The sequence below is a fragment of the Triticum aestivum genome, chromosome 1B, assembly GCF_018294505.1.
Source record: "Triticum aestivum cultivar Chinese Spring chromosome 1B, IWGSC CS RefSeq v2.1, whole genome shotgun sequence".
Taxonomy (NCBI): domain Eukaryota; kingdom Viridiplantae; phylum Streptophyta; class Magnoliopsida; order Poales; family Poaceae; genus Triticum; species Triticum aestivum.
This window is the reverse complement of record NC_057795.1, coordinates 63,961,897-64,033,985: the sequence shown is the minus strand read 5'-3', so window position 1 is coordinate 64,033,985 and position 72,089 is coordinate 63,961,897. Positions and strand designations below refer to the sequence as shown.

The window sequence follows — 72,089 nt, the reverse complement described above, 5'->3', positions numbered from 1 at the left end:
GTTTGATACAAAGGATTACCTTCAAGCATGAGGAACAACTTCTTGGCGAGTCCACCCAGATAAGCCTCTAGATCATTCTTCTTTCTCTTCAACTCACTGGCCTTGTCATTCAGGGTGGTCTTGTCGCTTTTAGGTCGATTGACCTCCTGGTTGGCAGCATCAAGAGCAGCTTTCAGATTGGTGTTTTCTTCTTCAAGCTTAGTCACTGAAGCCAGCTTCTCATCCGCTAGCCTGGTCTTCTCTAAAGCAGTTTTTTGCATCTCAGCCAAGTCAAGCTCTTGTTTCTTCAGGGCATCCCTCACTTTGCCTACAAAGTTACAGTGAGATTAGATTCGGAAACAAGTGAGAGGCAAAGGCAGTCGTCAAAGGCCTCACCAAGCATACCTTTAGCTTCCTCCTTTGCCTTCGTCAAGTTCTCTTGGGCCAGTTTCAGATCGAGCTCGAGCTGAATGTGTTTGTTCTCCAACTCAGTATAACGAGCCGCAAGGTCATAGGATTTCTACGAAGAACCAATCGACAATGTCAAAGACAATTCACTTCTGAGTGAGTAAGGAAAAATCATAGCGTTTCTAAGACTACGGCCGAATGCAAACATTCGACCATAGTCTCGGGGACTACACCCAGTGGGTGCACTCAGCGTGCCCCCACTAGTTTCATCAGTTAGGGTCGACCAGTCGACCCTAAACAAAAAAAAACCCGGAGGTGTTCTTCAGACTATAATCGACTGCAAGCAGTCGACCACAGTCTCGGGGACTACACCCAGTGGGTGCACTCAGCGTGCCCCCACCGGTCTATGAATCTATTCGACCTAGTCGAGTAAGGAAAAAACGTAAGACATAAAGGCTATAGTCGACTGCCAGCAGTCGACCATAGCCTTGGGGACTACACCTAGTGGGTGCACTCAGCGTGCCCCCACTAGTCCAGAATTTCAATCAACACACCTAGTGGGTGTAGGACAAACTCTAAGAATTGCAGAAAGAAGAGTTTACAAATATCATATCCTAACAGAACAGGCAGTGACCGACTGACCTGAACATTACTCTGAAGAGCCGAACTGGCGTCATAGGCTGCCTGGCTAGCTTCTCGTATCGCCTTCACTTGCTCCATCATGACCCCCGCTTGGCGTATCGCTTCTCTAACAGCACTAGCTTGGTCTTCTGGAACGGGGTAGGTGGAGAAAAGCGAGGGTTGAGCAGCACTCGACGACGAAGGGTGAACACTCGTCAACGGCACCGCGAAGGTTACGGTGGGTCGAGTGACATTGTCCCCCTCCACGACGAACGTCTCGGGTGCCGGCACATCCTGAGTCGCCTTGCCAGCAGATGTTTTCTTGCTTCTCCTCAGCCGTGGTGGTTCTTCGTTGTCGTCGTCAGGAAGGTCAATAACAATGTTAGAGGAAACTGCAGAAAGAATCAAAATTAGAGACAATAAGTCAGTCGACTGAAAACGGCCCTCGCCGAAGTTTGCAGCACAAGAGTCATACCAGGTTTCGAGGTTGCAGCATCCTCCATCTCATGGTCTTCGTCCCTCGCCAAAGTGTCGGAAGTAGCAGCGCTGCAGTTCCAAAAGTCAGTCGATTGGCCCATGAGTCGACCAAGAACAAGTTCATGAAACAGGGAAAGCTCAAAACTACCATTACCCTGAGATAGTGGGGATCACCATCTTCATCTTAAACAAGACCTTTGCAGGCTTCGACGGCGACACTCAAGATTGCTTCGGAGCCTTCTCAGTCAGCGTCGGAGAAGTAGTCCGAGGGCGCTTGGTCGACTGGGAAGCGGTTGCGACCCCCTTATCTCGCTCAGTCACAGGATCATGAGCAAGCTTCGAGCATCTTTCCGAGCGGGGAGGTGCAACTTCCTCCTCCTCCTCCTCTTCTTCCTCCTCACCAGATTCATCACCCTCGTCGTCGTCGTCAGCATCCGAATCCCACTCCTCCGGGCTTTCACCCCCGCTTCCTTCCTCCTCCTCAGTCGGCGTCTGCGCCCCATAGGGCATCGAGTACAATTTGGTGGTGGCCTGTCAGACAACAAAACAAAGATCAATCGACCGATTCGCGGCAAAGCAGAATGGGATAAGTGGCCATACCGCGTCCGGCGTATAAGTACAGTCGAGTGGCGGGATCCTCCTAGCCCCTCGAGGGTTGTCCTTGTTCCCTGTGATGGCGGCCACCCACCTCTCCAGCATGGCGTCGTCGACTACTTCTGGATGGACCCGAGTGGTGTCTTCGGTACCACAGTACAGCCACATCGGGTGGCCTCGGTACTGGAGCGGTTGGATACGCCGCCTAAGGAAGACTTCCAGAAGATCCATGCCCGTCACTCCGTCCCAAACGAGTTGGACCACGCACTCCATCAACATTTTCACCTCGGCTTTCTCCTCAGGTAGCACCTTCAGAGAAGACGGTTTGTCCACTCGGTCCATGGAGAACGGAGGGAGACCAGTTGACCGCCCCAGCGTCGACTTGTCTTGGCAGTAGAACCAAGTCGACTGCCACCCTCTGACCGACTCAGGAAGGGTCATGGCCGGGAAAGTGCTCTTATTCCTCAACTAAATCCCAAGACCCCCGCACATCTGAATAACCTTGGTCCTCTCATCATCTGGACTCGCCTTTTTTACTGTCTGTGAGCGACAGGTGAATATGTGCTTGAAGGGACCCCAGTGTGGTCGACAGCCCAGGAAGTTCTCGCACATGGACACAAAGGCAGCAAGATAGGCGATGGAATTGGGATTGAAATGGTGGAGTTGCGCCCCAAAGAAATTCAGAAACCCACGGAAGAACACACTCGGCGGCAGAGAAAAATCACGATCTACGTGAGTGGCTAAGAGAACGCACTCACCCTCCTGCGACTGCGGTTGACACTCGGACCCCGGGAGCCTTGCTGACCCGTGGGGGATCAGTCCCTCATTGGCCAGGTCGTTGAGATCTTTCTCTGTGATGGTCGAGCGGATCCAATCCCCTTGGACCCAACCCTTCGGCAGGCGGGACCTCGATGAAGATCCGCCCCGACTAGACGGTCTCCCCTTCGCTTGCCCCGTCGCCGTCGCCTTCTCCATGCGCTCTAGGGCCGCCGTCTTCTCCTTCACCATTGTCGCTGGCGAAGCGCGCAAGAGGTGGATAGGCGGAGCCGGGAGCAGGCGCAGCAGGCGGAGGCAAAGAGGGAAGAGAGAAGAATGGGAGGGCACTGTTCAAAAATCCCTCCCCCAGCGCTTTATATAAGGACGTTTCCGAGTGGCTGACGGGTGGGTCCGAGCGATCCTGTCACATCCCGAAACAGTCACGCACGTACGATACGTGGCGAAAAAGGCGACGCGGAAATCGAGGCGTCCACGCCTTATCCCGTCCGATTGCCGCGGGCCACCCCGCTTCACGCGCTTCCCAAATTTCGGATCCCGCAAAATCCGCTAGCAGCAGATCAGACTGCCACACAATATCTTTCCTGTGATCCGTCGCTCGGGAGTTCTCCAGAGTTCAAAAGTTCACTCGACAGAAGATAAGAATGGATCAAGGCGACTGAAGTAAAAGTTGACGCCAACACCGAAAGAAAAATCGCCAATCCAGGATACGACACAATCAAAGCGCAAGAAATGAGTCGGAGAAAATCATCAACTCCTTCCTCACTCGAACCTCGATCCATTCGGGGGCTAATGATGAGGATATGTACCTAGGGTAGGGTCATGGACCTATCTAGAATACCATGCCCAAGGACATCCTTAGACGAAGCTACCTTCCAGTTGACCAAGAGAGACTCCACTCGACCGGCTGGAAGACACTCGACAAACCTGAAGACACTCGACCATCAAGACCCACTCGACCATCAGGAGTTCAGGATCTACTCTGCATCCAAACGGTATGTAATTAAGTAGTCTTAATGGTCATGATAAAACTTTAAGTAGAGCGTTACCAGTAACCCCCGGCCTTAATATACTTTAATCCTCTGCTACGTGGGATGGTTGGGGTCCTGGCGTCCTCTATATAAGCCACCCCCCTCCACTGGTAGAAGGGTTGGCACCTCTGTAACTCATATACACAGAAATCAGTCGACCGCCTCCGGGCTCCGAGACGTAGGGCTGTTACTTCCTCCGAGAAGGGCCTGAACTCGCTAAACACTCGTGTGTACAACTACTCCATAGCTAGGATCTTGCCTCTCCATACCTACCCCCCATTCTACTGTCAGACTTAGAACCACGACAGAGGATGCTGTTACTTCCAACCCTAGTATGACCTTTGTAGTTTCGTTTTCAGTCGACGGGATCTTCATTTTTAACTCTGAATCTTTTCTGTAGCTCACCTAGTATCATCATTAATCTTCCTGATGATGATGACGAGGAACCACTAAGGCAAAGGAGGAATAGGAGAGCGCCTGTTGACAAGACAACTCAGGTCATATCAGCACCTGAGACGTTGGTTGCGGAGGGGGACCACGTCACTCGGCCTACCGTATCCTTTGCGGTGCCGCTGACGAGTGCTCGCCCTTCATCGTCGAGTGCTGATTAGCCTTCACTTTTCTCTACCCACCACGTCCCAGAAGACCAAGCAAGCGCTGCTAGAGAAGCCATACGCCAGGCGGGGGTTATGATGGAGCAAGTGAAGGCGATCCGAGACGCCAGTCAAGCGGCTTATGACGCTAGTTCAGCCCTTCAGAGCAATGTTCAGGTTGGTCGATCACCGCCTATTCTGTTAGGATATGATACCTGAAAACTTTTCTTTCTGAAAATCTTAGTATCTGTCGTATGCCCACTGGGTGTGTCAGTTGAATATCTGGATTGGTGGGGGCACGCTGAGTGCACCCACTGGGTGTAGTCCCCAAGGCTATGGTGGACCGCTGGCAGTCGACCATAGTCTTAATGCCTTGAACTTTTTCTCGATATGGTCGATTGGAATCGTAAACCGGTGGGGGCACACTGAGTGCACCCACTGGGTGTAGTCCCCGAGACTATGGTCGATTGCTAGTAGGCGACTACGGTCTGAGGAACACTCTTTTTTTTTTGAACTGTGACTAACTGTTGGTGGTTAGCCTTTCTGTCTTTTTCGGTCGACTGATCAACTCTAGCTGATAGAACCAGTGGGGGCACGCTGAGTGCACCCACTGGGTGTAGTCCCCGAGACTACAGTTGAATGTTTAGATTCGGCTGTAGTCTTAGAAATACTACGCCTTTTCTCTTAGTCACTCAGAAGTGATCTATTTTGATGTTTGTCGATTGATCCTTCGCAGAAATCTTGTGAGCTTGCAGCTCGTTATACTGAATTGGAGAACAAGCATATCCAGCTTGAGCTTGATCTGAAGCTTGTCCAAGAGAACTTCACGAAGGCGAAGGAGGAGGCAAAAGGTATGTTTGGTGAGAACCTCGACAACTACCTTTGTTCCTTGATCACTCCCGAGCTTGATCTCGCTGTTATTTCGCAGACAAACTAAGGGACTCTCTGAACAAGAAGGATCTTGAACTCGCTTAGGCGCAGAAAGCAGCTTCGGAAAAGGCCAAACTCGCAGAAGAAAAGTTGGCTTCCGTCAGCAAACTTGAAGAGGAGAATACCAATCTGAAAGCTGCTCTCGACACGGCTAACAAGTATGCCAGTCGACTGAAGAGTGACAAGTTGGCCTTGAGTGATAAGGCTAGTGAGCTGGCTGGAAAGAAGAACGACTTGGAGATTTATCTGGGGGGGGGGGGGGCTCGCCAAGAAGTTGTTCCTCATGCTCGAAGGTAACCCCATATATCCGACTGGTTAACACTGACTTATTGTAGAAATGTTGACTTATCCTTGGATCGTATCCGCAGAATTCTGCCAAAGCATTGAAGAGGAGACTAGTCGAGTGGAGACTGGCTTGGATCCTATCAACTCTCCTGTGAAGGATGAAGCCGCCATGAACGTGCTCCGACTCGAGTCTCGCGTTGCCACTGTGGTCGACTATATTGCAAGGCTGAAGGTTGCAACGTCGCGCATCGACACGGAACTCTGGCCAAGAGAAACACTTCAGAACGACCTCGATTCTCTGATGACTCGACTGAACGAAGTCTTCTTCCATTCTTGCACCTGGCAGAAGACTTCTTCCATTCTTGCACTTTAGTTTATGCGGACAAAAGTAACGGCAATTACTGGGAAAATTATAAAGCTCTTGTCTTTGATAAATAAACTACAGAAGTACTTTTATTACAACTCATCCGTGTGAATACTTAAGTATAAAAGGGGCGGAGAAGCTCTGCGTTCCAAGCTCGGGGCTCGTCAATCTGGTGCTCGACATTGTAAAGACGGTATGCTCCATTGTGGAGAACCTTGGTGACGATGAAGGGGCCTTCCCAAGAAGGAGCGAGCTTGTGTGGTTTCTGCTGATCCACTCGGAGAACCAAATCTCCTTCCTGGAAGGCTCGACTCCTCCCGTTTTTGGTGTGGAAGCGACACAAGTCCTGTTGGTAAATGGTCGACCGGATCAAAGCCATCTCCCTCTCTTCCTCTAGAAGGTCGACTGCGTCCTGCCGGGCTTGTTCTGCTTCAGACTCGGTGTAAAGCTCGACTCGGGGAGCGTTGTGAAGCAGGTCACTCGACAAGACCGCTTCAGCTCGGTAGACCAAGAAGAACGGAGTTCTCCTAGTCGACCGGTTAGGCATGGTCCTTAACCCCCAAAGCACTAACGGAAGCTCGTCGATCCATGCGCCAGCTGCGTGCTTGAGATCACGCATAAATCGGGGTTTCAACCCTTTGAGAATCAAGCCATTTGCTCGTTCTGCCTGTCCATTCGACTAAGGATGAGCGACTGAAGCGTAGTCGACTCGTGTGCCCTGAGATGTGCAAAACGCTCTGAATTCCTCGGAATCGAAGTTTGACCCGTTGTCAGTGATGATACTGTGTGGGACTCCATATCTGAATATCAACTCTCTGATGAAGCTGACAGCAGTGCCGGCATCAAGGTTCTTGATGGGTTTAGCTTCAATCCACTTGGTGAACTTGTCAACTGCTACCAGCACATGAGTGTAACCGCTTCTGCCTGTTCTCAAGGGTCCAACCATATCCAATCCCCATACAGCGAAGGGCCAGACGAGTGGTATGGTCTTTAAAGCTGAGGTAGGCTTGTGTGACATATTGGAGTAAAATTGACATCCCTCATACTTGTCGACTATCTCTTTTGCCATTTCATTCGCCATTGGCCAGTAAATCCGGCTCGGTATGCTTTGGTTACAATGGTCCGAGAGGACGCATGATGGCCACAGATCCCCGAGTGGATGTCGTCAAGGATTATTCGACCTTCTTCCGGCGTTATGCATTTCTGACCAACTCCAGTCATGCTTTCCCTGTACAACTGTCCCCTTATCACGGTAAAGGCTTTAGATTGGCGGATGATCTATCGAGCCTCTTCTTCATCCTCTGGGAGCTCTTTCCTTAAGATATACGCGATATATGGCACTGTCCAATCGGGGGTGATCACCAACACTTCCATGATCAGGTCGACCACTGCTGGGACTTCAACTATAGTTGGATCTGTGACACTCTTAGGCTGCGGAGCTTCTTCGGTAAAAGGATCTTCTTTAACTGATGGAGTGTGGATATGCTCCAAGAACACGTCACTGGGAATAGCTTCTCTCTTGGAACCTATCTTCGCCAAATCATCAGCCGCTTGATTCTTCAGTCGGGGTATATGATGGAGCTCTAACCCTTCAAATTTCTTCTCAAGCTTTCTCACTGCATTGCAGTATCTAGTCATGGCTGGGCCTCTAACGTCCCACTCCTTCATCACCTGACTGACCACTAGATCTGAGTCGCCATAAACCATCAGGCGACGGACACCGAGTGAAATGGCCATGCGCAACCCATATAAAAGTGCCTCGTATTCTGCTTCATTATTGGAGGAATTAAAGTGGATCTGGAGCACATATCTAAGCTTATCTCCTCGAGGGGAGACCAATACTACCCCAGCACCGGAACCATTTAACATTTTAGAGCCATCAAAGAACATGGTCCAATGCTCCGAGTGAACTTGAGTCGGCTGTTGTTGTTCAATCCACTCGGCAAGGAAATCTGCTATTGCTTGGGACTTAATGGCTTTCTTTGCCTCAAACTTGATATCAAGGGGAAGGAGTTCAATCGCCCATTTCGCCACTCGACCAGTTGCATCTCTGTTATGCAGAATCTCTGACAGTGGGGCGTCTCTGGCGACTGTAATGGAATGATCAGAGAAATAATGAGCAACCTTCTTCATGGTCATGTAGATCCCATACACAAGCTTTTGATAGTGAGGGTATCTTTGCTTCGATGGGGTCAAAACTTTGGAAAGATAATACACTGGGCGCTGAACTTTGAAGGCTTTCCCTTCTTCTTCCCGCTCGATCGTAAGTACTGTACTAACAACTTGTCCTGTGGCTGCAATGTAAAGCAACAGAGGCTCTTTGCCGATTGGAGCAGCAAGCACCGGGTGGGTGGAGAGCAGAGCTTTTAGCTCGGCGAACGCTGCATCAGCTTCTGGAGTCCACTCGAACTTGTCTGACTTCTTCATCAGTCGGTAAAGAGGCAATGCCTTTTCACCGAGGCGAGAGATGAATCGACTTAACGTGGCCAAGCATCCAGTAAGCTTCTGGACATCGTGCACATGCACATGGCGTTTCATTCGGAGTATGGTGCCAACTTTTTCTGGGTTAGCGTTGATTCCTCATTCTGAAACGAGAAAACCGAGAAACTTTCCACCAGGAACTCCGAATGTGCATTTTGATGGATTAAGCTTGATATCATACCTCCTGAGATTGGCAAATGTTTCAGCGAGGTCAGTCAACAGGTCGGAACCTTTTCGTGACTTGAGCACAATATCATCCATGCATGCTTCCACATTCCAACTGATCTGAGTGAGTAAACACTTTTGAATCATCCTCATGAACGTGGCTCCGGCATTCTTGAGGCCGAATGGCATGGTGACATAGCAGAAGCACCCGAATGGAGTGACGAAAGCTGTTTTGATCTCATTGGGTCCATACATACGGATCTGATGGTACCCGGAATAGGCGTCTAAAAAAGACAATCTCTCACATCCCGCAGTCGACAATTTGGTCGATGCGAGGGAGAGGAAAATGATCTTTCAGGCAGGCCGGATTGATATGTTTGAAATCAATGCACATGCGAAGTGACTTGTCCTTCTTGGGGACCATGACAACGTTGGTGAGCCACTCGGAGTGGTAAATCTCTCGGATAAACTCCGCTGTCAGGAGCCGAGCTACCTCTTTTCCAATGGCCTTTCTCTTCTGGATGGCAGACCGTCGAAGATGTTCCTTCACAGGTTTTATCTTTGGGTCGACTCGTAGGCGGTGCTCAGCCAGCCCCCTGGGAACACCCGGCATGTCAGCAGGCTTCCATGCGAAGATGTCCCAGTTCTCACGAAGGAACTGGATGAGCGCTTCTTCCTATTTGGAGTCGAGTGTTGTGGAGATATGAGTAGGAGCAGCATTGGGGTCGGTCAGGTGGATATGAACCAGCTTGGTCTCACCAGACGACTGGAACGCTCATTCGGTAGCAGGCTTCTTGGCTCGCAACAAATCACTCGGATCTGCGGTTTTCTGATATTCCTGTAGTTCTACTACCGCCATCTGAGCATCAGCGATCTTCGAGCCTTTCTGAAAGCACTCTTCTGCCTTTTTCCGATTGCCAGTGATGGTGATCACCCCTTTGGGACCAGGCATCTTTAATTTGAGGTACATGTAACATGGTCGAGCCACGAATCGAGCGTAGGCTGGTCTGCCTAAAATGGCGTGATAAGCACTCTAGAAATCCACAACTTCAAATGTTAACTTTTCTTTGCGGAAATGCTTCGAATCGCCGAAGACCATGTCGAGGGCTATTTGGCCGAGTGACTCAGCCTTCTTCCCAGGTATGACTCCACGGAAACTCATGTTGCTGGAACTGAGTCTGGACATCGGAATGCCCATTCCCTTTAGCGTCTCCGCATACAGTATATTCAATCCACTGCCGCCATCCATCAGTACCTTAGTCAGTCGAGTGCCTTCGACGACAGGGTCGACCACCAAAGCTTGCCTCCCAGGGGTGGCTATGTGCGTCGGATGATCGGACTGGTCGAATGTGATGGCAGTCTGAGACCATTTCAGATAACTGGGCGTTGCCGGAGCGACCATATTCACCTCACGGTTGATAACTTTCAGTTGACTTTTGCTCTCAACATCAGCAAAAATCATCAGAGTGGAATTGACATGGGGATATTCTTCATCACTGCCCTCTTTGTCCTCGGCCTTGTCTGACTCCTTCTCCTTATCCTTGGACTGTTTTCCTTGAAACTGCTGGATTAAGAGCCGGCACTAACGAGTGGTATGCTTTGGGTAGATGAAGTTACCCTCTTCATCTTTTTTCGTGTGGATATGGCATGGCAAGTCCATCACGTCGTTTCCTTCCTTGTCTTTCACCTTCTTGGGGTTCCAGGATCCTTTGGGTTTCCCTTTAAACTTGCCCTGGGTCACGGCCAAGGCTTCTCCAGGAGCAGCGGGTTCGGCTTTCTGTTTCTGCTTCCGACTGGAATTTCCTTTTTCCGACTGGCTTGGCTTGTATTTACCACTCCGGAGTCGATCCTCTTCTTCACCATTGGCATATTTGGTGGCGATCTTCATCATTCGACTCAGTGTCATGTCTTCGGTCCGACCAAACTTCAAACTCAATTCTCTGTTCTTAACGCCTTCCTTGAAGGCACATACTGCTTGGTGATCAGATACATTTTCCACTGTATGATGCAACGTGATCCACCTCTGGATGTAATCTCTCAAGGTCTCATTCGACTTCTGCACGCAAACTTGTAGCTCGGTCAAACCTGCTGGTCGTTTGCAAGTTCCTTCGAATGTCCTGACAAACACTCGGGCAAGATCTTCCCAAGTGTAAATGCTGCTGGGCGCCAATTGATTCAGCCAGGCTCTGGCCGAGCCCTCCAACATGAGCGGTAGGTGTTTCATGGCCACCTCATCATTGCCACCGCCAATCTGAACAGCCACTCGGTAGTCCTCAAGCCAAGTATCAGGCTTGGACTCACCGGTAAACTTACTCACCCCAGTCGCCAACCTGAAGTTGGGAGGGATCACTGGGGCCCCGATGGCTCTGCTAAAATACTCTGGTCCTGAAACATGAACCCTGCCGCTGGTGGGCGCGTCTTTGTCATGGCCTTCACGGTGAGCTCTGTTCCGGTCGACCAGACCTTGCACGATAATGGATCTCGCATCAAAGCCTGGTTCCCTGGGGTCGATCGGAGCTCTTCGACCAACACTGTGCTGGCGTTTGTCGTCTTGTTGCCGAGGGATGTAAGACCCGCCTCTTGGGGGAGGGGTGGGCACTCGACGCCGATCATCACGATCGAATCGGTCATCATATGGATCACGTCGACCCCCACGTCCCTCACGCTGCGGAGGAGATCTGGGGCTGTGAGCCGACTGAATGGTATTCGCAGCGACGGATCAACTGTGAATCCTATTGCGCGACTGTGATATGGCTGATATCTGATCTCCTGCTGCCCGGAGCAAATCCCTGATCTGCATCAAGCCTCTACCAGCCTCTGATTGAGAGGGATGAATCGACTCCGCTATCCGGGCCGCAGCTGCTAGATTCTGAATTGGGGTTCAGTATACTTGAGTCGTCGGTGGAAAGAGTTGACATCGACTGGAGTCTAGAACTCGTTGCCGCGCGCGCTCCTCGAGTGCCCGCTGGAGGTTCTCCAGTCGGGTGCGCTCAGCCAAGTTGGCTAAACGTGCCTCCTCCAAGGCACGAGCCTCGGGGGTTTCTCCTACGATGGGAGTATGCAGAGCATCCATATTCCGGCGACGAAGCTCTTCTCTTTGCAGAGAAGTAAGTGGCTCGGGTTGATATTCCTCGTGGACTTGTGTGGGGTCGCCTCCACCGTCCGTTCCATCGGTGCGGGGGAAGCCGGGAGGACTACGAGGCCCGTTGACCATTAGGACCTCCACCGCTGGGTCACTGCTGCCGCATTCGGATGCGGTCTCTACGGAGCCATTTGACAGATCGAACAGGCCGTAGAGAGATTCGTCGGGCTCGATCGCCGCGACTTGGGTGGTGGCCGATTGGCGGGCCATTGCGTGTTTCAGCCACCGCTGAAGCCTCGACCTACCAGAACGCTTGCGCTGGCGGGAGACAGGGAGCGAGGACGATGCAGGAGTCGACCGATACGGGGCCGACGGTTGCCGCAGCAGGATGCCGCGGACACATGCGCGAAAGTGTGTTGCCCCGCGGACGGGAAGCGCATCAATGTCGAGTGGAGCCTCCTGGAGCCAAGCGGAGTCGTCAGCGATGAACGTGAGCGCGCCGAGACGGATCTCGCGACCCTCGACCAGAACTCCGCCAGAAACCATGATGAAGGCGATCAGAACAATTGCAACTTCTCCAATAAGCCGCTAAGACACCTGCCCCACGGTGGGCGCCAACTGTCGTGGTACTAAGACTGATAGTAGAATGGGGGGTAGGTATGGAGAGGCAAGATCCTAGCTATGAAGGAGTTGTACACACAAGAGATTTACGAGTTCAGGCCCTTCTCGGAGGAAGTAACAGCCCTACGTCTCGGAGCCCGGAGGCGGTCGACTGGATTATAAGTGTATGAGTTACAGGGGTGCGAACCCTTCTACCCGTGGAGGGGCTGGCTTATATAGAGTGCGCCAGGACCCCAGCCAGCCCATGTAGCGGAGGGTTTAAGGTACATTAAGACAGGGGGTTACTGGTAACGCCCACATAAAGTGCTATAAAGACCATAAAAGCTACTTAATGGCAGACCGTTGCGTGCAGAGTGACTTTAGATCTCCTGGCCGTCGAGTGGTTAGCTCCATGGTCGAGTGGTTATCTTCATCGTCGAGTGTCCTAGAGTTCATCGAGTGGATCACCTCTAGGTCGACTGACAGGTAATTTCTTCTAGAGATGTCCTTGAATAGGATAGCTTAGACAGGTCCATGACCCTACCCTAGGTACATAGGTAAATGACTCCATCAACCACCCACCGCCTCGAACCAGCTCGTCCCACCTCCTCCTCTTCCTCTCTCGATCTCCTCTGCCTCGCACGCCGCCACCGCTCGCCCTCGCGCCGCCGCCTCCGTTCGCCCTCCTCTGCCTCGCACACCGCCACCGCTCGCCCTCGCGCCGCCGCCGTCTCCGTTGCCCAACCTGCTGGATCCCCACCATCCACTTCTCCGGCGTCGTCGCCTCGTCATCGCGTGCACGCGGCAGGAGGAGCGAGGGAGACGTGGAGCCGCCGCTAGGAACGCCACCGTCGTCCTCGCGTGCACACGGCAGGAGGAGCGGGGGAGGCGTGGAGCCGCTGCTGGGAACGCCGGATGCGATTATCTGCAGGTTCATTTCTGTCTCTCCTTCTTCATGTTCCTCTTCTTTGATCCCCTCTTGGTACCAGCTCCTGAATGCGTTCCCTTCTCCTCTAGGTCGGTCAGCCCTGCCAGCCTCATGTACCTAGCACGAGATGAAAGAGGGATTTAGAGAAGGGAGGGAGCAGGAGGAGAAGAGGAAGAAGAACCCTACCACCCCCATGCCCGCCCAGTGCTTCGTGCGGCTCTGCACCCCAACCATTCCACCTCCATGCCCCTCCAATTTCTCTATCCCTTTTTTGCAGGTACCCACACTTCTCTCTTCCTCCTGATTAGCCTGATATCTTATCTTATCTGATGCACTCGTCTTCTCATCTTTGTTTGTGCATAATCTTTTTTGTACATGTGTACAAGTTGTATGTCTACAAGTTGTTCGATGAAAATCCAAGCAAGCTTTTGAGTGATGTTACTGTCTGTTCTTTGCAGAATAGGGATTGAGAATTGGTCAATATACTGAACGGATACATTCACTGGAAAGGAGGGGCTGCTGATGTTGTGGGCTTGATTGCCTTTGTGAGTTCCAACCAGATTGTGCTTTGCAAGTATTATGCAAGAGTTGTTTTATTTATTATGAGAAAGCTAATATTTTTTTCTGTGAATTACATATATAAGTGTTATGTTGGTCATTAGATTGTTGCAGAGATACTATATACAGGGTGTTGATTTTTCAGTTTGCTTGCTTGTCGCTTATCTGCACAATGATGCGTTGTTTTTAGTTTTTCTGCTTGCTTAGTTGGCTAATAAGAACATAAATGTACATGATTTGTGCACTGCATTATATCCTATTATTGTTGTTCAGTGATAGTAATCACAATTTGCAAGAACAAAGATAAATGTTGGTCCCTTTTTTGCTAATAATAGGGACTCACTGATTACTAGCAAAAAACAGGATCAAGTGCAGGCTTAATTTTCTTTTACAAGTTAAGGATGAGGCCTCAAATTTTATTCTTTTAATTGTAGTAATTGTTGATCCCAAAATCCTGCCCCGACACGAGCCACCGCCGTTCGTCCGGAGAAGCGCGGGAAGAAGAAGATGGGTAAGCTCCTCTTGCTCTTCTATTGCCTAGCTTGATTTAGTTCCTCTCTTTTCCAAGTTAATATGATGTACTAGAGATTACTGTAAGACGAAAGCACAAATGACGATATTGTTAAACATTTTGAAAGAAGGGCCTGTTGGTTTAAGAGAAAACTAGCGGTGTTGGCTGCTGGTTTTTGAACCCCTGGTTCTATCCAATATCAATGATAAATGAGCCTTTTCCAACATATTTCTGCATTCACGTTCATTTGCTTATTATGGAATATTGTTTTGTGACCTGCGCATCAAAGCTTATGAAGGCAACTTAAGAATTGTAATACTTACAGATGTGTTGAGACCTTGATGGGATGGAGAGACGTTTCCTTTCAAAAATTACCGCTAGAAATAGTAGAGAGAAAGCTCAAGCACGGAAACGAGCAGTTAATTCTATTTGCCAGGTTAGCAAACATTTCCCTTTCTTTAGTTGATAGCTTCAGTGTATTGACATATTATTATATGCAGGGTTCTGCTGCTGATATTATCAAGGTGGCTATGCTTAACAGTCATTCTGTAATTACCAATGGGAGTAACACACTTGATTCTATGGATGGGCTAACGCAGAACTTTTAACAAATCAGAGGGCGTTGTCACCTTTTGCAGGTATTTTACGACATGGTCATCACTTATTTTTTTGGATTTCTGTGCCTATGTATTTTCTAAATATAGACAGGTTAAAGTTATGATTTTACGTTTTGTAGGTGCATGATGAATTTGTGCTTGAAGTTGACCCGTCTAGGGTAGCAGAGGCTGTAAGGAATCCCCGGGCCATCCAGTGCGTGCCATCAGTTTGACCCAGGAGCGGCGCGGCAGAGGCGTTGGGCAAGGAGCACTCGCCGGAGGCGCTTGATGCGGCTCCTCCGTCTATGTCCATTGCAGGTGCTCCCCCGTCGCCCGTCCTTCTCCTCCATCGTCAGGAGGGTCTTGGCTGCAGCTCTCTCTCTCTCTCTCTCTCTCTCTCTCTCTCTCTCTCTCTCTCTCTCTTTCTCTCTCTCTCTCATCATCTTGGAACTGCAGGAGACGATGATGTCGTGTTGGGCTCGGACCTTGCTGACCGCCATCTTGGCCTGCAAGAGGATGCTCCCCTGCTCCGACTTGCTCAGCACATGGTTAGAAACATATTCACCCGTCATTCTGCTTGGCTGAGTTAATCCATCTGTCTAGGTTTGATGTTTCCCTTTCAATCTGTAACTCTTATGGTTTCATGCAAATTCTGGTTTCTGGTTTCAGGTTATTGAAAATTCTGGTTTCCTGTAACTATCAGGTGGTCTGATGCAGGTTCATGAGGTACTTTGTGACATATACTTGCTTTTTCCTTATGTATGCCTAGATTATTTATTTGCTTCATCTACACTTTTTTGGGATAATCTGGGATTAATAAATGTTGAACTAAGAAGATACGTCATGTGTCTCTATATGATTATTCCATATCAAAAAAATTAAGAGTACATCAGCTGTACTGAATGGTTATAAATATGACTTTTACCACTATCTGAATTAACCGATGGAACTTATATTGTGCTGGAGCGAGATATCTGAATACTATCAGCTATTATACACAATTAAGAAGAAAGCTTAATGTTTATCTATGATGGTATATAAGATCTAGAAAGTAAAATATTGAAAATCATAAATCAATGATAGATAGAATCGTAGGTAATTAAAATAATCAGGTGTTGTTTCTTTTCTTATAGTACTGGAAGTTTTGTTAGTGCCATGCATCTTCATAAACAGATGCGATATTTTCCAATTGAAAGGTAGCAATGTCTAAAGTTAAATGGTTTCCATATAGTTAAGTTTAGTGTTTGCCTAATGGTTATTTTAAGTTAAATGGCCTGGTAACTGATGCACATTTGTTTTCATTCTTTGTCCTGAAAAATTGTTGCATGCTCGTGTTGTGTGCATACATGTAAGGTTCATGCACCTTGTGTTCTTTCAGGTTATTGTCAACAGAAGCAGTTCATAGATAGGGATTAGAGGAAGCAACTTAAAAATGGGGACAATGTTGTTACTGTTTCTTTTCCTTATATTTGCGGGGATGCCAGGGCTGACTGCCTTGTGCGTACCATGGCGAGGAGTAGCAATAGTACGTCGGTTCAGTCATAATGGCAATGTTCTTTGTTGTCTTGTATTATTCAACCACATATGTTTGCCTCTTTCTAATGGCCACTGTAACTTGAAAATTTGCAGTGCATATTTGCTCCCTCTAGCGAGCACCACGGAGGAGGTGAGGGGCCAATAGGGAGTAAATAAAACATTTGATGAGTGCTGCATGCCCGCGCACGTTGTCGGAGAGGTCAGATCACTGTAGTTTTGTGGTACCACAAAAATCGTTTTATTTTCCTTAATTGTAACTCTAAATTATGTCCAGATCACCCATGTCTATTTTCCTTCATGGATAGTGTATTCTCATTTTTCAACTAGACAAATTTTATCCTTTGAATTACTGCAATACATTAAGTTGGCACGAACAATTCTATTTAAAGATATACTATCCGAGGCGTGAAAAAGAAGATGGCGTAGGTTGATGGTCTAGCTATTTTATAATCCCTTTTATTGAGATCAGATGAAGTTTAGTCTGGTCTTGCTCTGAATTTCTCTGCATTGTTTGGTATCCAAATTAGCGTTAGGTTTCAGATAGCAGAGTAATTGATGAGCGGCACACATGATCATAATGAGCGGCACACATGAGCACATACGGTTCTTTGAGCAAACACACACACACACACACACACACACACAAACACAGACATACATGAACAAATGAGAAATGAGTGATTCTAACATGAGAAGATGAGGGATGACATATGCCTACTCGTCATGAAGCATATCAGCATGTGGATTAATAATAGAAGGGGAAGGAAACTTGCTTCTCTGCGTTTTTATTATAGTTTAAAAGGGCAAATTGTCGACATTCTAAATGTTAGGAAAGGAACCTACAGAGTCCATGTGTAAGTATGTGATTCAGATTAATGCTCTGAAAGTATTTAACTTGCTTACTAATAATCCACACTCGTATGTATTAATACTCACACAGAAGTAGACAGGCCATGGCTAGCAGCAAATGTATATGCCAATTTATGATGTTTTTCACATGATAATAACACTATCAGCATGCTAATTATATGTTGTGGAGGCGGCGAGGTACTAGATCCGCTATCATCATAGTTCCGATTGTAAAACAGAATACATCCAGAGCTGACCGAGATAGACCAGCAACCATTACCATTGACAATGCCTTTTCAGGTTTTCCCTTGTATTAAACTGCGGGTTACGCTCGCTATTGGTTCGGTGTCCAAACAGTTTCATGTCAGATTTAGTAGTATAATTAGGTGACAGAAGAAATTAGACAAAGGCCGGTTTGATCCATACACATATGGACTGACTACGACAACCAAATCTTTAGATAGGAAAAAATAGCTAAACATGGTTATAAAGTTTTGGCTGTTTTTTGGACTGAAGAAATATGACGTCTGCTGTGTAGCTCTAAATGCTTACTGTTATCTTTCCTTGGCAATGTTTGTGCCTTCTGAGAATAGATTTGCTGTCAAGTGACATCATGCAACATGGATTTAGAACGAAGAGTAAGATATGTTTCCGTACAACGACTACTGGATCGATAGTACAAAATAAATAGCTTGAATGGATTTAGTATTAAGAACAAAATATGATACGGAAATTCTAAAGCTACCCTTCTTGTGGATCGATTGATAAATCCATGTAATATTTTGATAAAGAGTTAAATCTGCAAGTACTCTAAATTTGTATACGTTGTTTGAGTGCCGTTTAATTAAGATACTAGACTATGTTGGTACACATATATTTGGATGCTTGTGATTGGCTGGAAAGAACAGAAACCTAGATTTGTTGTTGGACTGAACTGAGTAGTCATAGCCTTCTGGCTGATGCTTCAGTATACCAAAACACTTGCTATTTTTCATGTTCTTGTACGAGATGGGTTTAGGACACAAACAATTATTTGTTTTATCTACGAAAAACTTTTTCTTCAAGATTACAGTATGTTGAATGCCTTTCGTGCTTAGTTGAAATATAAGTACTGCTTGTATGTGATTTCAATCCAGCTTGACCAATTTTCTTTGCTCTGCTTTTTCCCTCCCTCTCCACTGAATATGACCATGTTCAAAATAAAATGTGCATTACCACTTATGAGAGTAACCGATATTTCATTTTTGTTGGGACTGTTCTTTCTAGGTGTATATTCCTTCTCTGAATGTTTATTACCATGGAACTCGAGTGTAACGCCCCGGATACAACTTTTCATATTCGTAACTCCAACTCTTGCCTTTTCCGGAGATGCTATATGATATTTCCTCCGTGGTTGGGTTTTGTCTGTTGTTTTGCATTTTTTTCTTATGCATCTCGTCTCATGTCATCATCTGCACTTCATCTGCATTTCATCCGCGTGCTTTTCAAAACTTGCATCCGTTCGGGTTTCCCCGTTCCTCTCCGTTGTCCGTTCGGAGTCCAGACACACTCGCACGCGCCCGCGGCACCTCCGAAATATTATTTTATTAGTGGCATAAAAATGTTCTCGGAATGGGTTGCAACTTGTCGTGCGGTCTTATTATAGTGTAGACAGGCCGCCTGCCAAGTTTCGTCGCATTCGGAGTCCGTTTGATAGCCCAACCGTCATCCGTAGTGGCACTGTTGCCGGTTTAATCGTCGGACGTTTTCGGTCTCTGAAAATCGTGCCGGGCTGCATTTCTCCTCTCTCTCCTATCATCCCAAGTCTCTCTCACACAGCCCACTAGCCCACCTATCTAACCCCCTCCGCTCCGGACCGTTGGATCGAGATCCGATGTCCGAAAACGGAGCAGAAACCCCCTAAACCCTAGCTTTTACCCTATATATAGACCCCCCCCTCATGCCATTTTGGGCATCTCCTAGCCCTTCCCCTACTCCTAGCCGCCTCCCACCTCCATTTCCGCACCCCCCAGCCTCCTCTCGCCACTTGGCGCCACCGCACGGGCCAGCGCCGCCGTCCCCGCTGCCTGGAGCCACTCAAGCCCCGCCACGTCGCCTCCCTTGTATCCCCACTTCCCCGCGGCCCTGCCAGGCCCATCTGGGCGCCGCCGGAGCCCACCCTGGGCCGCGACCGGGCCTGACCCCGTGCACCCCTGGACCCTGCGCTTCGCCTCGCCTCCCTGCTCGAGCACCGCTCCAACCCCGCCGCCGACAGCCGCCCTCGCCGCCTCTCCGGTACCGCCAAGGCCGCGCCCCTGCCGGAGCTCCGCCGCTGACCTCGCCAGGTCGCCGCCTCCCCATCGCCCTCTCCTTCCCATCTCTCTCCCTCACCCGATCTCCCTTTCTCTCCTCTCTGCAGGAAACCACCGCCACCGCCGCTTGCTGCCGGCGTCGCCCCGCCTCGCCACCGGCCGGATCCGCCCGTTCCAAGCCTCCCCGCCTGTCCCTGGCCTCGCCGGACCTCGCCCTTGCCGGCGTCGCCCCGCCTCCCATCGCCGCCGCCACCTACGGGTCGGGAGGAGCCCGATCCCCTCCCCGTTGACCGCGCGTGGCCGTGTGGGCCTTGGCTTCTCCGGCCCATCTCCCACGGCCCAGCTCTGCCAGCCGCGCCAGGCCCAGCCAGCCTCCTCCACCGAGCTGGCCCAAGTGCCGTGGTGAGCAGCCCCCCCACTGTTGGCCCAGCCGGTTTTGGCCCGTGATGTTTTTTTTCCTGCCAGGACGATTTTATCTATTTATCCGGGAATTAATGTTTTTCAGAAAACCCCTCCAAGTTCATGCATATAATAACTCCACAACCGTGCATCGGATTAAAATAATTTATATATGTAAAATGCTCAGGAAATTGTGTAGATTAATAATATGTCACTTTCATCCATGTTTAAAATGTTTAAAATGCTATTTGTGTTAATTTGCGAATATGCCATGTTAAAATGATTTATTTCATAACCAAATAACCGTAGCTCCGAATTTAATAAACTTTATATGTAGATGGGGTGGAAAAATGCCTAGATTAACATGGTGCACTTTATGTTGCTGTTTGACAACATTAAAATTGTGTTTAGGGCAGAACAGTACCAAATTCATTTTATGCACATGGGGGATTTCCGGAATTGTTGTTTGTTGTTCCGGCCTCACTTAAACTTGCCTAGATAGCTAGATTAATTATGTTTCACCTCTTGCCATGTTTAACAACATTTAATATTGTTGTGTACCTAAACGAGAGAGAACTAAATATGTCAATGTGGTGTTTCATCAATATGCAACTCGTTGCATATTGAGCTTCACTTAATTGGTAGTATTGGTTGTTGCACTTTTCCATGCCATGCCTTATTAAACCGGACATGCATCATACTTGTTTGTGCATCATGCCATGTTTATGCTTGTGCATTTACCATGTTGTTTGTTTCTTTTCGGTGTTGCTTCTTAGTTCCGGTAATGTTGCGATTGTGAGGATTCGTTCGACTACGTCCGTTCGTCTTCTTCATGGACTCGTTCTTCTTCCTAGCGGGATTTCAGGCAAGATGACCGCTACCCTGGATCTCACTATTATCATTGCTATGCTAGTTGTTTCGTTCTATCGCTATGCTGCGCTACCTATCACCTGTTTATCAAGCCATCCCAAATTGCCATGAACCTCTAACCTTTGACACCTTTCCTATGCAAACCGTTGTTTGGCTATGTTACCGCTTTTGCTCAGCCCCTCTTATAGCGTTGCTAGTTGCAGTTGAAGTTGAAAATTTCTCCATGGTGGACAGGATTTTGGTTGGGATATCACAATATCTCCTATATTATTAGTGCATCTATATACTTGGTAAAGGGTGGAAGACTTGGCCTTTTGCCTAGTGTTTTGTTCCACCCGTCCTAGTTTCCGTCATATCGGTGTTATGTTCCCGGATTTTGCGTTCCTTACGCGATCGGGTGATTTATGGGACCCCCTTGACAGTTCGCTTTGAATAAAACTCCTCCAGCAAGGCCCAACCTTGGTTTTACCATTTGCCTCACCACCACCTACCCTTTCCCTTGGGTCGGCCAACCCGAGGGTCATCTTTATTTTAGCCCCCCTGGGCTAGTGCTTGTCTAAGTGTTGATCCGAACCGAGCCGCCTACGGGGCCCCCTCGGGGAAACTCGAGGTCTGGTTTTACTCGTAGCCTGTCTCATCCGGTGTTGCCCTGAGAACGAGATATGTGCATCTCCTATCGGGATTTGTCGGCACATCGGGTGGCTTTGCTGGTCTTGTTTTACCATTGTCGAAATGTCTTGTAAACCGGGATTCCGAGTCTGATCGGGTCTTCCTGGGAGAAGGTCTATTCCTTCGCTGATCGCGAGAGCTTGTCATGGGCTAAGTTGGGACACCCCTGCAGGGTATAATCTTTCGAAAGCCGTGCTTGCGGTTATAGGCAGATGGGAATTTGTTAATGTCTGGTTGTAGATAACTTGACACCAGATCCGAATTAAAACGCATCAACCGCGTGTGTAGCCGTGATGGTCTCTTCTCGGTGGAGTCCGAGAAGTGAACACGGTTTTTGGGTTATGTTTGACGTAAGTAGGAGTTCAGGATCACTTCTTAATCATTGGTAGCTTCACGACCATTTCTTTTGCTCTCTTCTCGCTCTTATTTGCGTATGTTAGCCACCATATATGCTTAGTCGCTGCTGCAGCCTCACCACTTTACCCCTTCCTTTCCCTTTAAGCTTTGCTAGTCTTGATACCCATGGTAATGGGATTGCTGAGTCCTCGAGGCTCACAGATTACTACAACAACAGTTGCAGGAACAGGTTGTGCGATGATCATGATGCGAGAGCGATGTTTGCTTGTTTGGAGTTCTTCTTCTGCTTCTTCTTCGATCAGGGATAGGTTCCAGGTCGGCAGGCTGGGCTAGCAGGGTGGATGTCGTTTGAGTTTCTGTTTGTGTTTCATCCGTAGTTGGATGATGCTCTATGTATTGTGATGTTGTATTTGTGTGGCATTGTATGCCTTATGTATGTATCCCCATCTATTATGTAATGTTGATGTAATGATATCCATCTTGCAAAAGCGTTTCAATATGCGGGTCTATCCTTGGTGGGACCTTTGAGTTCCTTTTGGATAGGGCCGCATATTGGGCGTGAAAAGTTGGTATCAGAGCCTCGACCGACCATAGGAGCCCCCTTGATTGTTGGCCGTTGTTGAGTCTAGAAGAAAACTATTTTGAGTCTTAGGAGTATATATATTGGAGAGTAGGATTCTTTTTACTCCTCAGCCCCCTTCGTCGCTCTGGTGAGGTCTCCTGACGTAGATGTTTTGTCTTTCCTCTTCTCAAATTTCACTAAAAATTTTTAGGATCACGCGGGTATCTTGGAATCGTTTCGATGGTTTTGTGACGAGAACATTGTTCTTGGTGCCTCCTGTCTATTTATGTGGCTTTGACCCGGGGAGTTGAGCTCCGAGGTGTTGTCGTCACAATTTTATCGTTGCAGTTCTGGAATACCTGAGTTTTGCCGACATCAAAAATCTCTTTTATGCAGTTGTTGGTGAGATAACCTCGACGTCACCTAGTACTGGGGAGTTCGTGAGTATTGCCATAACTCGTATAACGGATGCTTTTCGAAGGTTGAGGTACACGATTTCCGAAGGTTTCTTGGTTATGTGTTGACGGATGGATACAACTTGGATGTAGGAATTATTAGTTTGGGTGAGATATATCGCTTCCACTGTATCCCCAACACCAGATTGCATAACCAGAAAGTTTCGGAAGTTTATAGGTGGGAATTCAAGTAGCTCCTAGAATATCTTTCCGACAGATGCATGATATGGGATTGGGTAAATCTCTATCATATGTATTTGTTTCCGGCTTATTCTGTAAGCCAATCCTTTGTTTTGTTTTATTTGTGGTATTCGAGTTGCTTCGAAGTCAAATGTTGAATCCATACCTTTCTTAAATGGTGTTCTCATATTTTTATGGGAGTGCTAATCCTTTTGATCATCAAGATTGTCATTTCAATTCTTTCCAACCGGTGTGCTTCTTTTCAAGTGGATCCGATCATTTCAACATTCGCAAGATCATCTCTCAGTTTCCCAACGTTGTCCGTTTCATCCGTCCTCAAGTTGCCTTTGTTTTCCCGCCCTCCCACCCTTTTTTTTCAAGGACTCATATTTCTTAATCAAGTATTCATTTATTCATGTGAAGTTTCTCCTTTTTTTTCTGTCAATGTTCTTATCTGGTGATTTCCCAAGAAGATGCTCAACAGTTTTAAGTTCATCATCCTCCATTGTTGTTTCTTCTCCGGTGGATCCAATTCAAGCTTTCAGTGTTGATCATATTCTTTTCCTCGTTTCAAATGTTTTTCCACGTCGGTGCATCTCTTAATTGTTCACCTCTCGCTATTCTTGTCCGGAGTGCTTAAGATATCTCAGAAGAATCATGTTTCCTTTCTTAATCCGTTTGAGTTACTTCAAGTTTTTCTCTCATTCAAGCTATTTAATTCAACCGGTGCAATCTCTCTTCAAAATCGTTCAACGGTGTTTTCTTTTGAGTGGGCCCTAACCCACAGGTCTTTTCCCAGGATCTTACCTGGCTCTTCTAATTATTCTGGTGTTATTCCCAAATTCTTTTCAAAGTGTGACGTAAGAATGGATTCCATCAGTCACATGCCTTCTCCAAGATCGCTTTGAAATTCTTTCATTATTGGTTCAACCTTTCTAATTGTCATTCCAGAGTGCCTCAACAATTCATGGTGGTGTTTCTCATCGTCATTCTCGAATTTTGAAGTCCGAAGAAGATTTCCGCTTAAATCCTTACCCATTCTTCCAAAGATGCGTAGTTCAAGCTTGATGCCATCCTCTCATAATTGTTTTCGATTGTGAGAATTTTCTTTCTCCCATCCAGAGCAATTCAAGAGTCTTTTCAAATTGATTCTCCGTAGCCCATCATATCAGAATTATTCATTCAAGCTTTCAGCTCTCGTTCTCCAAATCATACCGGTGCATCGTTCAAGTATTATCTAATCAGCTCGGGATCTCTAGGTTCACTTGTATCTAAATTTTCTCAAGTATCTTCGTTCATTTTCAAATTCTTCCCGGTGTTTCTTTATCTTTTCTTCGTTCATTTTCAATTCTTACGGTGGTTCGTTCAAGAGTTCTCTTTTCTTGGTTATCATATCAATTCATTCGTTGTTCCCATATTCCACCGGTGGTTCCTTGAAGACCTTCACAAGTTTGCGCCATATCTCTTTTAATCCTTTCTATGAGAATAAGTAGTATGTCAAATATGTTGATTGTCATCAATTTAAATTGGTGAAGGATAGGCATGACATAATTCTTATTCTTGTTTCATCCAAGTGATTAATCTTCTTCTGGAGATTGTTCATGATGAAGTAATTCTCGGTTCTAGTATTAATCTTTTCTTTCCGGAGTTCCAAGTTCTCTCGGTTATATCATCGCAAAGCTCCATCTAAATCATTGCAAGGCTTCACCTTGTGTTTCCAACTTCTTTTTCTTTTCATCATCCTTTTATTACCGGAGTTCTTCATGGAGACTCTACATGATGGTTCGTCAAGGATTCTTTTCATTCTTCAATTGTTCTTCAAGATTTCTCTTGAAGTTATGATCCGTCAAGCTATACTCTAAAATAAACATGGTGCTCAACACATGTTTTTGTTTTGAGAAGCTCAAGTATTATTCATCTTGCATTTCGAAGTGCAATTCTTTCTACCTTATCTTTTGATATGGTGATATGTCATTCTTGATAATTTCCATTCATGTTTCGTGATTCACATGTTGTCAAGAATGAGGTATTTTAAATCCATTAATCTCTTCATTGGAGTTATCTTGTGTCATATTTCACCTAAAGCCTTCCCTAAGGAATGTTGTTATTGTGGTGATTATCAATGCTCCAAGTTATCTCTCTATCATCTTGGTGGAAGAAGTTTTCCATCTCATTGGTGTTATCAATTATATTATTTGTTTCCGTAGTGGCAGAATTTCGCCTCAATTTTGAGAAGTTTTTCCTTAAGCCCACTACAAGTATATTCGTTTCGTTGTTGGTTTTCCAACAACTCCGTTATAACCTTCTTGGAAGGATGCTTTCCAAGCTCATTTGTGGCAGAAGTTGGCATTTTCTCCTACATTCTGTTATTCCAATGATCTATCTTCTATTCTTTTTTCCGGAGGCATTGTGATGTTGCTCTTTTCACTCATCATCTCGAATTGTGAGGATCATGTTATTTTCATGCTTATCCATTTAACCGGAGAGTTGTGTTCTCATTCAAGTTCTTTCATCTTATCAAGTTTTGCCTCTCTTTTCAACCTGAGTGCTGTCTGAAATCCTTCTCACCCATTATGCCATTCTTTCAATAGTTCCGGAGGCAGTGTGTTGTTGATTTCATCAAGTATCCTCTCATCTTGTCAAGTTCATGTTCAATTTCTTCCATATACAGTCGAAGTGCTGTCAAAATTATATCATTCTTATTCATTCTTATCTCGTTTCAACCAGAGTGGTTCCAATTCCTTCTTGTCCATTGTACTCGTTATTCATAGATTTGCAACCTCCAAGGTTCTCATGGTGTTCCTTCTTTCTATTCTCTACCACAGTGCTCTCAATTGTGTTCAACTCCGTTGTGTTCTCTCTTTCAACTTTTCAACCTCTCAACGTTCGTGGTTTCACTCGTTTGTCGAAGAAGCAACTTAGTTCACCTCCTCTCTTCCTCTTCCTTTTCCCTCCGGTGCCATCCAAGATCTCGGGACGAGATCCTCTCGTAGTGGTGGAGTGTTGTAACGCCCCGGATACAACTTTCCATATTCGTAACTCCAACTCTTGCCTTTTCCGGAGATGCTATATGATATTTCCTCCGTGGTTGGGTTTTGTCTGTTGTTTTGCATTTTGTTCTTGTTATGCATCTCGTCTCATGTCATCATCTGCACTTCATCTGCATTTCATCCGCATGTTTTTCAAAACTTGCATCCGTTCGGGTTTCCCCGTTCCTCTCCGTTGTCCGTTCGAAGTCCAGACACACTCGCACGCGCCCGCGGCACCTCCGAAATATTATTTTATTAGTGGCATAAAAATGTTCTCGGAATGGGTTGCAACTTGTCGTGCGGTCTTATTATAGTGTAGACAGGCCGCCTGCCAAGTTTTGTCGCATTCGGAGTCCGTTTGATAGCCCAACCGTCATCCGTAGCGGCACCATTGCCGGTTTAATCGTCGGACGTTTTTGGTCTCCAAAAATCGTGCCGGGCTGCATTTCTCCTATCTCTCCTATCAGCCCAAGCCTCTCTCACACAGCCCACTAGCCCACCTATCTAACCCCCTCCGCTCCAGACCGTTGGATCGAGATTCGATGTCCGAAAACGGAGCAGAAACCCCCTAAACCCTAGCTTTTACCCTATATATAGACCCCCCCCCTCATGCCATTTTAGGCATCTCCTAGCCCTTCCCCTACTCCTAGCCGCCTCCCACCTCCATTTCCGCACCCCCCAGCCTCCTCTCGCCACTTGGCGCCACCGCACGGGCCAGCGCCACCGTCCCCGCTGCCTGGAGCCACTCAAGCCCCACCACGTCGCCTTCCCTGTATCCCCACTTCCCCGCGGCCCTGCCAGGCCCATCTGGGCGCCGCCGGAGCCCGCCCTGGGCCGCGACCGGGTCCGACCCCGTGCGCCCCTGGACCCCGCGCTTCGCCTCGCCTCCCTGCTCGAGCACCGCTCCAACCCCGCCGCCGACAGCCGCCCTCGCCGCCTCTCCAGTACCGCCAAGGCCGCGCCCCTGCCGGAGCTCCGCGCTGACCTCGCCAGGTCGCCGCCTCCCCATCGCCCTCTCCTTCCCATCTCTCTCCCTCACCCGATCTCCCTTTCTCTCCTCTCTGCAGGAAACCACCGCCACCGCCGCTTGCTACCGGCGTCGCCCCGCCTCGCCACCGGCCGGATCCGGCGCCCGGAGGCCCGTTCCGCCCGTTCCAAGCCTCCCCGCCTGTCCCTGGCCTCGCCGGACCTCGCCCTTGCCGGCGTCGCCCCGCCTCCCGTCGCCGTCGCCGCCTGCGGGTCGGGAGGAGCCCGATCCCCTCCCCGTTGACCGCGCGTGGCCGTGTGGGCCTTGGCCTCTCCGGCCCATCTCCCACGACCCATCTCTGCCAGCCGCGCCAGGCCCAGCCAGCCTCCTCCACCGAGCCGGCCAAAGTGCCGTGGTGAGCAGCCCCCCCCACTGTTGGCCCAGCCGGTTTCGGCCCGTGATGTTTTTTTCCTGCCAGGACGATTTTATCTATTTATCTGGGAATTAATGTTTTTCAGAAAACCCCTCCAAGTTCATGCATATAATAACTCCACAACCGTGCATCGGATTAAAATAATTTATATATGTAAAATGCTCAGGAAATTGTGTAGATTAATAATATGTCATTTTCATCCATGTTTAAAATGTTTAAAATGCTGTTTGTGTTAATTTGCGAATATGCCATGTTAAAATGATTTATTTCATAACCAAATAACCGTAGCTCCGAATTTAATAAACTTTATATGTAGATGGGGTGAAAAAAATGCCTAGATTAACATGGTGCACTTTATGTTGCTGTTTGACAACATTAAAATTGTGTTTAGGGCAGAACAGTACCAAATTCATTTTATGCATATGGGGGATTTCCGGAATTGTTGTTTGTTGTTCCGGCCTCACTTAAACTTGCCTAGATAGGTAGATTAATTATGTTTCACCTCTTGCCATGTTTAACAACATTTAATATTGTTGTGTACCTAAACGAGAAAGAACTAAATATGTCAACGTGGTGTTTCGTCAATATGCAACTCGTTGCATATTGAGCTCCACTTAATTGGTACTATTGGTTGTTGCACTTTGCCATGCCATGCCTTATTAAACCGGACATGTATCATACTTGTTTGTGCATCATGCCATGTTTATGCTTGTGCATTTACCATGTTGTTTGTTTCTTTCCGGTGTTGCTTCTTAGTTCCGGTAATGTTGTGATTGTGAGGATTCGTTCGACTACGTCCGTTCGTCTTCTTCATGGACTCGTTCTTCTTCCTAGTGGGATTTCAGGCAAGATGACCGCTACCCTGGATCTCACTACCATCATTGCTATGCTAGTTGTTTCGTTCTATCGCTATGCTGCGCTACCTATCACCTGTTTATCAAGCCATCCCAAATTGCCATGAACCTCTAACCTTTGACACCTTTCCTATGCAAACCGTTGTTTGGCTATGTTACCGATTTTGCTCAGCCCCTCTTATAGCGTTGCTAGTTGCAGGTGAAGTTGAAGATTTCTCCATGGTGGACAGGATTTTGGTTGGGATATCACAATATCTCCTATATTATTAATGCATCTATATACTTGGTAAAGGGTGGAAGACTTGGCCTTTTTCCTATTGTTTTGTTCCCCTCTTGCCGCCCTAGTTTCCGTCATACCGGTGTTATGTTCCCGGATTTTGCGTTCCTTACGCGGTCGGGTGATTTATGGGACCCCCTTAACAGTTCGCTTTAAATAAAATTCCTCCAGCAAGGCCCAACCTTGGTTTTACCATTTGCCTCACCACCACCTACCCTTTCCCTTGGGTCGGCCAACCCGAGGGTCATCTTTATTTTAGCCCCCCCCGGGCCAGTGCTTGTCTAAGTGTTGGACTGAACCGAGCCGCCTGCGGGGCCCCCTCAGGGCAAATCGAGGTCTGGTTTTACTCGTAGCCTGTCTCATCTGGTGTTGTCCTGAGAACGAGATATGTGCAGCTCCTATCGGGATTGTCGGCGCATCGGGCGGTCTTGCTGGTCTTGTTTTACCATTGTCGAAATGTCTTGTAAACCGGGATTCCGAGTCTGATTGGGTCTTCCTGGGAGAAGGTCTATTCCTTCGTTGATCGCGAGAGCTTGTCATGGGCTAAGTTGGGACACCCCTGCAGGGTATAATCTTTCGAAAGCCGTGCCTGCGGTTATAGGCAGATGGGAATTTGTTAATGTCCGGTTGTAGATAACTTGACACCAGATCCGAATTAAAACGCATCAACCGCGTGTGTAGCCGTGATGGTCTCTTCTCGGTGGAGTCCGGGAAGTGAACACGGCTTTTGGGTTATGTTTGACGTAAGTAGGAGTTCAGGATCACTTCTTGATCATTGCTAGCTTCACGACCGTTCCTTTTGCTCTCTTCTCGCTCTTATTGCGTATGTTAGCCACCATATATGCTTAGTCGCTGCTGCAGCCTCACCACTTTACCCCTTCCTTTCCCTTTAAGCTTTGCTAGTCTTGATACCCATGGTAATGGGATTGCTGAGTCCTTGAGGCTCACAGATTACTACAACAACAGTTGCAGGAACAGGTTGTGCGATGATCATGATGCGAGAGCGATGTTTGCTTGTTTGGAGTTCTTCTTCTGCTTCTTCGATCAGGGATCGGTTCCAGGTCGGCAGCCTGGGCTAGCAGGGTGGATGTCGTTTTAGTTTCTGTTTGTGTTTCATCCGTAGTTGGATGATGCTCTATGTATTGTGATGTTGTATTGGTGTGGCATTGTATGCCTTATGTATGTATCCCCATCTATTATGTAATGTTGATGTAATGATATCCACCTTGCAAAAGCGTTTCAATATGCGGGTCTATCCTTGGTGGGACATTCGAGTTCCTTTTTGATAGGGTCACATATTGGATCCGATGTTCGAAAACGGAGCAGAAACCCCCTAAACCCTTAGCTTTTACCCTATATATAGACCCCCTCATGCCATTTTGGGCATCTCCTAGCCATTCCCCTACTCCTAGCCGCCTCCCACCTCCATTTCCGCACCCCCAGCCTCCTCTCGCCACTTGGCGCCACCGCACGAGCCAGCGCCGCCGTCCCCGCTGCCTGGAGCCACTCAAGCCCCGCCACGTCGCCTCCCCTGTATCCCCACTTCCCCGCGGCCCTGCCAGGCCCATCTGGGCGCCGCCGGAGCCCGCCCTGGGCCGCGACCGGGCCCGACCCCGTGCGCCCTTGGCCCCTCGCCTCGCCTCGCCTCCCAACTCGAGCACCGCTCCAACCCCGCCGCCGACAGCCGCCCTCGCCGCCTCTCCGGTACCGCCAAGGCCGCGCCCCTGCCGGAGCTCCGCCGCTGACCTCGCCTGGTCGCCGCCTCCCCATCGCCCTCTCCTTCCCATCTCTCTCCCTCACCCGATCTCCCTTTCTCTCCTCTCTGCAGGAAACCACCGCCGCCGCCGCTTGCTGCCGGCGTCGCCCCGCCTCGCCACCGGCCGGATCCGGTGCCCGGAGGCCCGATCCGCCCGTTTCAAGCCTCCCCGCCTGTCCCTGGCCTCGCCGGACCTCGCCCTTGCCTGCGTCGCCCCGCCTCCCGCCGCCGCCGCCGCTTGCGGGTCGGGAGGAGCCCGATCCCCTTCCCGTTGACCGCGCATGGCCGTGTGGGCCTTGGCCTCTCCGGCCCATCTCCCACGGCCCTGCTCTGCCAGCCGCGCCAGGCCCAGCCAACCTCCTCCACTGAGCCGGCCCAAGTGCCGTGGTGAGCAGCCCCCCCACTGTTGGCCCAGCCGATTTCGGCCCATGATGTTTTTTTTCCTGCCAGGACGATTTTATCTATTTATCCGGGAATTAATGTTTTTCAGAAAACCCCTCCAAGTTCATGCATATAATAACTCCACAACTGTGCATTGGATTAAAATAATTTATATATGTAAAACGCTCAGGAAATTGTGTAGATTAATAATATGTCACTTTCATCCATGTTTAAAATGTTTAAAATGCTGTTTGTGTTAATTTGCGAATATGCCATGTTAAAATGATTTATTTCATAACCAAATAACCGTAGCTCCGAATTTAATAAACTTTATGTGTAGATGGGGTGGAAAAATGCCTAGATTAACATGGTGCACTTTATGTTGCTGTTTAACAACATTAAAATTGTGTTTAGGGCAGAACAGTACCAAATTCATTTTATGCACATGGGGGATTTCCGGAATTGTTGTTTGTTGTTCCGGCCTCACTTAAACTTGCCTAGATAGCTAGATTAATTATGTTTCACCTCTTGCCATGTTTAACAACATTTAATATTGTTGTGTACCTAAACGAGAGAGAACTAAATATGTCAACGTGGTGTTTCGTCAATATGCAACTCGTTGCATATTGAGCTCCACTTAATTGGTAGTATTGGTTGTTGCACTTTGCCATGCATGCCTTATTAAACCGGACATGCATCATACTTGTTTGTGCATCATGCCATGTTTATGCTTGTGCATTTACCATGTTGTTTGTTTCTTTCCGGTGTTGCTTCTTAGTTCCGGTAATGTTGCGATTGCGAGGATTCGTTCGACTACGTCCGTTCGTCTTCTTCATGGACTCGTTCTTCTTCCTAGCGGGATTTCAGGCAAGATGACCGCTACCCTGGATCTCACTACTATCATTGCTATGCTAGTTGTTTCGTTCTATCGCTATGCTGCGCTACCTATCACCTGTTTATCAAGCCATCCCAAATTGCCATGAACCTCTAATCTTTGACACCTTTCCTATGCAAACCGTTGTTTGGCTATGTTACCGCTTTTGCTCAGCCCCTCTTATAGCGTTGCTAGTTGCAGGTGAAGTTGAAGATTTCTCCATGGTGGACAGGATTTTGGTTGGGATATCACAATATCTCCTATATTATTAATGCATCTATATACTTGGTAAAGCGTGGAAGACTTGGCCTTTTGCCTAGTGTTTTGTTCCACCCGCCCTAGTTTCCGTCATACCGATGTTATGTTCCCGGATTTTGCGTTCCTTACGCGATCGGGTGATTTATGGGACCCCCTTGACAGTTCGCTTTGAATAAAACTCCTCCAGCAAGGCCCAACCTTGGTTTTACCATTTGCCTCACCACCACCTACCCTTTCCCTTGGGTCGGCCAACCCGAGGGTCATCTTTATTTTAGCCCCCCTGGGCTAGTGCTTGTCTAAGTGTTGGTCCAAACCGAGCCGCCTGCGGGGCCCCCTCGGGGCAACTCGAGGTCTGGTTTTACTTGTAGCCTGTCTCATCCGGTGTTGCCCTGAGAACGAGATATGTGCAGCTCCTATCGGGATTTGTCGGCGCATCGGGTGGCTTTGCTGGTCTTGTTTTACCATTGTCGAAATGTCTTGTAAACCGGGATTCCGAGTCTGATCGGGTCTTCCTGGGAGAAGGTCTATTCCTTCGTTGATCGCGAGAGCTTGTCATGGGCTAAGTTGGGACACCCCTGCAGGGTATAATCTTTCGAAAGCCGTGCTTGCGGTTATAGGCAGATGGGAATTTGTTAATGTCCGGTTGTAGATAACTTGACACCAGATCCGAATCAAAACGCATCAACCGCGTGTGTAGCCATGATGGTCTCTTCTCGGTGGAGTCCGGGAAGTGAACACGGTTTTGGGTTATGTTTGACGTAAGTAGGAGTTCAGGATCACTTCTTGATCATTGCTAGCTTCACGACCATTCCTTTTGCTCTCTTCTCGCTCTTATTTGCGTATGCTAGCCACCATATATGCTTAGTCGCTGCTGCAGCCTCACCACTTTACCCCTTCCTTTCCCTTTAAGCTTTGCTAGTCTTGATACCCATGGTAATGGGATTGCTGAGTCCTAGTGGCTCACAGATTACTACAACAATAGTTGCAGGAACAGGTTGTGCGATAATCATGACGCGAGAGCGATGTTTGCTTGTTTGGAGTTCTTCTTCTGCTTCTTCTTCGATCAGGGGATAGGTTCCAGGGCGGCAGCCTGGGCTAGCAGGGTGGATGTCATTTGAGTTTCTGCTTGTGATTCATCCATAGTCGGATGATGCTCTTATGTATTGTGATGTTGTATTCATGTGGCATTGTATGCCTTATGTATGTATCCCCATCTATTATGTAATGTTGATGTAATGATATCCACCTTGCAAAAGCGTTTCAATATGCGGGTCTATCCTTGGTGGGACCTTCGAGTTCCTTTTGGATAGGGTCGCATATTGGACGTGAAAAGTTGGTATCAGAGCCTCGACCGACCATAGGAGCCCCCTTGATTGTTGGCCATTGTTGAGTCTAGAATAAAACTATTTTGAGTCTTAGGAGTATATATATCGGAGAGTAGGATTCTTTTTACTCCTCAGCCCCCTTCGTCGCTCTGGTGAGGTTTCCTGACGTAGATGTTTTGTCTTTCCTCTTCTCAAATTTCACTAAAAAATTTTAGGATCACGCGGGTATCTTGGAATCGTTTCGATGGTTTTGTGACGAGAACATTGTTCTTGGTGCCTCCTGTCTATTTATGTGGCTTTGACCCGGGGAGTTGAGCCCTGAGGTGTTGTCGTCACAATTTTATCGTTGCAGTTCTGGAATACCTGAGTTTTGCCGACATCGAAAATCTCTTTTATGCAGTTGTTGGTGAGATAACCTCGACGTCACCCAGTACTTGGGAGTTCGGGAGTATTGCCATAACTCGTATAACGGATGCTTTTCGAAGGTTGAGGTACACGATTTCCGGAGTTTTCTTGGTTATGTGTTGACGGATGGATACAGCTTGGATGTAGGTATTGTTAGTTTGGATGAGATATATTGCTTCCCCTGTATCCCCAACACCAGATTGCATAACCAGAAAGTTTCGGGAGTTTATAGGTGGGAATTCAAGTAGCTCTAGTTTTATCTTTCCAACAGACACATGATACAATATGGGATCTATCATATGTTTGTTTCCGACTTATTCTATAAGCCACTCCTTTGTTTTGTTTTATTTGTGGTATTCGAGTTGCTTCGGAGTCAAATGTTGAATCCATACCTTTCTTAAATGGTGTTCTCATATTTCTATGAGAGTGCTAATCCTTTTGATCATCGAGATTGTCATGTCAATTCTTTCCAACCGGTGTGCTTCTTTTCAAGTGGATCTGATCATTTCAACATTTGCAAGATCATCTCTCAGTTTCCCAACGTTGTTCGTTTCATCCGTCCTCAAGTTGCCTTTGTTTTCCCGCCCTCCCACCCTTTTTCTTCAAGGACTCAGATTTCTTAATCAAGTATCCATTTATTCATGTGAAGTTTCTCCATTTTTTTCCTGTCAGTGTTCTTATCTGGTGATTTCCCAAGAAGATGCTCAACAGTTTTAAGTTCATCATCCTCCATTGTTGTTTCTTCTCCGGTGGATCCAATTCAAGCTTTCAGTGTTGATCATATTCTTTTCCTCGTTTCAAATGTTTTTCCACGTCGGTGCATCTCTTAATTGTTTACCTCCCGCTATTCTTGTCCGGAGTGCTCAAGATATCTCAGAAGAATCATGTTTCCTTTCTTAATCCGTTCGAGTTACTTCAAGTTTTTCTCTCTTTCAAGCTATTTAATTCAACCGGTGCAATATATCTTCAAAATCGTTCAACGGTGTTTTCTTTTGAGTGGGCCCTAACCCACAGGTCTTTTCCCAGGATCTTACATGACTCTTCTAATTATTCTGGTGCTATTCCCAAATTCTTTTCAAAGTGTGACGTAAGAATGGATTCCATCAGTCACATGCCTTCTCGAAGATCGCTTTGAAATTCTTTCATTATTGGTCCAACCTTTCTAATTGTCATTCCGGAGTGCCTCAACAATTCATGGTGGTGTTTCTCGTCGTCATTCTCGAATTTTGAAGTCCGAAGAAGATTTCCTCTTAAATCCTTACCCGTTCTTCCAAAGATGCGTAGTTCAAGGTTGATGCCATCCTCTCATAATTGTTTTCGATTGTGAGAATTTTCTTTCTTCCATCCGGAGCAATTCAAGAGTATTTTCAGATTGATTCTCCGTAGCCCATTATCTCAGAATTATTCATTCAAGCTTTCAGCTCTCGTTCTCCAAATCATACCGGAAACCCCCTAAACAACTAGACAACAACTAGCGCAGCATAGCGATAGAACGAAACAACTAGCATAGCAATGATAGTAGTGAGATCCAGGGTAGCAGTCATTTTTGTTGGGACTGTTCTTTCTAGGTGTATATTCCTTCTCTGAATGTTTATTACCATGGAACTCGAGTATCCAGTCTGTATAGCTGTATACCTCATTTTAAGAAAAAAAACTTGAGTGTCCATTATACATGAATGAGTACATCTATAAAGTAAATTGACCACAATGAGACATCCGTTTTGTTTACCTTTGAATATAATGAGCACATGTTGAAGGTTTTCTCATCCCACTTTCTCTATAGCCCGTATGAGCTTTAGTCGGAGCACTGTGTGTCGATGATACATATATTTTCAACTACCTAAGGTCACTTAGTTCTGTGTAAAGTAGATTGCACTTGGTACAATTGTTGATGGATTGACTTGCTTTCATTTTTTGAGCCTTAAGCACCTAATTTAGTTTTGAGTTCTACTCCTCTCATTTAGACTGCAGGGTAAATCATTGCATTGGAAACTACAAGTGAAATGGAAGGTAAGAATCTCATTTTGGCATCCACTATGGATACATGTGGAGATAGAGAAAGGTAGATTGATCAAAAGACTTGCAAAAATCAAAGAGGAGTAGGGAGAGATCAATGAGGCTGCTGAAATCATGCAAGAAGTTGCTTTAAGTTTGCACGTGCACTAGAATTATGGATAAACCGTTCATCTACTGTAATCATGATGTGCTCATCTTGCTGGTGCTCTTTTCTGACAACCTTTAATTTTTTTTCTCAACCAGGAATTTGATTCTCAGTTAAAACATTTGGCCAATGGCAAAGATACAGAAACTCATTTGTTCTGGAGCAGGTATGTTGCCAATTGACCACAAAGAAGATTGCATTCTTAAAAAAAACTTTGTATATCATGGCTACAGGTTCAGATGTGCCTGGATCGTGAAAGATTATGTGTGTGCACAAATTTTATCCAAGAAAGTTAACCCTAGGGTCTTTGATGCAGATACATCAAAGGAAAAAAAGAACTAAATAAATGTGACAATATGGTTTAGAAAGCCCCAAAGCCGAGGTGAGCCGCCTTCTCCTTTTTGTGCCTTTCCATGTGGCTCTCCTTCATGGTGCTGATTTGGTGTGTGGTTCCGGTGAGGGCAGGCAGGATGAGAAGGAAGCAGAGAGGCGAGATGTGATATGAACCACCAATCGCCCCTCCAGCGACTAGGCCTTCTCCCTCATCCTCAGCCCTGCCGCTGCCGCTGACGCCTTCGGGAGTAGGGGAGGCATTAGTGACGTTGCCAACAAGGCAGCGGTGAGCGCCCTCTCCGCTGTTCACCTTTTTTGCTCGCCGAGGGTCGGGCCATGGCTCATGTATGTTGATTCTCTTGTGCTACGCAGGTTGTGGTTGGGGTTTAGCACCAGGTTCCTCGCTGCTGCATCTGCTGGGAAACACTGCTATGCCTGTTGTCCGGTGGCGGGGTTTGGGCATGCGGTGGGTACTCCTTCGGATTGGCATGGATGCCTCCGTGCTTAGAGTGTGTTGTACCTACAGGTTCCCAGGTTCGTCCCTTCCTCTTTGTGGTGGTCCAGGAAGATAGAATTTTCTTAACTGATCTAGGTGTTGTGAAATTCTTAGTAAGTACTAATATTATTAGGATTTTTGGTTCCATTACGATATAAATCCCAAGAACCAACTTTCTTGCTTTTGATCTTGGGTAAAGAATATCATGTTGTTATGTTTGGAAGGCATTGATTGCTTTGTTTTACATTTAGCGTTTGGCATGATCCATGTTGATGATGTTTAGTAGAAGACTGCGGTAGAGAGGTTGTGTTTTGGTGCTTTGGATGGATCCAGCTACCGATTTACCAATGCTACTGTTTGTGGTCTCATGCCTCTCTATCATGATTCTCCCAATCTGAAATAGAGAAACATTACTTTGTTTGACAGGGTTTGTCTACACTTATCTTTAAGGCTACAACCTGGAGTCTCATGGAGGTGTGAAGATGATACCTAAGTAGTCTAGGACATTGCTTTGTTAGGGGTTCGCCTATGTACAAGAATGACATGTTTCTTTCCCATGTAATATATTGTGATTTTTTTTGCTCAACATCATCTGGACTATGTATCTTTGTATGGTAGTAAACGGTATCCTGCTTTTTGGTTTGGACCTAAGCACTAATTGGATAAGCTGCAAACTTTGTGTTAGATTAGTACTTGCTCTCATGCTTGCGCTTAGTATTGAACTTAGTGTCAAGTGGTTACCTTACATTGTCTCATGATCGCACTTAATTTGAACTCTATGCTACCTTAAAATATCATGACGATGTTGAACTTAGATGATGTCTTGCTTCTATTACAAGTAAATGTTTCATCTTTCTTTTATTTTGTTTAATACATATGCTAAACGAGGATTAATACTAACATGAACATTACTTCTTGATCACATCGTTCTGGCCGGCACCCCCGCGCCAGGGCATGATCCCGATCTAGTTAAGGGTTAGAAGGAGAGTCGTGGATGCAGGTTGGAGTCCGAAGAGCTCTACTGCAGTGGAACTGCCGGTCTGGCCGAAATCGGCCGGCAGCTAGAGGTGGTGACAAGGAGGACCAGCGGCTGGCCGCAGCTCCAGCACCGGACACGCGGGCCGGCGCAGTAGAGGGTGAGGTCGACGCGAGCACTGCTGCCCGCGTTTCACACCTCGGCTGCCGGAGCTCTACACCGGTCGGAGTCGCGCTTCGACGCTTGCGGAGCTAGGCCGAGTGCCAGTAGCTAAGCCTTGTCGCCCGAGGAGCAGGTTCGCCCGTCGGTCGTCGTGCACGGTGCTCCTCCGACCGAGGAACCGGGCCGAGCATTAGCGGTTGTGCGTGCGTGGCCACTCGGCGACGGCATCGCAGATGATGTCGGGCGGACAACAACGCTTCATCATCCGAGAACCGAGTCCTCAATTGGAGCAAAGGGAGGCATCCTTTTGTATGAGCTCGTGTGCATACAGAAGAAGAACAAACAATCGTTAGATCAATGATTGATTATAGAAGAGGAAAAGGTAAGATGAGCAACTCCCTGATCCTTTCGCATGATGAGGAGTATTTTATCCTCATGTAAATGGAGTGATGTCCGGAACATCCTAGATCAAACTCTCCATTAATGATTATTGATCGACGGACGAAGATCTAAGAAATAAAACCATTTGCATCATGGCTCGATAGGCGCCATGCCCCACGGTGGGCGTCAACTGTTGTGGTAACGATTCCGACAATAAGAGAGGGGTAGGATAAAGAAGCATGACCTATCGAGATGCATATGGGTGACACGGTGGTTTTAGCGAGTTCGGGCCTCTCACGGTGGAGATAACAACCCTACGTCTCGTGCTCCGGAGAGGCTTTGTTTTATCTTACTATGTATCCGGAGATTACAATGAGAGGAGAACGGATCCCCGTAGTCCTGAGACTCATGGTGAAAAAGAGAGAGAGATGGAAGAAAAAAGCCCCCCAAGTCTAGTGGTGGGGGTGGCTTATATAGAGTGCGCCACCCCCTCACCTCCTATGTTACAAAGTGGGGCATGAATGCCATAATGCCAACCCACTACCAAGCCCTCACCATGAGAATGATGTCGACTGCTTTGTTGCCTGCTGGTCTTCGTATATCCGAGTGAGTCGTACGGTCGAGTGGTGAACTGTCATCCGAGTGTAACTACAAAAAAATAGGTTAATTCACTGAAAATTTTAGTACATAGACTGTAACTACAAAAAAATAGGTTAATTCACTGAAAATTTTAGTGTATTTACACTGTAAATTAGACCGGAAAGTTTGAGTGCATAGACTGTAAGTACAAAAATTCAGGTTAGTTACACATTTTTTTTTGCAGGTTAGATTAGTTACACATAATAAAAAGATTAATTACACCGAACGTACAGTGTAATTACACTGCAAATTAGACCGGAAAATTCCAGTGCATAGATTGTAAGTACAAAAATTACAGGTTAGCTAAAACACTAATTTATAATGTAAATTAATGGTGGGGTTAAGCCCTTGTTCAGTTAATCAGTTTAACACAGATTGCAAGTTACAGGAAATAAAATTACAGTGAGAGAAAAGACTATACCAGAACAACAGTAAAGAATATCACTGTAAATTTGAACTGAAAACTGCATTTGTACTAATACATTTACACTGGACTACAAATGAAACTATACTGAAAATCCACTCAAAATTACAATCCAAAACACTGAAACTAAAACTGAATTTTTTTTAGACCAACACGTACACATCATGAGACTCAACCGACTAGGAGATTCAACATTTGCATGCCTACATCTATCATCATTAAATTACTTTCTCTATGTACTGAAAAATTTCAGTTAATGTACCACCATGTAAACAAAAGTACAACACACTGGAAGCGCACAATTCAGTTAAATGTACCACCATCTACACTGTAAGTTGCACAGAGATATCGGTGAAATTTAAACAGAGATATCACTATAGACTGCAAAATAGTGCAGGCCAAACAACTGTTGCTTAATTGAAGAAACTCAGTCCAGAATAAAACCTAAAACTTACATTTACACTGGCCATTTACAGTGAAAAACCAGTGTAAGATAGACTACTGTAGACTGAAACTACAGCAGAGATATCACTGTAATATTAAACCTACTATTACTATTTTATTTTGCGAATAAAACCTACTTTTACTATTACACTGGCCATTCACAATTGCAGACTATAGTAGCCAAACAACTGGTACTTAATCACAGTGAAATCCACTCAAAACTACACTGCAGTAGTACGTACAGCCAAATATCTATTACTTGACTGAAGAAATTCAGTCCAGAATCAGACAACAGGGGAAAAGCGGAGCAACCACACATCTACATCAGAAATTACACTAGACGAATACAACGAGACAATCAACCAGATGTATAGCAAATCGCACAGGAATATGAAACAGGGGGAGGGGGTGCTTGCAAACCAAAGCGCCTCTAGAGATTAGCGAGTGAGGCCTCCAACCAAAAACACCATGCCTCTCTGCCTCCGAGCTCTTGCCGCTCTCGCCGCGTAACGATCCGGTCAAAGGCAGCTACAGGGGAGAGAAGAAGAAAAAAAATCAAAATAAAAGGAACCGTGTGCCGACCCGATAAACAACCAGCGTGCTGGGAGAAAAAAATAAGTGCAGGAATCTCAACAGAGACAAAAAACAAATGAAAGCGAGTTAATAACATCCGACTGAAAGTTAGCAATTCCGTAGATTTTTGCACCATTTTTACACGAGGGTAGCTAATACTCCCTCCGGTCATTTTTACTCTGCAAAGTTTGACCAAATTTATTTGAAAAAATACCAATATTTACAATACCAAATATATATACTATGAATTTACATTTCATAATGAATCTAACAATGTTGATTTGGCATTGTAAATGTTAATACTTTTTTCTACAAGTTTGGTTAAAGTTGAGATAATTTGACTTCGGACAAAACTTCCATGGGGAATAAAAAGGACCTGAGGAAGTACTATATCAACCGGACACTCATTACTCACTACACTGAACTGAAGCATGGGCGTCAGATCAGTATCTTGATCCTAGAATTCATGCGGCCCGCCGACAGCGGTGCGGGCTTCGAGTGGCGCGGCGGCGACAGCGATGGCGCCAGGGGCGCGGCAGTGCCGCCAGAGCGTGTAGAAAACGGCGGCGACGACGGCGAAGATCCCCGCGAGGATCTTCCCCGTCTTCTTGCCGTGGCTCGCCGGCGGCGAGGCGAGCAGCGGGCGCGGCGGCGCGGCTGGGCATGGGGAGGGGGGGGGGGGCGACCTCGGGGACGGCGGCGGCGTGACGACGCGGTCGTCGCCTACCTTGTCCGCCCCTGCCAGTGCGAGGAAAGGAGGGCGACGAACGCACCGGCGACGAGCCTCCTACTCTTGGCAGCGCGCCCGAGTGAACTGAGGAGAGTGACTGAGCGGTGGTGCTAATCTGCTAGTGAGCGAGAGAGAGCTTTGTCTCACCGTGCGGGAGGGGGGCTTCCCCCCCCCCCCCCCCCCCCCCCCCTCCCTCCAAAACTCGCTCCACTTCGGCCCAATTCTACTCGCTCGTTAGAAGTTAACATTTATCTTTATACTTGAATTTGGATCAGAACATAACATGTGAAAAATGAATGAGTGGTGCTGCTAGAGAGCTTTGTCTCAAGCGGCCGTTCAGTCCACCGACCAAAGCACATTTATTATTTAGCTACCACTGTTCGGTCGTTGCGATAGCAGTTGCTCGGCACACGATGGATCGTATCCTCCGTTAGATTACACCATTCTGCAAATCATCACCGTTCAAAGCTGGCATCGTGCAAATTTCGTGCATGCACTGTGTAGTTTCGCTTGTGAGCTAAGCTGACACATGATACTATTAAGGAAGGGTGTTTTGGCTCCCAGGAGCATATGCTCCTGAATGAACAAAAAAAATCAAAAAAATGAAAAAAATAAAAAAAATCTGAATTTTTTTAGATGTTTGTATTTCCAGAATGAAATGAAAATTCAAAAATTGTAAAAAAATCAAAAAATTCTGAATTTTTTTGTAGGTGTTTGTATTAGTGTCGCAAGCATGTTTGGCATTTACCCAACACTCGTTTCACATGAATTTTACCAAACATGCTTGCGACTCTGCTTGGCTATTTCCATCGCGACTCTGCTTGTACTGCTAGGTACTGTAGCTGCTAGCTAGCTTTACTGATATTACACTGACTAGTCCTCTAAACAGCCCCTAAACAGTGTCTAAACATTTGTTAACATGAGAGAAAATAATATAAGTAGAAAGTATACATGACAAACTCCATTTTATCCCACTGGACCAAATCCTTTCGATGCATGGATTAAATCATATGAAAATCGCAAAGTGGTATATTCTGTTAAAACTGGCGAATTCTCAGACTTGGCGAAATTTCAGGAATTTCAGGAATTTACATCTTCATTTTGAACCATCTATTGGAGTTGCTCTTTTGGATCATCAATTTGGACCATCTGTTGGAGTTGAGCTTTTTTGGGAGCTCCAAAACGCACTTTTTGACGGTCCAAATTTTACATCTCTGGTTTTGAACCGCCAAATTTTAGACCATCTATTGGAGATGCTCTTATTCAGCTAGCACAATCCCATAGTTTCACAAATTCAGTTCTCAGTTCTCACACCACACAGGAAAATGTGATACAACAATTTTCTACAAATCATTATTACCGTACTCACTACATTAGAGCAACTCCAACATGCCGACCCAAACGGACGGCGCTTTTATTCGCTTTTCGTCCGTTTGGGTCAGCCGCCCGCTCGGCGTCCGCCCCGTTTGAGATTTGAGTCGGCAGTGCGTCCAACGCGTCGATCCATTTCATGTCCGCACGCAAATTTTGAAAAAAGGCCCGCGGCCATAGTTTATGCCAGTGGCCATGTCGTCGCCCGAAAGTTCATGCCGGCACCATGCCAGCACTTGCATACAATGTCAGCTTCAGAAAACACCACATAGTTCGGCCGGCGCATTTGCCAGCGACCGACACGCATGCCAGCACACAAAAAGAGGCGGGAGTTCGACCACGTCATCACGGCGTGGTCATGCCAGGACACTTGCCAACATACAAAAAAGATGGGGCTCGCCGCCATAGGTCACTCGCCGTCAAACTTGAGTATGCCGGCCTGCATCTTCTCGAACCATGGCATTTTCTTGGCGACATGGTGTTGAGATCCACCTTCATGATCTCCACCCCGGTCATCATGCTCGCGAGAGCCACTTCTTTCGCCTTGGTCTTGGCATTGGCGGCCTCGATCTCTAGCATCTTGACTTGCTTCTCCGCCTCCATCTCAAGCATCTTGGCTTACTTCTCCGCGTCCATCTCAAGCCTCCTCCTTTGGATCTACAGGAAGGAATTCATTTGTTCTTCTTTGTATCACCAGCGCTCCTCATCCCTTGAGTCATTCTTGCTCATCATGCCCTTCACGCTTGCGATCAAGGCGTTCAACGCCGCATCCCGCTTGTCCTCCTTCTTGGAGTTCGTCTTCCCCCGTGGGCGTGGCTTATCATTGTCTTCCTCCTCCACGGCCCTCTTCCCCACACGTGACTTGAGGGCAGCATATTGCGCCTTGAACTTCTCCTCGTCTTTGATGACCCTCCAACAATGGGAGAGGTTGAAGCACTTGCCGTCGTGTTGGACCTTGAATGCCTCCAAAGCTTTGAATGCCTACAAATGTATTGCATGCAAGCATATTGACAAAATGGATATGGAAATGGACATGCAAGCATAAACGAAATGACACAAAAGAGGGCTGCTTGCATACCATGTCTTGCATGCCGATGCCGCTCACGGCGCGGGCCTTGACGCTCTCAAGAGTGGCACAAAACTTGTTGCACTCTTGTTGGATCACCCTCCATCGCTTCGAAATGGACACCCACCCGTGCGTGCTTCGCATTTGGTACGGCGGAAACATCTTGCGCTCATGGAACTCAAAGTGGACACGAATCCAAAAGGTTGATGCCTTTTGTTCGGCGCCGACCTTGGGGTCTTGCCCAATGTCCCTTCAACACTCACATAGGAGCTTGTCCTCGGCCATCGTGTATGCCTTCGTCCACTTGCTCTTGCGCTATGGCTTTGCCCCGACGACCTTGTTGGTGAGATCGTCCTTGAACAAAGGCTCCCCTTCGATGTCACACTTATCCTCTTCTTCTTGCCCTTAGTCCTCCAAAAACTTGTGGTCGAGTGGGAAGCCGTCCAGGTCCAGGCCGACCTGATCATGCATGAAGGCCACCTGATCTTGATCAAAGGTGGACGACGTGAATGCCTCTCGGCCGTCCTGGCTTTGTGTCTCTTCGGGATCGTTGCCGGCCCCGGCGGCACCGCCAGTGGCTGCCGCACCACCCTCAAAGATGATGTGTTGCATGTAGTCGTTGTTGCCGGAGGCCGGCATTCCGTCAAACAGGTTGCGTGCTCCCGGTAGCACGTTGGCTGGCATGTGCCGCGCGCGTTTCCTCGCGCCTCCGAATGATGAGCCACCGACCACCGGTGTGGCGTTGAGGTCGATGGGCGCGGGCGCGGGCGTGGGAGGCACCACCACGCTCACCTCGGGTGAGCACTCCCTAGAGAATCGGGAGGCCTGTGGTAGACGTGGAAGCCGGGTATCGGCTGCGTCGCTGACGCGCGGGGTGAGTCGGGCAACACCATCCAAGGGAACGCGGATGAGCCGGTGCTGGCTCTATCGATTAACTATGGGAGTTGCATTCCACGTCTTGTAATGCAAAAACTCCATTAACACATGGCATGCAAAAACATGATTAATTGTATAATTATAGGATGTGGAGTATTTGAGCTCGAGCTCAAATGACCCCGCAAGAACAGTAATATAAGGAATTTTTTTTGGAAATATTCCAAAAAATCTAATAACAATTCTGATGAACTTTGACAATTTTTCAAAGTGCTTGCAAATTTTCATCATGAGATCACATTTGAGGAAGGCGTGATGAGAAAAACAAAAACAATGCTCTGAAAATGCTACTTTCAAAGCATTTTGGAGCACTGATTTTGTTTTTTTTTTGTCACGCCTTCCATGAATGTTACCATGATAAAAATTTGCAAGCACTTCAAAAATTTGCGAAAGTTCATCAGAATTTTTTTCAGAATTGTTAGATTTTTTTTGAAATTTTACTGTTGATGTGGGCTTATTTGAGTTCGAGCTCAAAAGGGTGCTTTTTCTACTAACCTCTGGGCAAATTATAGCCTTAAATCGTTTAAATATCCAACTACGGCAACAGCTGAAATAATTTGAATACTATAGACCATGTAGAACTTTAACATTTCCAATGCGGACAGTGTCATAAAATCTATTAGTACATTGAAAAAAGTGTGTCATCAAAATACCAAATTATAGGTACAAATCTTGGGTACATGTGGCAATAAAATGATCGGTAATACAGATTAATTATCAATTGGCTCTACTTTCCTTTTCTTAGGCATGGTTAATTAGTTCTTAGGAACTCTCTACTCTTTATCCGTTAGGAACAAACCAAATGCTGATCCTAAAAAAAAAACAGACCAATACTATTTCTATTTACAGGGTCTACAAAAAGAAATTACGTATTAGTTCATCCGGTGGCGGTTAGCTAGAATCAGGAAAGTAGTTAGTGGTCGAAATGCACTAGTGCGTACAGATTTCGTAGGACCTTCACGTAAGGCCAACTGCAGAGTGCCCCATCCCGTCCGGCCCCATCTGTTTGAGGCAAAATTGACAAACCATATGGCCCAGCGCGCGACGGCCTGGACCCATCTGATCTGTTTTGTGTCCGGATCGATCCATTTCGAGCGCAAACATGTACAGGGTTTGGGTCGCGGCGGACAGCAAACTGATGCCTCGATCGTCCGCGTCTGGACCATGTGGCAGGCGACCACCTACCTCCCACCGCCCAACATTAATGCCCACGTGCGGTCGGCTCCACCTGTCATCCGCCCAGCGAACGGTCGCCGTCCTTCTTAAATTGAAAGCCGTGGACCGGTCGCCGTCCACACTCCCCACTCCAGCCTGTGCTGCCTCCTCGAAACCCAACACGGCCCAAACCCTAGCCTAGCTCTCCCTCTCCCAGTCCTCGATCTCGCCCGCCGGCCGGCTCGCAGCCATGGGGTTCTGGAACACCGACCACAAGGGAAAACACGACTGCGAGGCTGGCTCGTCCTCGGGTCGTCGCGGCCGCGGCGTCAAAGAGGAGCCCACATCACCACCGCGTCAGCCCCTCGCGCCGCCCGCATTCTCCATCGCACCCACGGCCGCCGGCAAGCCCGGCCGGCACTACATCAACGCGGATGTATGCCGGCGTTATTGGAAGACGAGGACGCCGCTCCCCTGGAGCGACGCACACCTCCTGATACGTCTCCAACGTATCTATAATTTTTGATTGTTCCATGCTATTATATTACCTATTTTGAATGTTTATAGGCTTTACTTTACACTTTTATATCATTTTGATGACTAACCTACTTACCGGAGGCCCAGCACGAATTGCTTTTTTTTAACCTATTTCAATGTTTCGAAGAAAAGGATTATCAAACGGAGTCCAAACGGAATGAAACCTTCGGGAGAGATCTTTTTGGAACAAATGCAATCTAGGAGACTTGGAGTGGACGTCAAGAAGCAGCCGAAGCGGCCAAGAGGGTGCAGGGCGCGCCCTAGAGGGGTGGGCGCGCGCCCGACCCTCGTGGGTCCCTCGTGGCTCCCCTGACCGACCTCCTTCGCCTATATATACTTGCATACCCTGAAAACATCGAAGAGCACCACGAAACCCTATTTCCACCGCCGCGACCTTCTGTATCCGCGAGATCCCATCCTGGGGCCTTTTCCGGCGCTCCACCAGAGGGGGAATTGATCATGGAGGGCTTCTACATCAACTAGCCTCTCCGATGAGTTGTGAGTAGTTTACCACAGACCTTCGGGTCCATAGTTATTAGCTAGATGATTTCTTCTCTCTCTTTGAATCTCAATACAATGTTCTCCTCGATCTTCTTGGAGATCTATTCGATGTAACTCTTTTTGCAGTGTGTTTGTCGAGATCCGATGAATTGTGGGTTTATGATCAAGTTTATCTATGAGAAATATTTGAATCTCCTCTAAATTCTTTTATGTATGATTGGTTATCTTTGCAAGTCTCTTCGAATTATCAGTTTTGTTTGGCCTACTAGATTGATCTTTCTTGCAATGGGAGAAGTGCTTAGCTTTGGGTTCAATCTTGCGGTGTCCTTTCCCAATGATAGCAGGGGCATCAATACACGTATTGTATTGTTGCTATCGAGGATAAAAAGATGGGGTTTATATCATATTGCTTGAGTTTATCCCTCTACATCATGTCATCTTGCCTAATGTGTTACTCTATTATTATGAACTTAATACTCTAGATGCATGCTGGATAGCGGTCGATGTGTGGAGTAATAGTAGTAGATGCAGAATCGTTTCGATCTACTTGTCGCGGACGTGATGCATATATACATGATCATGCCTACATATTCTCATAACTATGCACTTTTCTATCAATTGCTCGACAGTAATTTGTTCACCCACCGTAATAGTTATGCTATCTTGAGAGAAGCCACTAGTGAAACCTATGGCCCCCGGGTCTATTTTCTATCATATAAGTTTTTGATCTATCTATTTTGCAATCTTTACTTTCCATTCTATATCATAAAAATACCAAAAATATTTATCTTATCTTATTACCTCTATCAGATCTCACTTTCGCAAGTGGCCGTGAAGGGATTGACAACCCATTTATAGCGTTGGTTGCGAGGTTCTTGTTTGTTTCTGTAGGTGCGAGGGACTTGCGTGCAGCCTCCTACTGGATTGATACCTTGGTTCTCAAAATCTGAGGGAAATAATTACGCTACATTGTTGCATCACCCTTTCCTCTTCAAGGGAAAACCAACACAGTGCTCAAGAGGTAGCACCTCCCCAATAACTGGCATCTCTCCGCCGACCGGGTGCCGATCCCGCCGGAGATGGAGTAGTTTTCAATGGTGAACATCACTAAACCATGTCCGGTCATCACGTGAGATGGAGTAGTTTTCAATGGTGAACATCACTATGTTGATCATATCTACTATATGATTCACGTTTGACCTTTCGGTCTCCGTGTTCCGAGGCCATATCTGTATATGCTAGGCTCGTCAAGTTTAACCTGAGTGTTCCGCGTGTGCAACTGTTTTGCACCCATTGTATTTGAACGTAGAGCCTATCACACTCGATCATCACGTGGTGTCTCAGCACGAAGAACTTTCGCAACGGTGCATACTCAGGGAGAACACTTCTTCATAATTAGTGAGAGATCATCTTATAATGCTACCATCAATCAAAGCAAAATAAGATGCATAAAGGATAAACATCACATGCAATCAATATAAGTGATATGATATGGCCATCATCATCTTGTGCTTGTGATCTCCATCTCCGAAGCACCGTCGTGATCACCATCATCACCGGCGCGACCCCTTGATCTCCATCGTAGCATCGTTGTCGTTACGCCATCTATTGCTTCTACGACTATCGCTACCGCTTAGTGACAAAGTAAAGCAATTACAGGGCGCTTGCATTTCATATAATAAAGCGACAACCATATGGCTCCTACCAGTTGCCGATAACTCAGTTACAAAACATGATCATCTCATACAATAAAATATAGCATCACGTCTTGACCATATCACATCACAACATGCCCTGCAAAAACAAGTTAGACGTCCTCTACTTTTGTTGTTGCAAATTTTACGTGGCTGCTACGGGCTGAGCAAGAACCGTTCTTACCTACGCATCAAAACCACAATGATAGTTCGTCAAGTTAGTGTTGTTTTAACCTTCGCAAGGACCGGGCGTAGCCACACTCGGTTTGACTAAAGTTGGAGAAACTGACACCCGCCAGCCACCTGTGTGCAAAGCACGTCGGTAGAACCAGTTTCGCGTAAGCGTACGCGTAATGTCGGTCTAGGCCGCTTCATCCAACAATACCGCCGAACCAAAGTATGACATGCTGGTAAGCAGTATGACTTGTATCGCCCACAACTCACTTGTGTTCTACTTGTGCATATAACATCTATGCATAAAACCATGCTCTGATACCACTGTTGGGGAACGTAGTAACTTCAAAAAATTTCCTACGCACACGCAAGATCATGGTGATGCATAGCAATGAGAGGGGAGAGTATGTCCACGTACCCTCGTAGACCGAAAGCGGAAGCATTAGAACAACGCGGTTGATGTAGTCGTACGTCTTCACGGCCCGACCGATCAAGCACCGAAACTACGGCACCTCCGAGTTCTAGCACACGTTCAGCTCGATGACGTCCCTCGAACTCCGATCCAGCCGAGTGTCGAGGGAGAGTTCTGTCAGCACGACGGTGTGGTAACGATCTTGATGTTCTACCATCGTAGGGCTTCACCTAAGCATCGCTACAATATTATCGAGGAGGGCTATGGTGGAGGGGGGCACTGAGGGAGTCCTAGATAAGGGGGTATCCGGACAGCCGGACTGTGTACAATGTCTGGACTATTGAAGCGTGAAGATAAAAGACTCAAGACTTCGGCCCGTGTCCAGATGGGACTTTCCTTGGCGTGGAAGGCAAGCTTGGCGATTCGGATATTATGTTTCCTTCCTTGTAACCGACTCCATGTAAACCCTAGTCCTCTCGGGTGTCTATATAGACTGGAGAGGTTGGTCCTTAGAAGGCCGATCACAATTACAATCATACCATCATAGGCTAGCTCTTAGGGTTTAGCCTCTACGATCTCGTGGTAGATCTACTCTTGTACTACCCATATCATCAATATTAATCAAGCAGGAAGTAGGGTTTTGCCTCCATCGAGAGGGCCCGAACCTGGGTAAACATCTGTGTCCCTTGCTTCCTGTTACCATCAGCCTTGATGCACAGATTGGCCCCCCCTACCCGAGATCCGCCGGTTTTGACACCGACATTGGTGCTTTCATTGAGAGTTCCTCTATGTCATCGCTGTCAGGCTCGATGGCTCCTTCAATCATCATCAACGATGCTGTCTAGGGTGAGGCTTTCCTCCCCGGACAGATCTTCGTGTTCGGCGGCTTCGCACTGCGGGCCAATTCGCTTGGCCATCTGGAGCAGATCGACAGCTACGCCCCTGGCCATCAAATCAGGTTTGTAAACCTGAACTACACGGCGGATATCCGTGGCGACTTGATCTTTGATGGATTCGGGCTAGCACCAGGAGCGCCAAACAGTCATGATGAGCACGGCTTAGACCCGTTGTCCGACGATGCTTGGGACATCATCCCGGCCGAAGCCTCAGATCTAAGTCCAGGGCAGGCTGCATTGCCTAAGGACGGAGGGCTAGACCCCGCCCCGCAGGCCGTACCCCCATCAGTGATGGAGCCGAACACATGCCTCACTTTTGTGGGAGCCTATGACTCCGGACCCCCGGATTCGTATCCGGTTGTAGGTTCCAGTCCACGCGTCCCTGAACCCACCGAGCCTGGTTGGGCTCCGGTGATGGAGTTCACCACGGCGGACGTCTTTCAGCACTCGCCCTTTGGCGACATGCTGAACTTATTGAAGTCTCTCTCTTTGTCAGGAGACTTTGGGCCGAACTATGTCCGGCTTGAGTGGGAAGCGGACGATGACGGAATTCATTGCCCACCCACCACCCACTTCATTGCCACGATCGATGATTTAACCGACGTGCTCAACTTCGATTCCGAAGACATCGACGGTATGGACGGCAATGCAGGAGAATTACAGGAGCCACTGCTCATGGGGCGATGGACGACCACCTCCTCATATGATATATATATGGTGGACACTCCGAAGGAAACTAATGGCGACGAGGCAACGGAGGATAACCCCTCGTGAAGAAAAGCAAAGCATGGGCGTCGTCGGTGCCGCTCCAAGCCCCGCCACAGCAATACCGGCCCCGGAGACAAAAATAATCTGGATGGCACCGAAGAAGAATATGACCCTGACCAGCCCGCCTTCGAGCAGGCCGAACAGGAAGATGAGCAGGTCAGCCCAGAAGAACAGGCGACGGACGGATACCCGAGGAGGTTAACTACATGCCCCCTCCGAAGACGAATTAGCCTCGGCGTCGACGAATTCGGCGTACCTGAGGATCTCGTGGAGCAGGAGCGCTTCAAGCGTAGACTTATAGCCACTGCAAGGAGTCTGAAGAAGAAGCAGCAGCATCTCCAAGCTGATCAAGACCTGCTCGCAGATAGATGGACTGAAGTCCTGGCAGCCGAGGAATATGGACTCGAGTGCTAAACGGCTGACCGGCCACCTCGTGGCCGGGATAAAACGGGATACCAGCTCGAATACCAGCCCGCACCCCCACGCCGACACACTACGGCCCAGGGCAACAGGCAAGACCTGCAAGATATTCTGTAAAACAAAGCAGGACAGCCAAGATCGATCTACGGATCGCGGGGGCGCGCCCCAGTGCGCGACGATGACCGTCACGCCGGATACATCATCAACAAGTCCGACCGGGCCAAACACAGCAACCCAGACCAATCCGACCTGCGTAGCCACATAGCCCGGCACAGAGGCGCTGTGCACCCCCTCTGCTTCACTGATGAAGTGATGGATCATGAATTCCTAGAAGGGTTCAAACCCGTAAACATCGAATCATACGATGGCACAATAGACCCCGCAGTATGTATCGAAGATTTCGTTCTCCACATTCACATGGCCCGCGGAGATGATCTACACGCCATCAAATATCTTCCCCTTAAGCTCAAAGGACCAGCTCGGCACTGGTTAAACAGCCTGCCAGCAAATTCCATTGGCAGTTGGGAAAACCTGGAAGACGCATTCCTTGATAACTTCCAGGGCACATATGTGCGACCACCAGACGCTGATGACCTGAGCCACATTACTCAACAGCCCGGAGAGTCAGCCCGGAAATTTTGGACTCGGTTCCTAACTAAAAAGAACCAAATAGTCGACTGTCCGGACGCCGAAGCCTTGGCGGCTTTCAAGCATAATATCCGTGATGAGTGGCTCGCTCGACACCTTGGCAAGGAAAAACCCAAGTCCATGGCAGCTCTCAGAGAACACTAATGACCATCTTTTGTGCGGGTGAGGATAGTTGGTTGGCTCGCAGTGGCACCACGCCACATTCCGGCACTTCGGATGGCCGCGATACTAACGGGAAGCCACGGCGCAACAGACATAAGAGACGGAACAACGGTGACAGCACTGAAGACATGTCAGTCAACGCCGGATTCAGCAGATCTAAGTCCGGACAGCGGAAAAAGCCGTTCAAAAGAAATAATCAGGGATTGTCCAGTCTGGACCACATACTGGAGCGCTCGTGCCAAATTCATGGCACACCGGCCAAACCAGCCAACCACACCAATAGAGACTGCTGGGTGTTCAAACAGGCCGACAGATAAACGCTGAAAACAAGGACAAGGGGCTGCACAGCGACGATGACGAAGAGCCCCGGCGTCCGAACACGGGGGAACAAAAGAAATCCCCCCCAGGTGAAAACGGTCAACATGATCTACGCCACCCACATCCCCAAGCGGGAACGGAAGCGGGCACTACGGGACGTCTATGCGATGGAGCCAGTCGCCCCCAAGTTCAATCCATGGTCAGCTTGTCCGATCACCTTTGACTGTAGGGATCACCCTACTAGCATCCGTCACGGCGGCTCAGCCGCATTGGTCTTAGACCCAATCATCGACGGATTCCACCTCACGTGCGTCCTTATGGACGGCGGCAGCAGCCTGAACCTGCTTTATCAGGACACAGTGCGCAAGATGGGCATTGATCCTCCAAGGATCAAGCCCATGAAAACTACCTTTAAAGGTGTAATTCCTGGAGTAGAGGCCCGCTGTACGTGCTCTATAACACTGGAAGTGGTCTTCGGATCCCCGGATAACTTTCAGAGCGAAGAGTTAATCTTTGATATCGTCCCTTTTCGTAGTGGTTACCACGCACTGCTCGGACGAACCACATTTTCTAGATTCAATGCGGTACCACATTACGCGTACACAATTACGCACTCAAGATACCATGGGCATAGGCGGAGGCGCATTAACGACTCAGTCAATAGTGCGGGTAACCGCCAAATACCTTCATACTCTTTCCCTCTTACCTTTCAGGACACCGCGTTAGTGCAGCATCCTCAGAAGAGCCGAATTGCCGGACTCATATGGGAGAGACATCCAAGGAGGCAACAGACGTGCAACACAGAAGGGAATACCCAGTTGGAATCTATTTGCGATCACTATACCTGCTTTATCTATCTGTACACAGGCAGCCCCTGGATAGGACATGTCAAATAGTCATATTTATCTCCGCTTGATGCATCCATTGTAAACATACGCTTAAACGTATTTTTCGTCAATGGGAGATTATATATAGCGTCAACTTATTATTCTTATTTGAGCATTTTTTTATCTTATAAATGATTATTTCATATTGCACCCGTACACCTTGGTGCGGTCAGTTTGCCAGGAGCTTCTCATGGCGCCCCATAATATGGCAAATAAAGTCGGAACACTTTCAACAGTGCAGCACCCCGAACTTATAGCATTATATGCATCAGCTCCGAATCATGTCTTGGGTCTACAGTTGGGATAGCCCGGCTCCCTTGTTTTGGTGCCTTACATTCCGTTCTATCGGCTAAGGTAGCGCAGGGAGAACTACTGCGATTGTGTCCCGGTTTTGCCGGACGAGCACCTCAGTAGAGAAAGCCGAAAACTGACCGGCATGATGTGGCGAGAGCTGGTCGCTATTCAAGAGGTACTAAAATCCTTAAAGATTTTCCACTTTAGGCGATAAATCGGCTTTGTCCAATCTAGGCGTATATAGCGCCCTAATCCGGCCTTCCGAATTCTAGGGGCTTTGCCGAAATTTAAAATTGTAGACTTCTATGGCTAAGTGAAAGTTATAAAGCCGCATAGTCCAATTGCCTCGTTCGCTGCGCCGGACACCTCCTTAAGGGACCAAAAATTTGGATAAAGAGTGTCCGGGTTTTCCACGAACACCCCAGTGCTAGTCACGTGGGGGCGGAAGCCGACGACTGGCCTACTTTCAGGATTTTATAAACAGCCGCACATAAGGTAAAATTTTAAATAACAAAAGCACTACATAGCGCAAGTAACTTCGTCCTTAAATTACAAACATGACAGAAGTGAATTCATTCAAAAACGGTGTCCTTGGTACATTCATCAGCCACGAGACGAGCACCCTTCATAACGCCATCATAGTACAACTCGGGATGGCGATGCGCCTTGCCCTCTGGCGGCCCGTCCTTGACTAGCTTGTCCGCATCCAGCTTGCCCCAATGCACCTTGACGCGGGCAAAGGCCCGGAGGGCACCCTAGATACAAACGGATCGCTTGATCACCTCAAGCCGCGGGCAGGCATCCACCATCCGCTTGATCAGGCCAAAGTAGCTACTGGGCATGAGCTCACCAGGCCACATCCGGACTATGAAACCTTTCATAGCCAGTTCGGCCGCCCTGTGGAGTTCGACTAATTGCTTCAGTTGGTCACTCAGAGGCGTCGGGTGTTTGGCCCCAGCATACTGGGACCAGAATAGCTTCTCCGTTGAGTTCCCCTCCTGGGCATGGCAGAACTCCGCGGCGTCTGATACGCTGCGTGGCAGATCTGCGAACGCCCCTGGAGAGCTCCGAAATCGAGTAAGTAAAATAAATGCCTCCTCCACATGTTTGCTTTGCATAAAGAACTTCTTACCCACTTCTATCTTCTTGGCCTCCTGGAACTCCTGCTGTGCTTTCTCGGCTATGGCCTTGGCGTCTTTCAAATTCACAAGGGCCTTCGCAAGCTCAGCCTCTTTCGCCTTCAGATCATGCTCCACGGACTCGCATTTCTTGCCGAGGTCCTGGAGCTCTTGCTGTACCTCACCTACCCTAGCACTTTGCTTTTTGCGCTCCTTACACTCCGAGGCCTCCTTGTCTTCGGCCTCAGACAGCGCCTTCTTCAGGGACGCCACTTCGGCGGTGGCCCCTGTTACACGATCACGACACTTAGGTGTTAGACTCACCAATTCTGCCTATCCTTAAATGCATGAGAGCGGGAATCACTTACCCTTGTTCTCTTAGAGCTACCTCTTCGTGAGGTCGAGCTCTCCCTGCGCCTGCTCCAGGTCCCGCTTCAGTTCGGCAACCTCGGCAGTACGGGCAGCAGCAACAAGCAGCACAACCTGCTTATTCACAACAATACTTATTATTAGACTCCTGCGGATTATAATTGACCCTCCGTTTGGCTTTTCTTTCCGAACACCAAACAGAGTATCAGGGGCTACTACCTATCGGGTGGTAATTTTGCACATATTTATTACTTACCTCGAAGCCTGTTAGGAGGCTGGTGCAAGCTTCGGTTAGTCCGCTTTTGGCGGACGAAACCTTCCGAATCACCGTACTCATATTAGTATGGTGCCCTTCATCCAGGGAAGCGCCGCGAAGCGCTTCCAACAGACAGTCCGGCGCCTCATGCGCAACGGAAGTCCGTGACACAGACGGCTCGCCCTCCCTAACGAGGGGTCGCCCGCCTGAGTCCGGAACCATCGAAGGTTCCGGAATTGTGTTCGGCTGAGAGCCCGGCTGGCCATGGCTGTCATCGACACGATCCACGGGGATCTTGAACCCCGCGTGCCCGACATCTGGAATCCCGCCGTGGGGCGTCTCCAGAGTCACCTCCCCCTGCTCCGGGAGCCTTCGGGACAACACCTCCGTGTCATCCGCGTGTTGAGGGGTAGTGCTGTCGGAAGCAAATTTATCGCCGAATCACTCAGGGACCCGGAGGAAGATACCTCGGGGTGAGCCCTGGCCAGACTGCATATATGTTCGGCACTATAATATAAAAACTATGAAGTGAAACCATGATAGAATGCGGACACTTACGATCGCACCGGGGGCTTCCCCCGGGGCAGCCACCCCTCCTCGCTGTGAGCGGCCATGGCGGAATAGTCCGGAAGGGATGCCCTTCCCTTCTTGGATGCCCCAGCCTCCCCCTCCGGGGTGGTTTTTCTCTTTCTCTCCTCCCCAGTGCGGGAAGGTAGAGTTTCTTCTTGGTTCCTCCCGCCTCCGCGGGAAGAATCTGTCTCGTCGTCATCAGATGACAAGGGTATGATGGCCTTGCACCGGGGGCCTTTTTCGGCCCCCTGGTCCGCCTCCCCGGACCCCTCATCCTTTCTGGATGGGGCGTCCCCTTCTTCTTCTTCCTCCCCTTCCTGGGAGGAGTGCGCCTCATCGTCTTCGGACGAGGCCTCTGGCACAACCTTGCGACGGAGACCCTTTCGGATCCCCGGGGCCTTCTTCTCGGCCTTCTTCTCCGGCACCTTGTATGGTGCCGGGACCAGCATCTCCGTCAGGAGAGCATCGGCTGGGCCTTCTGGCAGCAGAGCCGGACAGTAAACCTGCTCCGCCATCTCCACATAATCCTGAAAAAAATATGCATAACTACTTAAGGCTCTCCTATGAATATATTGGGAAGAACCAGGTCCGGTGGTAATATGAGAACTCACCTGACTAGGGGCCCGCGCAGCGTGAAGCCTGTGGTCCTCGGATGTGGGAGGAGGTACTTCGGAGGCCTTGAAAATCACCTTCCATGCGCCTTTGTGTGTCATGTCGTAGAGCTTCCGGAGCGTCTGATGTTCGGCCGGGACAAACTCCCACAAATTGACTGCCCGCCTTTGGTAGGGCAGGATCCGGCGAACGAGTATGACCTGGATCACGTTGACATGCTTGATGTTCTTGTCCTTCATGCTTTTGATGCATGTCCGGAGTCCAGTCAGCTCCGTAGAATCGCCCCAGGACAAGCCCTTCTTCTCCCAGGAGGTGAGCCGCATGGGGGCTCCGGATCGGAACTCGGGGGCCGCTTCCCAGTTGGCGCCGCGCGGCTCGGTGATGTAGAACCACCCCGATTGCCACCCCTTCACGGTCTCCGCAAAGAAGGCGTCAAGCCATGTGACATTAGGCATTCTGCCCACCATGGCCCCTCCGTGCTCCGCTTGTTGGCCGCTTACCACCATCGGCTTCACGCAGAAGGTTTGCAGCCATAGGCTGAAGTGAGGCCGGATGCGGAGGAAGGCCTCGCATACGACGAAGGGATGGAGTGAAAATCCCAGTCCACAGATGAAGTGGGCGACTAATACGACCCTCTCGTGGGGTCTTGGGGTCGGAACGACCTGCCCGGCGTCCGGTAGCCGGTGTGCTATGTCTGCGGCCAAGTATCCGGCCGCCCGAAGATTTGTGATGTGCTTCTCCTTGATGGTGGAAGCCACCCACTTGCCTCCTGCTCCGGACATGTTTAGCTGTGCGGAGAAGACTTGGGCTTGGGTGCTGGAGCTCGAGGGGGGCAAGAGTGGGCAAAGGAGGAAGAAGGCGTGGGTGAAAATGGGGAAATCTTATCCCTTTATAGAAGAGCCAAGAGCGGTGCGCCTCCCCACTTCCCGTTGAGAATCGCTTGTTTCCCAAGCGCCACGATTAATGGCGTGGTGAGACTACCCATACCCGTATTGATGAGAATCCCATGATAAGGGGACACATTATCTGCTTTGACAAGACGTGTCAAAGAAACCGCCTCGCAATATGCGTTGTAGCTGGTTGTGGGAAAACAGTTCGAATAACGATCCGACTGTAATAACATGTCATGTCATCAGAAAAAGTTGTCAGCAGATTGCATTTGTGAAATATCATTCTCTCTACAGCGGTGTGTAAAGATCATCTTGTGAATCCGGACACGATTTAAGTGTTCGATAACCACTTTGGAGTATTCGGAGGAGGAACCCGCCTTGCAATGCCGAAAACAATACTACGCGCCGGACTCATCGTCATTGAAGCCTGGTTCAGGGGCTACTGAGGGAGTCCTAGATATGGGGGTATCCGGACAGCCGGACTGAGTACAACATCTGGACTATTGAAGCGTGAAGATACAAGACTCAAGACTTCGGCCCGTGTCCAGATGGGACTTTCCTTGGCGTGGAAGGCAAGCTTGGTGATCCGGATATTATGTTTCCTTCCTTGTAACTGACTCCATGTAAACCCTAGTCCTCTCCGGTGTCTATATAAACCGGAGAGGTTGGTCCTTAGAAGGCCGATCACAATTACAATCATACCATCATAGGCTAGCTCTTAGGGTTTAGCCTCTACGATCTCGTGGTAGATCTACTCTTGTACTACCCATATCATCAATATTAATCAAGCAGGAAGTAGGGTTTTACCTCCATCGAGAGGGCCCGAACCGGGTAAACATCTGTGTCCCTTGCTTCCAGTTACCATCAGCCTTGACGCACAGATCGGGACCCCCTACCCGAGATCCGCCGGTTTTGACACCGACAGGCACCGCACACGGCTAAGAGATCAAGAGATCAATTATTGTGTCTAGAGGTGCCCCCTGCCCCCGTATATAAAGGGGCAAGGGGGGAGGGGGCGGCCGTCCTAGGGGGGGCACGCCATGGGGATTCCTACTCCCACCGGGAGTAGGACTCCCTCCTTCCTTGTTGGACTAGGAGAGGGGGAAGGAAAGGGAGAGGAGGAGAAGGAAAGAGGGGGCCGGCCCCCCTTGCCCTAAACCAATTCGGTTTAGGCCTTGGGGGGGCGCGCCCCACACTCCCCTTGCTGCCCTCTATTTCCACTAAGGCCCATGTAGGCCCATTAAGTCCCCGGGGGGTTCCGGTAACCTCCCGGTGCTCCGGTAAAATCCCGATTTCACCCGGAACACTTTCGATATCCAAATATAGGCTTCCAATATATCAATCTTCATGTCTCGACAATTTCGAGACTCCTCGTCATGTCAGTAATCACATCCGGGACTCCGAACAACCTTCGGTACATCAAAACTCATAATTTAACAGTCATCGAAACCTTAAGCGTGCGGACCCTACGGGTTCGAGAACTATGTAGACATGACCGAGACACGTTTCCGGTCAATAACCAATAGCGGAACCTGGATGTTCATATTGGCTCCTACATATTCTACGAAGATCTTTATGGTCAAACCGCATAACAACATACATTGTTCCCTTTGTCATCGGTATGTTACTTGCCCGAGATTCGATCGTCGGTATCTCAATACCTAGTTCAATCTCGTTACCGGCAAGTCTCTTTACTTGTTATGTAATGCATCATTCCATAACTAACTCATTAGCTACATTGCTTGCAAGGCTTGTAGTGATGTGCATTACCGAGAGGGCCCAGAGATACCTCTCCAACAATAGGAGTGACAAAACCTAATCTCAAAATACGTCAACTCAACATGTACCTTTGGAGACACCTGTAGAGCTCCTTTATAATCACCCAGTTACGTTGTGACGTTTGGTAGCACACAAAGTGTTCCTCCGGTAAACGGGAGTTGCATAATCTCATAGTTGTAGGAACATGTATAAGTCATGAAGAAAGCAATAGCAACATACTAAACGATCAAGTGCTAAGCTAATAGAATGGGTCATGTCAATCACATCATTCTACTAATGATGTGATCCCGTTAATCAAATGACAACTCATGTCTATGGTTAGGAAACATAACCATCTTTGATTAATGAGCTAGTCAGGTAGAGGCATACTAGTGACATTAAGTTTGTCTATGTATTCACACATGTATCATGTTTCCGGTTAACACAACTCTAGCATGAATAATAAACATTTATCATGATATAAGGAAATAAATAATAACTTTATTATTGCCTATAGGGCATATTTCCTTCAGTCTCCCACTTGCACTAGAGTCAATAATCTAGATTACACAGTAATGATTCTAACACCCATGGAGCCTTGGTGTTGATCATGTTTTGCTCGTGGAAGAGGCTTAGTCAACGGGTCTGCAACATTCAGATCCATATGTATCTTGCAAATCTCTATGTCTCCCACCTGGACTTGGTCCCAGATGGAATTGAAGCGTCTCTTGATGTTCTTGGTCCTCTTGTGAAATCTGGATTCCTTTGCCAAGGCAATTGCACTAGTATTGTCACACAAGATCTTCATTGGTCCCGATGCACTAGGTATGACACCTAGATCGGAAATGAACTCCTTCATCCAAACTCCTTCATTTTGCTGCTTCCGAAGCAGCTATGTACTCCGCTTCGCATGTAGATCCCGCCATGATGCTTTGTTTAGAATTGCACTAACTGACAGCTCCACCGTTCAATATCGTATCCGGTTTGCGATTTAGAATCATCCAGATCAGTATCAAAGCTTGCATCAACATAACCATTTACGACTAGCTCTTTGTCACCTCCATAAATGAGAAACATATCCTTAGTCCTTTTCAGGTATTTCAGGATATTCTTGACCGTTGTCCAGTGATCCACTCCTGGATTACTTTGGTACCTCCCTACTAAACTTATTGCTAAGCATACATCAGGTCTGGTACACAGCATTGCATACATGATAGAGCCTATGGCTGAAGCATAGGGAACATCTTTCATTTTCTCTCTATCTTCTCCTGTGGTCGGGCATTGAGTCTGACTCAACATCACACCTTGTAATACAGGCAAGAACCCTTTCTTTGCCTGATCCATTTTGAACTTTTTCAAAACTTTATCAAGGTATGTGCTTTGTGAAAGTCCAATTAAGCATCTTGATCTATCTCTATAGATCTTGATGCCCAATATGTAAGCAGCTTCACCGAGGTCTTTCATCAAAAACCTTTTATTCAAGTATCCCTTTATGCTATCCAGAAATTCTATATCATTTCCAATTAACAAAATGGCGTCTACATATAATATCAGAAATGCTACAGAGCTCCCACTCATTTTCTTGTAACTACATGCTTCTCCAAAAGTCTGTATAAAACCATATGCTTTGATCACACTATCAAAGCGTTTATTCCAACTCCGAGAGGCTTGCACCAGTCCATAAATGGATCGCTGGAGTTTGCACACTTTTTTAGCTCCTTTTGGATCGACAAAACCTTCTGGTTGCATCATATACAACTCTTCTTCCAGAAATCCATTCAGGAATGTAGTTTTGACATCCATTTGCCATATTTCATAATCATAAAATGCGGCAATTTCTAACATGATTCGGACAGACTTAAGCATCGCTATGGGTGATAAAGTCTCATCGTAGTCAACCCCTTGAACTTGTCGAAAACCTTTCACAACAAGTCAAGCTTTGTAGATAGTCACATTACCATCAGCGTCAGTCTTCTTCTTGAAGATCTATTTATTCTCGATGGCTTGCCGATCATCGGGCAAGTCAACCAAAGTCCATACTTTGTTCTCATACATGGATCCCATCTCAAATTTCATGGCCTCAAGCCATTTTGCGGAATCTGGGCTCATCATCGCTTACTCATAGTTCATAGGTTCGCCATGGTCAAGTAACATGACTTCCAGAATAGGATTACCATACCACTCTGGTGCGGATCTTACTCTAGATGACCTACGAGGTTCTGTAGTAACTTGATCTGAAGTTTCATGATCAATATCATTAGCTTCCTCACTGATTGGTGTAGTCGTCACAGGAACCGGTTTCTGTGATGAACTACTTTCCAATAAGGGAGCAGGTACAGTTACCTCATCAAGTTCTACTTTCCTCCCACTCACTTCTTTCGAGAGAAGCTCTTTTTCTGATCCGAATTTAGCAACAAAGGTCTTGCCTTCAGATCTGTGATAGAAGGTGTAACCAATAGTCTCTTTTGGGTATCCTATCAAGGCACATTTCTCCGATTTGGGTTTGAGCTTATCTGGTTGAAGTTTCTTCACATAAGCATCGCAGCCCCAAACTTTAAGAAACGACAACTTTGTTTTCTTCCCAAACCACAGTTCATAGGGCGTTGTTTCAACGGATTTTGATGGTGCCCTATTTAACGTGAATGCGGCCGTCTCTAAAGCATAACCCCAAAACGATAGCGGTAAATCGGTAAGAGACATCATAGATCGCACCATATCTAGTAAAGTACGATTATGATGTTCGGACACACCATTTCGTTGTGGTGTTTCAGGTGGCGTGAGTTGCGAAACTATTCCAAATTGTTTCAAATGTAAACCAAACTTGTAACTCAAATATTCTCCTCCACGATCGGATTGTAGAAACTTTATTTTCTTGTTATGATGATTTTCCACTTCACTCTGAAATTCTTTGAACTTTTCAAATGTTTCAGACTTGTGTTTCATTAAGTAGATATGCCCATATCTGCTCAAATCATTTGTGAAGGTGAGAAAATAACGATATCCTCCGCGAGCCTCAACATTCATTGGACCACATACATCAGTATGTATGATTTCCAACAAGTCTGTTGCTCGCTCCATAGTTCCGGAGAACGGCGTTTTAGTCATCTTGCCCATGAGTCATGGTTCGCAAGTACCAAGTGATTCATAATCAAGTGATTCAAGAAGTCCATCAGTATGGAGTTTCTTCATGCGCTTTACACCAATATGACCCAAATGGCAGTGCCACAAATAATTTTCACTATCATTATCAACTCTGCATCTTTTGGTTTCAACATTATGAATATGTGTATCACTACTATCGAGATTTAATAAAAATAGACCACTCTTCAAGGGTGCATGACCATAAAAGATATTACTCATATAAATAGAACAACCATTATTCTCTGATTTAAATGAATAACCGTCTCGCATCAAACAAGATCCAGATATAATGTTCATGCTCAACGCTGGCACCAAATAACAATTATTCAGGTCTAAAACTAATCCCGAAGGTAGATGTAGAGGTAGTGTGCCGACCGCGATCACATCGACTTTGGAACCATTTCCCACGCGCATCATCACCTCGTCCTTAGCCAATCTTCGCTTAATCCGTAGTCCCTGTTTCGAGTTGCAAATATTAGCAACAGAACCAGTATCAAATACCCAGGTGCTACTGCGAGCATTAGTAAGGTACACATCAATAACATGTATATCACATATACCTTTGTTCACCTTGCCATCCTTCTTATCCGCCAAATACTTGGGGCAGTTCCGCTTCCAGTGTCCAGTCTGTTTGCAGTAGAAGCACTCAGTCTCAGGCTTAGGTCCAGATTTGGGTTTCTTCTCTTGAGCAGCAACTTGTTTGCTGTTCTTCTTGAAGTTCCCCTTCTTCTTCCCTTTACCCTTTTTCTTGAAACTGGTGGTCTTATTGACCATCAACACTTGATGCTCCTTCTTGATTTCTACCTCCGCAGCCTTTAGCATTGCGAAGAGCTCGGGAATAGTCTTGTCCATCCCTTGCATATTATAGTTCATCATGAAGCTCTTGTAGCTTGGTGGCAGTGATTGAAGAATTATGTCAATGACACTATCATCAGGAAGATTAACTCCTAGTTGAATCAAGTGATTATTATACCCAGACATTTTGAGTATATGTTCACTGACAAAACTATTCTCCTCCATCTTGCAGCTATAGAACTTATTGGGGACTTCATATCTCTCAATTCAGGCATTTGCTTGAAATATTAACTTCAACTCCTGGAACATCTCATATGCTTCATGACGTTCAAAATGTCATTGAAGTCCCGGTTCTAAGCCGTAAAGCATGGCACACTGAACTATCGAGTAGTGATCAACTTTGCTCTGCTAGACATTCTTAACATCGTCAGTTGCATCTGCAGCAGGTCTGGCACCCAGCAGTGCTTCCAGGACGTAATTCTTCTGTGCAGCAATGAGGATAATCCTCAAGTTACAGACCCAGTCCGTGTATTTGCTACCATCATCTTTCAACTTAGCTTTCTCAAGGAACACATTAAAATTCAATGGAACAATAGCACGAGCCATCTATCTACAACAAACATAGACAAGCAAAATACTATCAGGTACTAAGTTCATGGTAAATTAAAGTTCAATTAATCATATTACTAAAGAACTCCCACTTAGACAGACATCTCTCTAGTCGTCTAAGTGATCACGTGATCCAAATAAACTAAATCATGTCCGATCATCACGTGAGATGGAGTAGTTTTCAATGGTGAACATCACTATGTTGATCATATCTACTATATGATTCATGTTCGACCTTTCGGTCTCCGTGTTCCGAGGCCATATCTGTATATGCTAGGCTCGTCAAGTTTAACCTGAGTATTCCGCGTGTGCAACTGTTTTGCACCCATTGTATTTGAACGTACACTAGTGCAGAACCGGCCTTTAGTGTCGGTTTGTGATGGCCTTTAGTGCCGGTTTGCTAACCGACACTAAGGAGTGGGGACAAAAGGTCCCCCCCTTTAGTACCGGTTCGTCATGAACTGGCGCTAAAGGGCCACCACGTGGCACGAGCCAGGCCCGGGTGTGTGTAGGACATTAGTACCGGTTGGTAACACCAACAGGTACTAAATGTTTGGGTGTTTTTTTTAATTTTTGCTTTAATTTTGTGTTTTCAATTTGGCTTTATTTTCAATTTAATTCTTTTTTTTGCTAGTATTTCATGATACTACAAATTGTACACGTTATGCATATGTATAAATAGATTTTCTCGTACGTAGAACCGCATATAATCGAATGTCTCACAGCCAACACCATTAACTATTCACACATACACATGTATATACATATACAATTTCTCCTACATGTTGCCTGGGTGCCTTCGGAGCATGCACGATGACAAGTGGTTCATGGGGGCGGTAGCGGGTAATAGTATTCTCCTTTGGGATCTATGACCTGGTCGAGCAAAAATCTGGCTATTTCCTCTTCAAGTGCTAGTATGCGGTCCGCCGGTAGGAGCTTATCCCGCACCTCTCTGAACTGTTAAGAAGGAGATCAATATGCATGTGTATTAGTTGTGTTACAAGATATCGATAATGGTGTGAATAGAGTTCTGACAATGTACCCAGTCCTGTCTTTGAGATCTGCTCCTTTCGGATGCCATCATGCGAATGTTCTTGCAAACATAGAATGCACACAGATCATTCCCCAGCGCCTGCTTCAGGGCCTTTACGAGAATGGAATTGAATCAGATAATGATTAATCAAGCATGATAATTAATTAATGGTATTGAAACAAGAATTAAAGAGATGGCTAGCTAGCTAGTACTACTTAATTACTTACCCTTGGTCGATGCCAAAACAACTTTTTTGGCCATTTGCCTGGAGTCACCTTGATGAACTTCGCCCAAGCCCTGCCCGCCGGCAAAGAAAATCAATAAAGGGGTTATTAAATAGTTCATATCAGGAAATGACGAACTAATAATAGCCCGAGATATAGTTAATAATGATTGAAATTACCTGTTGACTATCCCCTTCGTGATGGTGTAGTCTTTATCTTCTTTAAGTAGCGAGTCGAGTACTTCAACTGTTGCTTTGTCAACTTTAATGACTAACAAGATCCAGTGGAAACTACATGCGCACACGTTTGCATGTCTTAATTAAGCGGGCATGTGCATAAAATTAATCAACTATATATCATAAACCGTATACACTTAATTATTAACATCTAGCAAGCTAGTAAGCAAAAACAGAATTTGTATTAACTCACGTGAAGTTGTAAGGAAGTAGTATATCTTCATTGGTATTGAGGCACTTCAAGAACTCTAGCATGCTTTCCTCTACACTTGCTTGAGAAGTTGAAAGATTCCATGTGTACTCATTAATGGTATATGGGTCAAAGAACCCAATGCCATAGCGTCCAAATTTTTTCATTTCATACATCTTCATCCTGCATATAATACCACAGAAAAGAATATATAGCGAGGATAATTACATGTAATGATTGATAAAAAATAACAGAAAGAAATCACTTACAAACAATAGCAACTGACGAGAGATTTGTTGAGTGCGTCTTGATTGTATAACTGAAATAGTTCTGAATACTCAACGCACAGAGCTTTCTCATGGTAGTAATGCTCCTTCTTGACATTCACCATGAAGGACTCTCGATTGGAAATCTTGGTAATGTTCATGTACCATTGATGCAATTCATACATTCTCGTTGGGAGGTTCTTGACCTTGTCTAGCTCGACCAAAGGTTGGCCCCGGACATATTTCCGTTTTATTTCCTCCTCTCTAAGCGGAGACATGGGCTCAATTTTGAGGAATTGTCCAACAGAGATCTTGAGCATTTCAGCCTTCATTATATGCTCCTCCGTTATTACCACATTGCCTAGTTGGGGAACTTTAACGGTTTGCCCACAATAATATTGGGCGTGCGTCCTCCTCTCATGTGTTGTTGGCACAACAAGCGGGGGGATCGATTGCGCCGCCTGTTCTCCCAGCCGGGGAATGGTTTTCCCGCATTTTTGGCCTGCTGCTTGTTGGCTCGAGCTCGAGCTCGCTTCCTTCTTTACCCGTTCTCGATGTAGTTTCCTGATTTGGTGCTCATAGTCCGAGTCAACAGGATTGGGAGCTGGTTCTCTAGCCATACGAATGAAGTGGTCAATTATTTTCTCAGGCACTTTCTCCTTTGGTGGTGGTGCCGGTTTCGGTGCAAAATGGGCGTCCACTTGGCCCTGCACTATGGCTGCGTTTTGCTCCTTAGTCATGTCGTAAGGCCTCTGAGGAAGAGGAGCGAGGCTTGGACCATATTTATATCGCTTGTCTCCGCCTGTACTTCCTGACCTACCTCGACTCGTACCGCTATGCACCATAGCTGTAGCGTGTCTCTTCTGTGATTTCTGAGATGGCGGAGACGTCTGACGTGGCTGAGGTGTGGCCTGACACAGCGCCAGACTTGAAACCGGAGAAGTGGCATGCCGCTGTGCCGGACTTGAAACCGAAGGAGTCAGCTCACGCGTTCGGGGACTTGGAGGAGGTGGCGGACTTCGAGGAGGAGTCGGCTCACGCGTTCGTGGACTTGGAGGAGCAGGAGTCTGCTGACTCGGTGGCAGACTTCGAGGAGGAGTCGGCAGACGACGCGGTGTCGGTGGACTTCGAAAGATGATGCAATCCTTTCTCCATAGGATGATATGATGTACGGCCTCTCCCAGTGTGCGCTTGTCTTCACCTCTAGGAATGTCAAGCTGTAGCCCCGAATATGGTTCCACCACTTCTTCAACCATGACACAAGCATAGCCCTCTGGAATCGGGATGCAATGGAAGGTTGCTTCAGGGGTAACTGGAAAAAGCAACGCCGTCCGCCACCTTCATGGATATGTTCTTCATTTTGGAGTGTAGCTCACAGTTAGTGTTCTCTATGATGTCATCCACAGGGTATGTATCCAGCAGTGTGTCACCCGGGGCAGAACCAACGCTGCTTCTCGGCATAGATAGGACGGTGCTATCCAATGCTGGACGATCATCCGCTTGCTGCTGCCACTGCCGAGACCCCCTTTCCTGGCTAAGTGAGTCAATCTACTGCTGCTGCTGCTGGAATTTGAGTGCCAGGTCCGTGTGCCTTGCTTCTAGGCATTGAAGGCGTTCTGCGTCCTGCTTCCTCTGCTCCTCCTCCAGCTTCTTTTTCTTCTCCTCCTCCATCTTCCTTCTTGCACGGGTCCTGTAGTCCTCGTTCCATTCTGAAAAGCCCTCATACCAGGGAATAACGCCCTTTCCTCGTGTTCTTCCCGGGTGTTCAGGATTTCCCAGGGCGCGCGTAAGCTCGTTGTTCTCTCTGTTGGGCGTGAACACCCCCCTTCGAGCTTCTTCTATTGCGTTAATTATCTTTTGTTCGGCTCCTTTTAGATTTGCCTTCCGTGAAACTTCGCCTATCTTCGGGTCCAACGCCCCCCAATGCCCATAGAACCAAGTTCTACACCTGGGGGTCCAGTTCGTAGTAACCAGAGTGACCCCTGCATCGTCCATCTCTTGCTCATACTTATCCCACTTAGGCAATCCCACCGTGTAGCCACCTGGACCCAGCCTATGGAACTGCGTGTTTTTTGCGGCATTTGCCTTGTTTTTCATCGACTGTTCCTTAGATAATTCTGAATCCTTGAAGGTCATGAAATCATCCCAGTGTTCTCTTTGCTTCTCCAGTGTTCCCGTGAAGTCTGGAGTCTTCCTTTCATCAGCGAGGTAGTTGGCCCATATAGTTTTCTTGTGGGTGCTGAATGCAATTGCCATCTTCTTAAGAGCAGCGGCCTTGACTTTCTCCATATCTGCTTCAGTGAAATGATCTGGTAGGGTGAAATGTTCCATCAGAGATTTCAAAAGGTCTTTTTTGGCTCTGTCGTCGACCCAAGTAACACCTGGATGTTTAGTCTTTGGCTCTTTCCATTCTTAAATGGAGATCGGGAGTTTGTCCTTCACAAGAACTCCGCATTGACGAGTCCACTTGTCCGCAACGTTCTTAGGCGTGAGGGGTTCGCCACTAAGTTTGGTGGATTCGATGTGGTACTTTACACCATCCTTCAACAATCTGCCCGGGCCTCGCTTTGTCTTGCTGTCTGTAGAAGCAGATTTGCTCGATCCGGAGGGCTGAAAGAAGAAAGATCGATTCGTTAATATATCTTCAATAAAAAAACATGTGATGATCACCATGATGCATGCTTATATAAATATACCTCGCCGTTAGTCTTTGTTATTTGAAGATCAACATTGTCTGTGTCATCACAAACATTGTCTGTGTCATCATAATCATAATCATAGTTCATGACTTCATCAGCTCGGTCGTCGAGATCGAATATCTTTTCATCACCCTCTCCGGTATTGTTCAGATATTGGGAGCCGTCATCTGCTTCATTCAGATCATCTAGCCTGTGAGAGCTGCGTATGATGTCGAACAATTCCTCTTCTCTCTCTCTACCGGTATTGTCCGCCATAGCTTTTACTTTACTAATATAGAAGAAATATAAAACAATTTAGTATTCAAATTACAATGCATGGATGCAATCAATAAGGAAAAACTGAATCTCGAATACATCGTCTCGAATATATAATGTCGAATACATCATCGTTTTAATATATATAATCTCGAATACATCGTCTCGAATATTATATATCGAATACATGACTGGCTAGGTACCTAATAAAGATTGAGTACTATAGAAGAATCTAGGCCACTCGCGGTCCCTGGGGCACGGGCGGTGGACACCCAAAGAGAAGGAACCATCACAGGATCATATCTCCGGTCATCTGCCCAAAGAACCTGCCAAGTATTGGAGAACCTGACGTCCATAGCAGCCATGTAGCGATGGACGTGCTCGTCCTCCTCCCTGACACGGCGACGCACCACCTCCGGCGACGCCGGCTCCCTTTGCACCGAATGTGGCCCCTGTGAACGCCATCAAAGGACATCAGGGTCGACGATGAGACCCGAGGCCGGGTTCCTCACCAAGCGGCGCGCCCCTCCAGGTAGCATCTCCCAGTGCCAGCCCGGCGGAGCCCAGTCCCGGACATGGGTCCTCTGAAGCAGGACGTCATCGCGAACGGGTCGACGGCGAGGATGCGGGCCGGGCATATCGTCGAGAACAAATACTATATGCCCGCAAAAAGTAACATTTTTTAAATGATTGTATTGTGATAACTAAAATGCTATATATATATATATGCAAATTCTAACAATTTGACATTAATCTAATTCATCTAACTAAAACTAATTCTAAAATTTCTTGATTATATAACTATGTATAACAATTCTAATATTTAATAAGTAAAAAACAGAAAAATTGCTAACATTTCTATAAATATTTCTATAACTAAAAAACAGAAATTTTTTTAACATTTCTATATAACTAACATTTCTAATATTTCTATAACTAAAAAACAGAATAATTTCTACCATTTCTATAACTAAAAAACAGAAAAATTTATAAAAACAAACTAATGTATGTGTGTGTGTGTGTGTGTAGTATGTGTGTGTGTGTGAACATGGCGGCCGGGGCGAGCTCACCGGCGAGGCGATGACGACGGGGTGGGGCGCAGCGACGGGCCGGGCGGCCGGGGCGCGACGACGGGGATGGGGACGACGGGGGCGGCGACGTCGACGGGGGCGGCGACGAGGGTCGGGGACGGCTGGGGTCGACGACGAGGGCGGGGGCGGCGACATCGACGGGGGCGTCGATCGGGGCAGGGCGGCGCGACGGAGGGAAGAAAAAGAGAGGGAAAGTGAATTTTTTCCAACTGTTGTATATATAGGATGGACCTTTAGTACCGGTTGGAGCCACCAACTGGTACTAAAGGTCTATTTTGGCCAGGCCAAGCGGCGGGAAGCGCCCCCCCTTTAGTACCGGGTGGTGGCTACAACCGGTACTAAAGGCCCCCCCCTTTAGTACCGGTTGGAGCCACGACCCGATACTAAAGGAGGTGCACTGGCTCTAGGCGGTGCGCAAGTTTAGTCCCACCTTGCTAGCCGAGGGGCTACCACACTGGTTTATAAGCCCCAGTGCGGTAGCTCTCTCGAGCTCCTCTCCTAATCAGGCCTACTGGGCCTACCTGTTCTCTTCTACCGTGTGGGCCTACTGGGCCTTTGCGGGCCTGCATCCTGTCCCAACAAAAGGTTGGGTTCCTAGTCGTATGCAGGCCGCTTTGGCCCAGTAGGCGGGCTTTTTTATTTTCTTAATTTTTTTGCTTTATTTATTTTTGTTTTATTTATTTTTGAGTTGTTTTTTGATGTATTTAGAGTTTCTTTGTGAATATTTTTGCTTTAGGTACAAAAAATTACAAACTTTCCGTTAGTGCCGGTAGTTTTCAAATTTGAATAGTTTAAATTTTGAATTATTTGAAATTTGTGTGAATCACTAGTTTGTGAATAACTTAACTTTGAAAAAAGATTTTTCAGTGATTCTTTTTTCTTATGTTTAATATTAGTGTGTTTTATCATTATATTCAATTTGGTAATGCTTAGGTTATTTAAAAAATGAAATGCCTTTGTAACAGATGAGTTTTCGTCGAAACCCTGATACTTCGAAAGAGATTGTCCATTTTGTACACGAAGTGCATCCAGTTTTTGCCGTAACCCTCTCTACTTTTTTGCACATGCTGTTTGGATGAAATTATGATACCATGCTAACTTTCAACCTTTTCTGAGTTCATTTGAAATGCTTTTCAATTTTAGGGTCATTTAGCTGGAAAAAATCAGTAAATGCATGAAAAGAATTTGTTTGCACATAAAATTTCTTCGCGTTTCAAATGCCAAAACACATAACTACCCTAACTATTACAGAGATTCCCTCCTGGGTGTGAAACACAGAAGAAAGTGATGATAGTGAAGCCGATCACATCCCAGATCTTTGGGTGTGAAACTTTTTCTTCGCGTGTGTCCCTTTGCGCCGTAGCCATGGAAAATCTTCATCATTTAACTGGATGCTCGGGTCAATATTCACTGTGAATGGAGCAATTTCATCAAACTTTTCATAATCTTCTGACATGTCTGTCTTGTCATCCACTCCCATGATGTTTCTTTTTCCTGAAAGAACTATGTGGCGCTTTGGCTCGTCGTATGATCCATTCGCTTCCTTATCTTTTCTTTTTCTCGGCCTGGTAGACATGTCTTTCACATAAAAAACCTGCGCCACATCATTGGCTAGGACGAATGGTTCGTCTGCATACGCAAGATTGTTGAGATCCACTGTTGTCATTCCGTACTGCGGGTCTTCCGTTACCCCGCCTCGTGTCATATTGACCCATTTGCACCGAAACAAAGGGACCTTCAAATCACCTCCATAGTTAAGTTCCCATATGTCCTCTATGTAACCATAATATGTTTCCTTTCCCGTGTTGGTTGTTGCATCAAAGCGGACACCACTGTTTTGGTTGGTGCTCTTCTTATCTTGGGCGATCGTGTAAAATGTATTCCCATTTATCTGGTACCCTTTGAAAGTCATTATATTCGAAGATGGTAACTGGGACAGCGAGTACAGGTCATTTTGAATATCGCCATCATTCAGGGCACGTTTCTGCAACCAACCGGCGAAAGTCCTCGTTTGTTCGCGTGTAATCCAGTCGTCAGACTTCTCCGGGTGTTTGGAGTGTAGAAAATTCTTGTGTTCCTCCATATACGGAGCCACCAAGGCGGAATTCTGTAGAACTGTGTAGTGTGCTTCAGTGAGAGAATGCCCGTCCATACATATTATTTGATGCCCTCCTAGCGTGCCTTTTCCTTCCAGTCTGCCCTTATGCCGCGATTCAGGAACACCAATCGGCTTAAGGTCAGGAATAAAGTCAATACAAAACTCAATGACCTCCTCATTTTCATGGCCCTTCGAGATGCTTCCTTCTGGCCTAGCACGGTTATGAACATATTTCTTCAAGACTCCCATGAACCTCTCAAAGGGGAACATATTGTGTAGAAATACAGGACCCAAAACGTTAATCTCTTCGCAAAGGTGAACTAGGACGTGCGTCATGATGTTGAAGAAGGATGGTGGGAACACCAACTCGAAACTGACAAGACATTGCACCAAATCATTCTGTAACCTTGGTATGATTTCTGGATCGATTACCTTCTGAGAGATTGCATTGAGGAATGCACATAGCTTCACAATGGCTAATCGAACGTTTTCCGGTAGAAGCCCCCTCAATGCAACCGGAAGGAGTTGCGTCATAATCACGTGGCAGTCATGAGACTTTAGGTTCTGGAACTTTTTCTCTGCCATATTTATTATTCCCTTTATATTCGACGAGAAGCCAG

General features: G+C 47.2%; 2 long non-coding RNA genes across 5 annotated transcripts; both read left to right on the top strand.

Moving 5' to 3' along the window:
- Positions 1–12,964: 12,964 nt before the first annotated feature.
- LOC123107232 (uncharacterized) lies at positions 12,965–36,247 on the top strand. Of its 4 annotated transcripts, XR_006451623.1 has the most exons (14): positions 12,965–13,315; positions 13,402–13,589; positions 13,771–13,857; positions 14,305–14,381; positions 14,707–14,817; positions 14,882–15,019; positions 15,118–15,295; positions 15,434–15,525; positions 15,647–15,703; positions 16,356–16,502; positions 16,607–18,628; positions 35,273–35,714; positions 35,964–36,031; positions 36,182–36,247. It is a non-coding gene; the product is annotated as an uncharacterized lncRNA (long non-coding RNA). The 4 variants fall into 4 exon arrangements; XR_006451625.1 differs by lacking the exon at positions 36,182–36,247 and having other exon boundaries at positions 35,964–36,035; XR_006451620.1 differs by lacking the exons at positions 35,964–36,031; positions 36,182–36,247 and having other exon boundaries at positions 35,273–35,878.
- Positions 36,248–36,582: 335 nt separating this feature from the next.
- LOC123086802 (uncharacterized) lies at positions 36,583–37,285 on the top strand. The gene is made up of 2 exons (XR_006441134.1): positions 36,583–36,732; positions 37,121–37,285. It is a non-coding gene; the product is annotated as an uncharacterized lncRNA (long non-coding RNA).
- The last annotated feature ends 34,804 nt before the right edge of the window (positions 37,286–72,089 follow it).